The sequence below is a fragment of the Eretmochelys imbricata genome, chromosome 3, assembly GCF_965152235.1.
Source record: "Eretmochelys imbricata isolate rEreImb1 chromosome 3, rEreImb1.hap1, whole genome shotgun sequence".
NCBI classification, from domain to species: domain Eukaryota; kingdom Metazoa; phylum Chordata; order Testudines; family Cheloniidae; genus Eretmochelys; species Eretmochelys imbricata.
Genome location: NC_135574.1, coordinates 189,776,584 through 189,848,672, shown reverse-complemented (window position 1 = coordinate 189,848,672; position 72,089 = coordinate 189,776,584). Strand labels below are relative to the sequence as shown.

Sequence of the window (72,089 nt, the reverse complement as noted above, 5' to 3'; positions counted from 1 at the left end):
GAAAATTCCTTCTTGACTCCAGCTGTCAATCAGATTATGCCCTAAAGCATGAGGATTTATAGCCCTGAAACTTTTTCTAATACAGCTAGTATAACTGCAAATTATATTTTTATTCAGAAAAAAACATTCTAAACCTTTTTTGGAGTGTCAAGGTCAGTTCATATATACAGGCCATATCCTCCTGGGTGACATTTTACTCTGGCCACCAGAACATGTTCCTGGTGAATAAGAGCACTCGAGTTCTCCCAAAGGCCCCTGCTCATTGTCAGGAATGAAGGGCACAAGTCTCCTGTAATTCAGTCAAAGAAAATGGGACAAAAGTGAAAACATGATAATTTGTTCAGGTTTCTTTCTCTGCTGCTCGAAGACTTCCCTATTAATATTATCTGGGCTGAAAATGTGCAGAATTTCCTCAGGCATCTCTTCTAACTCATTTTATCATTATTCAGAGGGATAAAAATGGCCCAAACTGAGGAAGTTGAGGATCCATTTAGGGTTGCCTGTCAGATCCACTAAGGTAATTGGCTCCATTTCTTCATTCCTCTTCTAAATTAAAATAATTTTATTAAGTGGTACAGTAGGTGTTTCACCTGTGTCACCAGCTGCCTATTAGAGCCAGAAAGGGCTTTTCCACATTATTTCTGTCTGTTCTTATATTATGTCATCATATTCAATGTTACATCATGTCAGAGGTTGTGCAGTCTCATGTATTTAAATCCAATAGTTACAAAATGTAGATCCAAGATACCTTTTCAAAGGAGGAGGGGGAGCCAAATATACTTGACTGCCAAAGCTTTGCTCAGTTCTTAGATTTAATTCATGCATCTATAAAAACTACAGTATAAGTGAGGCTAGGAGCCAAAGCATAACTGAAAATGGACTAGTAACAAATTATAAACTAATAGTAACAGCAGCATTGATAACATAATTATTCTGAAAGGGAAATCTCTTGGGGTTTTTTAAGATCCCTTCCATATTTGAGAGGAAAACACAAGTACGGTATAATGAACTTTTGCAGACAGTAATGATGCACAGTGTAATTGTCCCATACACTTGATAATTCATTCACAGTATTAAATAAATAATTAGTATCTGCTAATACTATTCAGCATTTATATGTACTTTTAATCTTTCAGAACACTTTGGCTACTCCTCACAATGCTCTGTGCAGTAGATAGGAATCAGTAACTACATTTTACAGATGTAGAAACTGAGGCAGAGAATTTCAGTGGCTTCCTCAAGGCCACTCAATTTATTGTCAGAACCAGGATTAAAACTCAGTAGTGCCTAGCTCCCAATCTCAAATTCAGACCATTAGAATGCCAGTTAGATGTAGAGCTCTGTTTTCGGTCACTAGTATACAAATCTCAAATCTTAAGGCTCAGATCAGTTCCTGAGCAAGAAAACTGATGTGCTTAAATGCTGATTTTTTCATTCAAATTTAGGAACTGGATGTCCTTTTCAGGTGCCCACATTTGATGACTGGGATCTCCATGTCATGCTGAGACATGGTTCCCAAAAAAATAATTGAATCTGGTTACAATAATAATCAACATTGCCAGTGTATACATTATGTTATCCTCCCCATAAACAATGGTATTAGTTCACAAAATTATGGAAGTTGCTAACATTGATTCTACAATTAGAAAAGGTATTTTTTTGATAAAGACAAAGACATTTTTCTGACTGTGAAAGGTGCACATGCCTTGTATTTAGATTTTTAAAAAGGCATATATTTGTTCAGCTTTCAGGAATCTTGCAACTGTTTTTCTTCAACCTGCAGGTGGCATTAGCACTAAAAATTGATTTTCTTTCTTTCTTGAAAAGTGTTTAGAAATGAAATGAACAAAGCTGCAAGTGGATCTATAGTAGGACTGCATGCTTGGAGTTAGTTATACTAACTGCAGATGGCATTTTTGCATGCTTTATAATGCAGGGATGTAAAAAAAAAACATTCTGGCACCCTGAAATGTTATATTTTGTTCCCAGCAGCAATAGAAATGGGAGAACCAGAGAAGTATGAGATTTTACAAAGTCTTTGTGACTATAAAATTAGTTTGTACACAGAGTGCTGATCACCACAGCACTTGAGATCACAACTGTCCATAACAACACAGAGAGAATCCAGTGGTCTGACTGCAGGCTTGGGAGCCGGAGACTTCCCTAATGCATTCTTAATAGTGATTTCCCCTGTGGCTCTGGGAAAGTTACTAAGGAACAAATTCTGATGACCTTCGTCATGCTGAGTAGTACTTTCTTCTGGGCATGACCTGCTCCCATTCAAGTCAATGTAAAAACTCCCATTGACATGACTGGTCAAACTCTTTGGGTGCACTGCCACTGAAATCGATGGAGCTATTCCCAGAGGAAGACACTACTCAGTGTGAGTTAGGGTATCAGAGTCTGGCCTTTAGCCTTTCTGTGTCTCAGTTCCTCAGTCACAAAATGGGAGATAATACTACGTACTTCCATACCTCATGGGGAGGCAGATGGTGGCTGGGACGATTAATTAGTTAATGCTGGAAAAGTGCTTAGAATAGGAAATGCTTTCTTTTTTATTTATGTTCCGTGATTAAAGAAATAAAAGCGCATGAGGGAAGAAAGTGAACAAATCTGAGTTCTAACCACAAAGTTCATGGATCCCAAACCCTACCATGAGCTCAAGGGTTTCCCCATCCTCCAGAAACAGTGACATGTCACACATGGTATCTGTGTTGTGAAGACGTCAATGTCACAGCATCACGGATGGTGCTCCGAGCTTCATCTTGCTCTCACAGAAGGGAATTTTCCCACTGACTTGAACTGGTGTGGGAACAGGTCCTAAGTGTGACAAACATGAACTCACCGAAGTTCAGGTTTGGGTTGACTCCTGGCCCACTGGGGCGAATCCTCCTGCCTCTCTCCATAGCTGAATCATTCAATCAGCTCTAGTAACAATGTAGCGCAAACAGCAGAACTGGGGAAATGAAGTAGACTAAGGGTGAGCCAAAGTCCTTTGAATCTGAGTTCCCACCTTTTTGATTGCTCCAACAGATTCAAGGGAATCCAAACAGTGACAAAACAAAAAGCAGACAAGAAAATCATCATAGATTTGTGTGACCTTGTGCTGTTTCAAATGCAATTGACTTGTCACACAATATAAATAAATGCAGCAGGAAGATGCAGTATGTGAGAGCGAAGCACCCACAAAATACTCCCAAGAAAAAGAGCTGATTTTCAGTGGGAATTAAAATAAATGAAAAACCTTTTTCTGATATTAAACACTGGCTACAGAACCAATGTGCCACCACATATCAGTTAAACCAGGCTAACTTTCTCCGATTGCTGATATCTGCTCCTGTGCTTCTCTCTGTTCTTCACGTGCATTGACTTCTGTGCCATCCGGTCACCCGAGTGTATTTGCATCTCTTAATTCTCCAGAGCAACATGCCAGAAACAGAGCTCTAGAATCCAGAGACTCTCCATTAGCACTCCCTCAACACACAGGAGTAAACTAGGAAAGCTTTGATGTTTTATTACCATTTCAGAACTGGAGCGAGGAGGTGTCATCTGGGCTGTTGTAGCTGCAAAAGCTGAAAGCTGTCCTCTGTTCTTAAACTGCTCTCTTCTTTTCTTAGTTTTCCCTTACCACTTGAGTGCTCCTTCAATAACCAGACAGTTTACTCTGGCTAGCCTGCTGTCTTCCATTCTAAGCTAGTCTCCCCCTTACTTAGTTTTATGATGCCACTGGAGTGTTGCTTTATTCTTCCTCTCACCTGCCACTTGAATGCTTTAATTGCAAACTCAGCCTTCACAACTCACACAGCTCAGCTGTTTGTTCTTTGTACGGCTGCCACATTTCTACCATTGAGCCTTTACACCTCACGTTCAGGAAAGGTATGATCTCTCCTCCCCCATGCCCTGTTTCCACTTCTCTTACTTTATCTTGCAGGTTTTCTTTGGGGTCGATGGTTCTTTCCTACACACTGACTACAGGTTCACTTTAAAGAGGGCCAAACAGCTGTCCCTCTTATTCCCCATGAGGGTAGCAGGTTATTTTCAGGGAGAAGCCAGTGGCTGTACTCCAGGGGCAGCAGGACTCAGTCAGCTCCTCCACTGGACCTTATTGCAGCAGCCAGCAGTATATTAGAATTTCCCCAATACCAGAACCATTTATATTGTTCTGGCAGGAATCACTAGGTGGCACTGTTATACATACTCTTACAAGTTGTTTTGTTATCATGAAACTAGTGTACAGTCTGAAAAAATGATATATTGTTGTTAGTTGTGTGATGTAATTTTCTTTTGCAGGGAACTGTTGCAGGCATCAGGATAGTTTGCTCTCTTTAACTGGAATAAATTGTTGAGGCAGAGTTGGTCCCTGGGACCTGGGTAGGTGTTTTGGTGGAAATTCTTGGAAGGGGCTTTTCTGCATGCTATTCATGACCACCTCTGTTCCAGGACTAATATATATAATATAAAAGATTCACCAAAAATAACCACACTCTGAGTAATTGATTTTTCCTCCAAAGGGAAACCAACCTGCAATGCCTTGCATCTGCTACTCTTGGGCAGAAGGATGACAATATCTTCTGCTCTGAAATTTCAGAGGTGCATGCGGTGTCTGAAGCACAAGTATTGGCAAAGGCTAGCCTAAATGGGGGCGGGGGCAAAGAGAAATATACTGTGTTTTTAAAGCTGGACTTCATTTACTTGTGAAGTTCTTCATACGGGGCCAGACCCTCAGCTGGTGTAAATCAAAATAACTCCAATGACATCAAAGGAGTTACACTAATTTACCCCAACAGAGGATCTAACCCAGAAGAGTGTTTGATTCCTCTTCTTGTTTCATTTATTGTTTTTATAAAAACACATCTATGGTGCTGTGTGTGGAGTGGAGACGTGGAACAGATTCATATTTTCCTTACTGACCCTTTGGGGCCCATTGAACCAACTAGGGTAGGACAGACATCTAGAGCGGGCATAAAGAGGTGGTAGGGAAGTCATAACCACCCTCGGAGAATAATTGCGCCCCTGGTGAGTTAGCTCTGTGCCATTGCTACAGGATATCCTGGTGCAGGAAGTGTTCTAGGGGAGGATGGCCAGGAGCAGGCAAGCAGCAAATTGAGGGAGGAGAGGAAAGGTATCTTGGGGGTTCTTAGTGAATCTTATTGGGAAAATTTCAACAAACCATATCATCAAAACCAAAAGTGTTTGCAGAGAAAGGGTTGGTTTTGACAAATTTCCCATATCATTTTCTTAAAGTTTCTAAATTGTTGAAATGTCCCATTTCAGCATTTTCCAAATGAAAGGCTTTTTGTTTAGAAAGGTAAGTTAATTTATAATAAGAAAGTAAAGAAAAAAATTAAAAGGTTAAAATCAAAACAAAAATTTTCAAAATGATTAAAATGAAACATTTCCATGGATCCCATCTGAACTGTTGTTGGTGGTGGTGGGATTTTCAGTGTGTGACAATTTTTGAGATTTTGAGTTTTCTGTCTGATTCAGGATGGGAAATATGTTTGAAATCTCAAAAATTCTCATGGGACAAGAAAACCCTGGGGTCAAGGAGTGGCCTCTTCCTCCCACTCCCCCCCATTACTGAATCAGAGATAAGCCACCTCCTGGTAAACGCTTCCGGGCTGTTAAAAGACGATGCCAAAGCTATTAGCCATGAAGATTCAGATTCAGCCTCTGGGCTCTCGCCAAATTACAAAACTTGTTTTGCCACATGATGGGAGCCAAAAGATCAAAAGGACTAAAAGGAATTAAAAAGACTCTTTCTGTCTAGAGATCAGTCAGCTGTTGGGGATCTGTTCAGTCTGACACCTAGAACCTGCTGGGGGAGTTTGGAGACGCTAGATCCACCTATATCAACATCACAGAGTAGTAGGCTTTAGGTAAGTTAGACATTATGACAACTGTTGTTTTAAAGTCCTTTTCTGTAAATGATTTGTTCCTACTGTTCAGGTTAAACAATATTTTGGTTTAAGAAGGCCGTTTGGTCACTGTATTCATCACTGGTCACAGACTTCCAAAGGGATGAACTGCAGGTGTCCAAATCCAGTAGGACCTACATGGTTGACACACAGGGCATTGTAGCCCAGAGCCTGCTCTCAGAGTGGGAGAATTGCAGAATTTTGCTTTACATCACAACATACTTTATCTTTCAAACTCATATTTAAAGAATTCATATCACATATGTCCTCTCTTTATTTCATCTGGAAACATGAACACATTTTTGAGTTTGCTATTACTTGAGCATTAAAACTACATGGAGATCCCCCAGTCTCCTGTATTATTATGCATAATTATATACTCCTCTGTATTTAGGGGGGGCTTATTAATAATTATTATTTGAACTTATACCTTGGGCTTGGATACAACAAAAATTTTCCTCTTCAGAAGCCAGCTATGTGCACTAACCATGTTAGAAATGTAACTCCCAGCTGCTGTCTTGGCTTCCATCAGCTCGTATTATGACCACACTGGAAAATTTGAAGAGGGCACCCTGGACTCTGGGTGCTGGTTCACCTCATTGTGGCCTGTACTAAGTATGAATAACCAACTGTCATGCAAATAGCTATGTTCCGTGCCCCATGATGAGCGCTGATTCAGAAGCTTCCTCGAAGTGTAGTGCCTGAAGCCAAGGATCTAGTTTTAACTCTTTCCTATTTGCATTCAGTTTAATTGTATGAAAATCTAAGTCTGCTTACTACTTCCTGGCTATGTAAATATTTGCTCACTCTTATTTTTATTAATACTTTTCACTTATCAAATCTGGGTTTCTGTTTTCAGAAGTGTCTAGCGGTTTTAAGTTCCTCAGTTTTTGGCTGCCCAGTCGGGACATCACGGAGCTAATTTCCATAGGGTGGGTGCTCATCACTTTGTAGAAATTCGACCTCTTTAAGGTGTCTTACATTGGACATGTGGAAATTGACACCCCAAAACCACCATTAGAACTGGATGAAAAAAATAATGATAGTTCATGAACAATTTCAAAAAAGAAAAGAAAAAAGAAATAAAATCTTTTCTCAAATCTTTTCATTTTTCAATGAAAATTTTCAAAATGAACTTTTGAATTTTTTTTTTTAAAAAAAAAGCCATTAAGTTTCAGTGGTAACCCCCCAACTTTTACTGTATTTTAGGTTTTGTCTACACTACACACTTCTGTCGATAAAAGTCATCTTTCATTGAAAAATCAGTGGAAGTGTACACACTGAAATGCTCCTCCCGCCAATGTGACTCCCCTGCTATGCTGACAAAATACAACCACCTCAACAAAAGCACCTCTTAGAGCTTTCTGCAACGTAGTTAGAACGACACAGCATTAGTGTGGACACCTCACTCGGTTATGTCACCCTAACTGGCCTCCAGGATGCCCATCATGACCGCTCTGGTCAGCAGCTCAAGCTCTGCTGCCCTGAAGGTACAGCGGTATGCATCCCTCCCCCATTTAAAGACCCAGGAATTTTTGAAATGCCTCTTCCTGTTTGCTCAGTGTACAGAGTTCACACAGCATCTTCCCAGCAGACCATGCCAGTTTACACAGCAGATGTGCTCCCATGTGGAACACACTGGAGCTGTTGAATCTGCTGAGTATATTGGGAGAGGAGGCTGTGCAGCTGCAGCTTCCCACTAGCTGTAGGAATTTAGATACCTAGGGACTGATTGCTAGTGGTATGCAGGAGAAGAGGCACAAAAGGGCCATGCAGAAGTGTCATGCTAAAATAAAGGGGCTGAGGCAGGCATACCAAAAGGCAAGAGAGGAGCTATCTTGGTGGAAATCCCATCTCCACTGCCATGGTGGCAACCCCATCTCCACTGCCAAAATCCCTGTGGATACTTCAGAGGAACTGGAGGCAGTCGCTAGTGGACTCAATCCCAATAAGGAAGTGGTGGATGAGGAGGTGGAGCTGGAGGATGATGTGGAGCACACAGCAGGGTCATCCTGTGGTGCAGCAAGTCAGGACCTCTTTGCCACTCTCGGGGGTCTAGCCAGTCGCAGAACTCCAGCTCTGGCATGCACAATGCAGGAGGGGGGAGCTCCGATAAGTGCTCATTTTGCTTTAATGCTGCACTGTGAGAGGAAATTGAGGTGTCATGTCCTTTTTAATATGGTAGAGGAGGGAAAGGGGACATAAATTAACAACAGAGCCTGTCCATCTACGCAGTGAGGCCATGGCAGAAAAGTTTGTTAACATACACAAGGATGTCCCTGGAATCCTCCATAGTGATCTCTGGAAACTGTCCTGTAGGTATTCTGCAATCCTCTGCTGCAGGTTCCTTGGCAGAGCTGCCTTGTTTCTCCCCTCATTGTAGGAAACTTTGCCATGCCATCCAGCAATTATTTCTGCAGGGACCAGAGTGGCACAAAGGCAAGCGGCATATGGAGCCGATCTGAAACCACACACATGCAGGAGATGCTCACTTGCTTCCTGGGTTACCTTTAGGAGTGGGATATTGGTACTGTAGCCTATGGAAACGGGTACCAATATTCAGAATAGGCTCCCTAGCCACTTATAGTAACCCCCTTCACAAACCACCCTTTGTCCCTTCCTCCCCTTTCCCTCTTACCAACCCTCTCCATCCCCACAAACTCATCATAATTGGGACTTGCGGTGACCTGTGTGCTAGCCAAGGGACAGTGAGAAAGAGGTATGTGTAACTTTTTTGCTTCATGGTTGCAAGTGCACTCACAATCATAGTTGCTGGAACTAGGGGTACTGGGGGTGCTGCCACATGCCCTGGCTTGAAGTGGTTTCCATCATAAATAGGGTTTACAGTTTGGTCCAATGGCTCTCAGCACCCCCACTCTATAAATTGTTCCAGCACCCTTGCTCACAATACTATCTCTGTTCATTATTTCTATGTCTTCTGCAAATGTGCTCTTTACAACAAACTCCTCTACACCGGCTGAGTGCCTCCATCAGATAAGGCAGAGACCCAAGAGGGGTAAGGAGGATATCTTTTGTGAGGTGCTGCAGTCAACAGATGCAGCACAGAGTGAAACAAGAGCATGGACGGAGACAATTAATGAAAGACTGAAGCTGCGTAGCCAGGAAAGGACACAGGGGCAGGAGCTGATGATAAAGCTCCTTGAGGACCAGACAGAGATGTTGAAGTCCCTCATTAACCTGCAATTGCAGCAAATCTGTGCCCGACTCCCCCTCCTGCCACTACAGAACTCTGGTCCCTGCCCTCCCCAAACTCCCTCATCGCATTCCTCGCATGTTCCCAGTTCCTCACAGTACCCATGCGCTCCACACGTGGCGACAGGTTTCCTCAAGGAAGCTGGAGTTACACCCAGCTGTGAGATCCCCTAACCGTGAGACTGTTCTTCTTTCTCATGTCACCTGTTTGACCAAAAGTTTGTGTTTGATCCTGTTATTAAACTTGAGTCTTTGAAATTAAATGAGTCTTTATTTGTGAAATTCATATATCGCTCAGTGCTAACACTGAAACACATTGGCTATAGGTAGGACTATTTGCTCCTTGCAATTAACGCCCAAGAAGCAAGCACTACAGGGGTAATTCATGGCAGCAAGTAAACATTGTCTGGCCAAATGCATCACATAGAGACACATTACTGGGAACTATTGTCAAAGCGCTCCTTCAAGGCCTCCCTGATTAAAATAGCCTCCCACTGCACCCCTCTAATTGCTCTTGTATCTGGCTGCTCAAAATCAGCAGCCAACTGATCAGCCTTAGCAGCCCAGCCCGGGGGAAACTTCCCCCCCTTAGATTTGCAATTATTATGTAGAGTACAGCAGGCCACAATGACCATAGAAATATTTTCCTCATTGATGTCTAACCGGTCAAAAAAATAGCGTCAGCAGCCTTTTAGTTGGCCAAAGGAACATCACCACGATAGTCAGTAGCTCAGGACCTATGCTGTCAGGCAGAGAGGGCGGGTGCACATATAACCCACACACTTTCTGGTTGGGGTATTCTGTCCCGTCTAGTGGCACCGAGACCACTTAGAGAGAGGGTTAAATGAGTCTGCTCTACAGCCTTAGTTAAGAGCCAGTTGGCTTTTAGCTCACGCTGTAGAGGCTCATACACTAAGCTCCAGAGATCCCAGGTTTGATCCTGCCTGCCGATGACCAAAATTAGGGGTCTGTTTGTGTTACACACAGTTTACAAGTGCTGTTGAAAAATGTTGTGAAAAGAAGTAGAAAGTACAAAGCCCATGGACTGATGGGATGGAAAGAACTGCATCACAGGATGGTGAGCATGTTCCCACGATGCACCTGTGATCTGTTCCCAGAGCTCCTAGCAGCAGAGGGTGACAGAGGGTGGGGAGTTGCCATGTGGGATAGGTACCCAAGATGCAAGGCTGTCTCTGTCAATGCAAGAGCATCGACTGTGGACACACTCAGCTGACACAAGGAGGGGTGTGTGGACATGCTCCACCAATGTTAATAAGGCAACTCGTGATCGTCAAAAAAAAAATTAAGTTGCCTTGACTCTGTAGTACAGACGTGATCTTAATCTTCCTTCCCCCTGCCCCCACAAACACCCTGGCTGGATAAAGCTTTTCATTCGATTTTTTTTTCTCAAAACCGAAGACACTTTTAAGAAATTGACATGTTTCAGAGTAACAGCCATGTTAGTCTGTATTCGCAAAAAGAAAAGGAGTACTTGTGGCACCTTAGAGACTAACCAATTTATTTGAGCATGAGCTTTCGTGAGCTACAGCTCACTTCATCGGATGAAGCTGTAGCTCACGAAAGCTCATGCTCAAATAAATTGGTTAGTCTCTAAGGTGCCACAAGTACTCCTTTTCTTTTTAAGAAATTGCCATGTTTTCCTGAAATATTTTAATTTCTTTGAAGCACCATTTTTGTAGTTGAAATTTAGTTTCAGTGAAAACATTTCTGCCAGCTCGAATCGCTAAGCATAGCTTTTGTATCTTTTAGTGTATGGCCAATAATGTGGCTATATATGAGGTGTCTTCTCCAAGAAGTAGGAGTCCTACATTTATGTTTTTTCAAGCAGCCTAGAATAGAAATAGCTCATTATGTAAAGTTTTGTCACCCAGTATTTATGATGTGTGTGTTACCATAGAGCACACCAGCATTTTTTTAAACCTGAATCCAATGCTAGCAAATTCCAATCTCTCTTTGTGTTTGAGTTCCATTCTATCTCACTTTCATTACACCAGGATACATAGGAAAGGCTGATACTTATTCCAGACCTATGACTATTTTGGGGGGACTCTTTGGCATGTCCCCAGTGACTTTGCACAATTGGTACTGTATATTTAGTGACTTTCTGTACCAGTAGTTCAACAGCTTTTTTCCACAGGACCCCACCTCATAGAGTGCAAAGGATGGGCAGTGTTCAGTTAATGATCCGCTATTCAATATTTAGTTTTATCTTCATTGTTCAGTGTGTGTCCCTATGCCTTATTTACTGCCGCTATTCAAACACTTCCTGAACACAGCACTATTCATTTTTTTCATCGACTTTTCTATGGTGCTCATCATGGTAGTATCTCAGTGATTCCCAAATGTTAAGGAATTTATGTTCACAACACCCCTGTGAGCGTAGGTTGCTATTATCCCCATTTTACAGATGGGGCCTGAGGCACAGAGACATAAAGGTCGAACATGTCCACTCTTCTTAGCATATGCGCAATGTGCCTCAGGTAGCACGTGACCTGTATTCATCACCGAATTTGGTCTGCTAGTTGGATCATTAGCTTCCCCAGCCCAGGCCAGGTACCATAGAATCATAGAATCATAGAATATCAGGGTTGGAAGGGACCCCTGAAGGTCATCTAGTCCAACCCCCTGCTCGAAGCAGGACCAATTCCCAGTTAAATCATCCCAGCCAGGGCTTTGTCAAGCCTGACCTTAAAAACTTCCAAGGAAGGAGATTCCACCACCTCCCTAGGCAACGCATTCCAGTGTTTCACCACCCTCTTAGTGAAAAAGTTTTTCCTAATATCCAATCTAAACCTCCCCCACTGCAACTTGAGGCCATTACTCCTCGTTCTGTCATCTGCTACCATTGAGAACAGTCTAGAGCCATCCTCTTTGGAACCCCCTTTCAGGTAGTTGAAAGCAGCTATCAAATCCCCCCTCATTCTTCTCTTCTGCAGGCTAAACAATCCCAGCTCCCTCAGCCTCTCCTCATAAGTCATGTGTTCTAGACCCCTAATCATTTTTGTTGCCCTTCGCTGGACTCTCTCCAATTTATCCACATCCTTCTTGTAGTGTGGGGCCCAAAACTGGACACAGTACTCCAGATGAGGCCTCACCAATGTCGAATAGAGGGGGACGATCACGTCCCTCGATCTGCTCGCTATGCCCCTACTTATACATCCCAAAATGCCATTGGCCTTCTTGGCAACAAGGGCACACTGCTGACTCATATCCAGCTTCTCGTCCACTGTCACCCCTAGGTCCTTTTCCGCAGAACTGCTGCCTAGCCATTCGGTCCCTAGTCTGTAGTGGTGCATTGGATTCTTCCGTCCTAAGTGCAGGACCCTGCACTTATCCTTATTGAACCTCATCAGATTTCTTTTGGCCCAATCCTCCAATTTGTCTAGGTCCTTCTGTATCCTATCCCTCCCCTCCAGCGTATCTACCACTCCTCCCAGTTTAGTATCGTCCGCAAATTTGCTGAGAGTGCAATCCACACCATCCTCCAGATCATTTATGAAGATATTGAACAAAACCGGCCCCAGGACCGACCCCTGGGGCACTCCACTTGACACCGGCTGCCAACTAGACATGGAGCTATTGATCACTACCCGTTGAGCCTGACAATCTAGCCAGCTTTCTACCCACCCTATAGTGCATTCATCCAGCCCATACTTCCTTAACTTGCTGACAAGAATACTGTGGAAGACCGTGTCAAAAGCTTTGCTAAAGTCAAGAAACAATACATCCACTGCTTTCCCTTCATCCACAGAACCAGTAATCTCATGATAAAAGGCGATTAGATTAGTCAGGCATGACCTTCCCTTGGTGAATCCATGCTGGCTGTTCCTGATCACTTTCCTCTCATGTAAGTGCTTCAGGATTGATTCTTTGAGGACCTGCTCCATGATTTTTCCAGGGACTGAGGTGAGGCTGACTGGCCTGTAGTTCCCAGGATCCTCCTTCTTCCCTTTTTTAAAGATTGGCACTACATTAGCCTTTTTCCAGTCATCCGGGACTTCCCCGGTTCGCCACGAGTTTTCAAAGATAATGGCCAATGGCTCTGCAATCACAGCCGCCAATTCCTTCAGCACTCTCGGATGCAACTCGTCCGGCCCCATGGACTTGTGCACGTCCAGCTTTTCTAAATAGTCCCTAACCACCTCTATCTCCACAGAGGGCTGGCCATCTCTTCCCCATTTTGTGATGCCCAGCGTAGCAGTCTGGGAGCTGACCCTATTAGTGAAGACAGAGGCAAAAAAAGCATTGAGTACATTAGCTTTTTCCACATCCTCTGTCACTAGGTTGCCTCCCTCATTCAGTAAGGGGCCCACACTTTCCTTGGCTTTCTTCTTGTTGCCAACATACCTGAAGAAACCCTTCTTGTTACTCTTGACATCTCTCGCTAGCTGCAGCTCCAGGTGCGATTTGGCCCTCCTGATTTCATTCCTACATGCCCGAGCAATATTTTTATACTTTTCCCTGGTCATATGTCCAACCTTCCACTTCTTGTAAGCTTCTTTTTTATGTTTAAGATCCGCTAGGATTTCACCGTTAAGCCAAGCTGGTCGCCTGCCATATTTACTATTCTTTCGACTCATTGGGATGGTTTGTCCCTGTAACCTCAACAGGGATTCCTTGAAATACAGCCAGCTCTCCTGGACTCCTTTCCCCTTCAAGTTAGTCCCCCAGGGGATCCTGGCCATCCGTTCCCTGAGGGAGTCAAAGTCTGCTTTCCTGAAGTCCAGGGTCCGTATCCTGCTGCTTACCTTTCTTCCCTGCGTCAGGATCCTGAACTCAACCAACTCATGGTCACTGCCTCCCAGATTCCCATCCACTTTTGCTTCCCCCACTAATTCTACCCGGTTTGTGAGCAGCAGGTCAAGAAAAGTGCCCCCCCTAGTTGGCTCCTCTAGCACTTGCACCAGGAAATTGTCCCCTACGCTTTCCAAAAACTTCCTGGATTGTCTATGCACCGCAGTATTGCTTTCCCAGCAGATATCAGGAAAATTAAAGTCACCCATGAGAATCAGGGCATGCGATCTAGTAGCTTCCGTGAGCTGCCGGAAGAAAGCCTCATCTACCTCATCCCCCTGGTCCGGTGGTCTATAGCAGACTCCCACCACTACATCACTCTTGTTGCACACACTTCTAAACTTAATCCAGAGACACTCAGGTTTTTCTACAGTTTCGTACCGGAGCTCTGAGCAGTCATACTGCTCCCTTACATACAGTGCTACTCCCCCACCTTTTCTGCCCTGCCTGTCCTTCCTGAACAGTTTATAACCATCCATGACAGTACTCCAGTCATGTGAGTTATCCCACCAAGTCTCTGTGATTCCAATCACATCATAGTTCCTTGACATCACCAGGACCTCCAGTTCTCCCTGATTGTTTCCAAGGCTTTGTGCATTCGTATATAAGCACTTGAGATAACCTGTTGATCGCCCCTCATTCCCAGTATGAGGCAGGAGCCCTCCCCTCACAGACATTTCTGCCTGTGCTTCCTCCCGGTATCCCTCTTTCCCACTTACCTCAGGGCTTTGGTCTCCTTCCCCCGGTGAACCTAGTTTAAAGCCCTCCTCACTAGGTTAGCCAGCCTGCTGGCAAAGATGCTCCTCCCTCTCTTCGTAAGATGGAGCCCGTCTCTGCCCAGCACTCCTCCTTCATGGAACACCATCCCATGGTCAAAGAATCCAAAGCCGACGGGGTTCCCGACATGAACACTGATCCTTGTCCCCAAAACTTGTCCCCTAATTTTGGGTGTCCAATTTGAGATGTCTTGAGTCTGATTTTTCAGAGTACTTAGCATCATATATGTTCAAAGCACAGCTCTCAGTGACTTTAGTTGCAGTTGTGAGTGCTCAGCAGCTTGCAAATCAGATCCAGGCTCTTAAATTGGGCACCCAGAAAAGGAGAAACACAATTATTGATCATCAGTGAAAAGTCTGGTTTAAGTGACTTGGCTAGCATCACAAAGTTACTCTCTGGCAGAGACAGGAATAAAATCCAGTTCTCCATGGTGGCATCAACTTCCTTAGCCATGAGAACATCCTTTGTCTCCCTGCAATCCCCTGTGTCATTCTATACACACCTTCCAACTTCTGCAACAAACAAACAACTAAGATAGCAGTCTCCTTCACTGTACAACTCTGCTTCATCCCCAGAGCAGGTCCATCATGTGCCGTGTGTGAACTGAGAGTTTTCAAATGGCTTATAATTTGCCAGATTAAGGTGAAGTTTCACTGGGATGGCAGACATCCTGATACAAAAGTCACTCCCCTGCCAAAATTCAAGTCCCTGCTCCAAAGCATGGGTGTGCTCGACCTTCTCAAAGGACAGGTAACCTGAATTTTTTTTTTTACATTGCAAAATAATATTTTTTCTCTAGCTTCATTCTTGGTAATGACTGAGCCATTTTGGCTGAAATTAAAAAAAAGAAGAAAAAGAAAGGTATCCTGATGCAGGCCTCTGACATGGAACATTTCAGTCCAAATGGCTAAAGTTTGGCAAAGTTATAAACAAATGAAAAAGGATCAGGCAACTTTAATAATAGGTGGTGCTTCCAGCCCAGCCTATATGTGTGTATGTTTGGTGTGTGAATGAACTTAAAAAGGACTTGATCCACTCTCAAACTGATATATGTAAGCCCTATCTCTAGAGAAAAAGACAGCACTAACCTTGGACATCTCTAGCATCATTTTATAGGAGTTTGTTATGAGTGTAGCATTAGTGTAGAAGGAGACTTGCAGACAGGGGAAGGATATTTGCAGGATCTCATTTACACATGGATAAAATGCACTCGCTCTTTTTAATGCAATCCAAAGAAACTGGCATGCTGGAGCACACAGCAATTCAGACAGATGTTGAAACATGCTACACTCAAAGGCAAGTCTAAGGCCACCGATACAACTGCTGGTCAAGGTCCCCAAAGAACCAGGTTATCCCCCTGGATAACAATTTTAACTGTATAGTTTCTGGCTCTAACTCACAGCTGCCACAAAGTTAGAAGATAGTGTGCTATAATGGAATTTGTAGTACTCCTTTAAAACACATTGTCAACTTATTCGGAAATAGTTCTTACTTCTGGAAGAAGCATTTTGTGAACTGTCATTCTAGTTTTCCTCACAAACATGTAAATATTGCTTACCTGACCTGGGAGCTAACATCATTTAAATTTTTGCTCTGCATGTCTCTTAGGGATTAGAAATACAAAAATCACATTAGTTGTATAGAGGATGAGTTCAGTACACATGAAGTCTGAATCTGGATCAAGATTTTGTACTTGACCCCTATTTCTACTTAAAACTTGGATCCAAACAGGCCCTCCACTTTGAGAAATCTCGGCTCCAAACTTTATAGCTTGGGCTGATGTCTAGTTTGACTGTAAGTTAGTTGTTACCCGTAAGATAACCATGAGTTCCATATCAAAAACTGTACAAATCAAACCTGGCCAAGAGCTGGGGTTTTTTATGGGTTGAGAAGAATGTAAAACTAATGTAACCATGAAATGTTTTTAAGCTGAAGCCTGCATTATTGTGAGATTCTCTTCATCTTTGCTAACATTTCCAGTACAGTTTTGAAATGAGATTGCCAAAGTTCTTAGCATAAATTTACCACGGGATGATAGATTTTGGCAACTTTAATTTCTTAACACTTCCTCCTCTTTAGAGTTTCCCCAACAATGCTTCCCATAGGCCTGTTTTATGGCAAAGCCCTCAGTGTTGACCTTAGATTTAGCAGCTGTAAGATAGCTTAAGGCACGTATGCCCAAATCTGTTTTGTTTCCTCCTGAGATCCAGCCACTTGGCTGAAATAATGTATATGCTGTGTAAAAGTCAAACAATCAGCATGCTTTATTTTTGAAAAGAAGATATATCCATCCTTCCTACTCTATTTATACCATGCTTCTCAGAGTGGAATCTGAGCACCTAAACGTGGATGTCTGATTGGGGAAGTTGGGGTGAGTGTGGGTTGGGCCCAATAAATATGATATTAATTGAAGCAAGATGACAGTGGAACTTTATAAGGAAGCAAGTAATCCTGAGAAAAAGTCTGAATGGCCAAAACATTGGTGTTTTATGTGATGAAGCGGATTGTAATTTACACCCACTTCCCCCTGAAAGAAATACATGTTAGAAAATTTGTCTAATTCTTCCCATGTGAAAAGAGTGCATGAAATCTCCCCTTTTGTTTTCTCATTATTTTTTTCATTCTAAAGCCCTCTTGCCAAGCTCCATTCCAGGTGCTAGAGCTTTTCCTGTAATTTATCCTTGGTATTCTTATCCAGAGTGTTACCTCCAGAACTGTTTCCTTTTAACATTAATTATCCTTTGAGTCAACTCACCCGCAGCACACAAAAAGGCATAAAGACTTTGGGGGAGGAGGGTTCTCACTGAGCACATGTGCTTCTCTTTCCACATATAGAGAGACACCACCAGCACCTTGAAGACATTACAGCATGTACTGTAGAAACCAAAGTTAATAAGTTTAAAATGGGTGGTTATTGTTTGCTTATGTGCCATGCTGTTTCCCATATGATGCAGTTGTAACACGAACAGACCCTGGTCATCGACGGGCGGGATTGAACCTGGGACCTTTGAAGCTAAATTCACGAGCCTCTACTGCATGAGCTAAAAGCCACATGGCTCTTAGCTAAGGCGGTAGAGCAGACTCATTAATCTCTAAGTGGTCTCAGTGCCACTAGAGGGGAGAGAACACCACACCCAGGAGGTGTTTGGGTTACACAGTCCTGGAGTTCACAATGCTGGAAGTGTTACATTAGGATAAAAACTCAAGAAGAATGGATGTAAACTTAGCAACTCCACTATAAACATCTTTCAAAGAGGTATCTTCGCTGTAACCATAGCTGTGCATGTGTGGTCTTCTCTTGCTCTCTCAGACCAGACGAATAAATACGAATAATACTATAAAACCATGAGGGGCTGTAGTTGTTTTTGTGGTACACAATACACAAAATGGCAAGGGAGAGGTTAATCTTTTGTCCTCCTTGCCCACCGGAATGTTTATCGACTCACAGGGAAGGTCCCCTTTCTTTCGGTGAGTTAAGTCAGCATCTGCTTTGTTTGATGCTGCCCATTTGAGGAAAGCTTATCCCTGACCTTCTGCCAGAGAGACTGATGACAAGGACGGTTTGCACTAACCTTGACATTCACCAGGGTAAATGGCTTTTTCCACAAGTAGTCAGCAAACAAGAAGAGCCAGTCAAGAGCTAATGAATCTGTACCTGAGAGAAACTGAACAACAATTGCGCTTTTAAAGAAGAAAAAGGGTGACAGCTTCATCTGTGCTTAAAGGTTGGAGAATTAACTCTTACAGCTAATTTTAGAGGGTGTCTTTTTAATTTATACCAGAGAGAGAAAAGGAAAAAATAGAACTTCAGTTTGCCACCCGCTCCCTCCCCCCAGACACACATATCCCTGCCTACTGCAAGCATTCAGTGAAGTGTTTACCAATCAGTGGCTGGGTAAAAGAGGAGATACCAACTGAGGCAAGCATAAGGAAAGGTGCTGAGAAAGGAGACTTACTCAACTCTATGATTATTTTATTAAAGCATAAACTTAAAGATCTATCTCTTCCCCACATTCCCTCTTCCCTTTCTGATTGATGTTGTGCCTACAGGTGGTAATATGTTGTTACAGAGACAGCCAAAGCTAATCATTTAGTTTTAGGACTTCATTCTGCATTCTTCCTGAGCTGTGTCTGGTGCAGGAAGCAGTGGTGGGGCATGGCTAAAGGTGAGTATAAGATGTTATTGTTCCTCCTATATCCTAGGCCTTGCATGTGAGGCCCCCTGGATGACTTAGAGCAGCTTCTGAGCTCATGTAACCTCCATATGAGAATGGCTGGGAACAGCAAGGTCCTAGCATGCACAGAGCACATCTCCAATGTAAAAAGAAAAGGAGTACTTGTGGCACCTTAGAGACTAACCAATTTATTTGAGCATGAGCTTTCGTGAGCTACAGCTCACTTCATTGGATGCATACCGTGGAAACTGCAGTAGACATTATATACACACAGAGACCATGAAACAATACCCCCTCCCACCCCACTGTCCTGCTGGTAATAGCTTATCTAAAGTGATCATCAAGTTGGGCCATTTCCAGCACAAATCCAGGTTTTCTCACCCTCTGCGCCCCCCCCCCCCACACACACAAACTCACTCTCCTGCTGGTAATAGCCCATCCAAAGTGACCACTCTCTTCACAATGTGTATGATAATCAAGGTGGGTCATTTCCAGCATAAATCCAGGTTCTCTCACTCCCTCACCCCCCTCCAAAAAAACACACACACAAACTCACTCTCCTGCTGGTAATAGCTTATCAAAAGTAACCACTCTCCCTACAATGTGCATGATAATCAAGGTGGGCCATTTCCAGCACAAATCCAGGTTTTCTCACCCCCCCCCACCCCCAAGCACACACAAACTCACTCTCCTGCTGGTAATAGCTTATCTAAAGTGATCATTAAGTTGGGCCATTTCCAGCACAAATCCAGGTTTTCTCACCCTCCTTCCCCCCCCCCCAAACTCATTCTCCTGCTGGTAATAGCCCATCCAAAGTGACCACTCTCTTCACAATGTGTATGATAATCAAGGTGGGCCATTTCCTGCACAAATCCAGGTTCTCTCACCCCCTCACCCCCCTCCAAAAACCACATACACAAACTCAGTCTCCTGCTGGTAATAGCTTATCCAAAGTGACCACTCTCCCTACAATGTGCATGATAATTAAGGTGGGCCATTTCCAGCATAAATCCAGGTTTTCTCACCCCCCCACCCCCATACACACACAAACTCAGTCTCCTGCTGGTAATAGCTTATCCAAAGTGACCACTCTCCCTACAATGTGCATGATAATTAAGGTGGGCCATTTCCAGCATAAATCCAGGTTTTCTCACCCCCTCACCCCCATACACACACAAACTCACTCTCCTGCTGGTAATAGCTTATCAAAAGTAACCACTCTCCCTACAATGTGCATGATAATCAAGGTGGGTCATTTCCAGCACAGATCCAGGCTTTCTCACCCCCCCCCCGCCCCCTGGGAACACACACACACACACACATAAACTCACTCTCCTGCTGGCAATAGCTCATCCAAACTGACCACTCTCCAAGTTTAAATCCAAGTTTAACCAGAACGTCGGGGGGGGGGGTAGGAAAAAGCAAGGGGAAATAGGCTACCTAGGAAAGCTATTACCAGCAGGAGAGTGAGTTTGTGTGTGTGTTTTTTTGGAGGGGGGTGAGGGAGTGAGAGAACCTGGATTTATGCTGGAAATGACCCACCTTGATTATCATACACACTGTGAAGAGAGTGGTCACTTTGGATGGGCTATTACCAGCAGGAGAGTGAGTTTGTGTGTGTGTGTGGGGGGGGGGGGGGGGGGCAGAGGGTGAGAAAACCTGGATTTGTGCTGGAAATGGCCCAACTTGATGATCACTTTAGATAAGCTATTACCAGCAGGACAGTGGGGTGGGAGGGGGTATTGTTTCATGGTCTCTGTGTGTATATAATGTCTACTGCAGTTTCCACGGTATGCATCCAATGAAGTGAGCTGTAGCTCACGAAAGCTCATGCTCAGATAAATTGGTTAGTCTCTAAGGGCCACAAGTACTCCTTTTCTTTTTGCAAAGACAGACTAACACGGCTGTTACTCTGAAACATCTCCAATGTACAGGCTGCTAAGGTGGTCAGCAGGGAGCTCTACTCTGGCCAAGGAACCTTCTTCTGCTTGGGGTATGCCTCTAGGGATGGCTCTGCCTGCTTTATGGCAGAGTAAAGGGCAAGAGTCAAAATTTGTCCCTTTGTGCCCAGGTCTCTTTACAATTAAGCACAAAAGCAGAGACCTTTGCCCTTTTCTCACCTCAAGTGGAAGGAAGTTTCTCCTGCCATTTAGCTGAGGTCTGAAAACAGTAAGAAGAGCCCTGTCAATTGCAACATATTGCCATTTTTTTCCATTGCCATCTAGATGAAGTATTCGTATTACTAATTAGTTTGTTTGAAACTTAGTTTCTGTGAACACGCCATCTTCCTGTATTTGTGCTTGTGAAAGTGCTGGACTGACAATGCTATAGACTGAAATCCTCTCTTTACCCGCAAACCCAGCCCATCCCCTTAGATAATGTTAGCTCAATCATTGTAGTATTAGAGGTATTTCCTACAGTAAACAGAGGAGGTGTAACAAAAATTGCTGATATTGAGGTTATTTTACCTGTCTGTTTAGGGAAAAAGACACATTTGTCAGAGTGATCACTGTACAGCAGCAATGCAAGGGGCTCCCACAATGCTGTGCTGTGTTCTGAAGAGACTCTTCTATTGGTAATAGGATTTTCAATCACAGGGACCAGTTGTAGAGGTAAGAAGGTAATTTAGTCTTCATGCTCATTCCATCCTTGGCCTTCCTGCTAAAACTCCCAACAAGGGAATGATTATGATTTGGGTGTCTGTCCACTAGAAACTAAACAGTGCCCTCCAACTCATTTCACATTTAGACAACACACCAGGGGATTAAAAATTGTATTCAGTACAAATCGAGGCTAGATTCTGACCAGCCCTGTATTGCATAACCAATCCTCTAGGCCATACAGTTTCCCTAAATGTTTAAGAATCAAGGGCTAGATCTTCACCTGGACTTACGCCAATTTACAGCAGCTCAGGATCTGATCCAAAAGGTTTGTTTGGGAAATGAAACCCAAAGCCAAGTCCCATTTTTTCTTGATAAAAGGGAAGAAAATCAAATTAGCAGTTGTCTAGTGGGACTTGGAGTGTCATGGCTCATATGTTCTGTGTCTGATTCTGCCACTAATTCATGTGTACATAACTCACACTTGGTGGACTTGAGCAAGTTCTTTGCCTCACTGTGCACATCTGCAAAATGGATATATTAATACCTACCTTATAGGCAGGCTGGGAAGTTTAATTCAATGTTTGTAAAAGGCTTGGAGGTGTGAAATAAGTGAAATGGTCCAGTTCCCATGCTAAATCATAGATACAGACCATGGAAATGGGCTGGCATGGCCAGCAATGCTAGTCACATTTTCTGCAGGACAAGAAAATTGCCTTTTAATGACCAGCTTTGGTATCTGATTTGTACTAAGCAATGCTGCTCTCACACTTAAATAAATAGTATTTTAAAGACAAACAATAGTGCTTGAAAAACGTCCATGTCAGTAAGCTACAATGTAAATTAGATGCCAGATTAAAGCAAGATTGTTTGATGTTTCCTTAGGTGGAGCTCTGTCCAGATTTTGCAGCATGCATCATGATATAACATGTGGATGAGAAGAGAATAGGAAAGAGTGAACTGGAGGATAAATTAGGACATAACTTTGTATGTGCCTAGGATTGGCTGTTTTTTTGTATTTGCTGATCAAACATGCAGGAGTCCCTTGAACTGTCAGAACATGAAACGTGGAGCTGGCTCAAAGTAAATGGACAAACCTTTTGAACTGAGGACAGTGGGCACTCCTGGGTGAAGCCTGTCAGGAATGTGTCGATGGCAGATAAGTATGTATCCTTGTGAAAGTCTAAAAACAAAGCTGCAGCGGCAGTGAGGCTCCCAGAGAAAAAGTTGTATACAGTGAAGAAGATAATATTTCATCTCCCTCCGGGTCAGTTGGTTCTCAGCAGTGTTCTCTGTTTGAGATTTGAGGATTTGCAGACAGACAAACTCCACAACCCAGCAAAGGTCAGTCTAAATATCAGTCAGATAAACAGCACCTTAACCATAAGCACAACTCCGATTTATGGTACTCAATTTATTCTTTCCTTTACATGATAAAGTGAAATGTGTGCTTCATCAGAGATTCAGGGCTGAAGAATTTAAAGCAACATAACTTCCTGAGGTGCTTTAAAAGAAATATACCTCCCTGTACCCACAGCCCCTTTCCTCTTTAAGATTCTTTCTTCCTGACCATTTTGCTTCTGAGCATTTCTCTTTCTCATCCCCCCCCCACCCCACCCCCCACCATAAAACAGGACAGCTGTCTTACAATTACTTTGCAGGATAAAATGTTGGTGAAAGAAAATCCAGTTGGGCTGGATTCATTACTGGTGCAGCTCTGTTGGGTGGAGTCGCAATGGGGATGAATTGGGCCTACTTTATTTTTCAAACTTGTGATTTGAGGTTAATGAATGCATGATGCCCATGATAAAGAAATCATTACTGGCTGCAAGCTGCAGCTTGGCAGATTTATACTCCCTTCAAACTGGCAGTTGTCTGCAATCTGCAAACAATCTGATGCCCATTTCCATTAGAAGCATTGAGAAGGGGTTTTTTTTTATCATCTAGGTTGACGGAATCAAACACTTTCCCACTATCTGTGCTTTTTACTACCTTTGAAATATAGCAAAGTAGTAATAATCTTGAAGGTCTTCTCCTCGAGAAGGTCTCCCACCACTTCTACTGGAACTACTTGTTACGCTGAACAGGCTCAAAGAGACCCGTAGGAGACGTGAAAATAGAATTCCATTTACCTATTCCCTGCCCTTAGTTTTCCTTAGAAATTAGGTGCTATCTCTACCTGAGTTTTCCTGGTATTGTCCTACTGCTTCAGATGCTTCACTATGGTAATTTCACCTGTCAGAATCAAAGAACTCCAATGTATCACTTGAAATGGGAGTTTTGCATGAGTAAAGTCTTCAGGATCAGCCCCCAAAAGAAAGAATAAGGTACAGATAATCCTGCAGCTTGTGTTCAAGGCTTTTTTTCAAATGCCTTTCACAGAGTAAGGCAGAAAGCAGGGGATCTGAAATATGTCCTTGCTGCAGTACACAAAATGCAGGAGTTAAGCAGTTTTTGCATGTGCTTCCCTTATTTTCATTTATACTTAATCCCCTTTACACCACCTTAGGGGTGAAATCCTGAAAGCTGGAATTTTGCCATTAACTTCGTTCTGCCAGCATGAAGTAGCTTTAAAGTGGGTGTAAATTACTTGTAAATGAATGTGGTGAATATAATGAAAAATTCACACACCTGAGCATCCTAGCTATGTTGACATAACCCCCATTGTAGATGCAGCTAGGTCTACGGAAGAATGCTTCTGTTGATGTAGCTACCATTGCTCAGGGAGGTGGAGTACCTACAATGGACCTTGGTGCTACAGCAGCATAAGCTACAGTTTACTTTTTTTTTTCCAAATTGAAACACAGAAATGTTGTTTACATTCCAGTCATACTTGGGTTCTTTATCCATGTATAAGGACTGTATGTATGTCCTCCTCCTCCTAGCATTGTGCTAGGTGCTATACAAACGCAGAACAAAAAGACGGTTCCTTCTCCGAAGGGCTTACAATCTAAATACAAGACAAAAGGCAACGTATGGATACAAACAGATGAGGGAGTACAAGTCAACAATGAGATAATATTGGTCATCACAAGAAGCAGTGGCTTCACCACATCAGCAGCCTAACCATATATACCTAAGGGTCAGTTTTTTTTCCACCTGAACTCATTGGCCTTTATCCCAATTGATACAGTAGCTTTTGTGGAAACTGATTTTTAGTGTCACTGCACACTTAATGTAGTTAAAAAAATGCTACTTCTGCAGCACTGTAAGCTAACATTTTTCAGCAAAGTATCCAGCTATAGGCTAGTTGTCACAACTCTAGATGCCAGTCTAGTAAACCATGGTTCAATTCGCCTACTCACAATTTGTAGTTGCAGCCTCTAAATCATGCAAATTATCTCCATAGTCCATAATCTTAATACAAATAACTTTTCAATAATTTGTATGATTTTATAACACACATAAGCATTGTAAAGTTATGGAAAATGCTAATGTTATTTTAATTGCTTTTAATTCCCCTATGGGAATCTGTATTTTATAAGAATACCCCTTACAACTTTCACAGTGAGGAGAAGACATTTGAGTCCACAGAGGAATGTAATTTAATTTGCTTATCTCTTTCAAGTTTTTTTTCTCCAAAGGCAACATTTTCACCATTAAAATTAAAAAGCTACATTTTGGGGGCTTAAGTTCATGTTTGGGATTTTATATGCAGTTTATGTAAAAAAAAAATACTACTTTGTTTGAGTGCAGGGCAGAGTAAGAATGAAAAGCTGTTTGGACTGATGCAGCAACTTGGACCTAATGTGAGTAGCAGGAATAAAGGGCCACACATTTATAATGGTGGGGCAGCAAGTTACATGCATAACTCCTGTTAAATAAAGCAGACACTGGGCACATACCTCCCAGTTCACTGAGTTGAGCAGGCATCCCCATAGCATCACCACAATTTATTCATTTATACTTGGGAGATGGAAGAGTGACATGCTATTAACATTTGTTATTCTAGATAGTTTACTTCAAAATGCACTGGGGATTTGACATAATTACTGGAACACTCCCTTACTACCCATGCTCGGGGCAGTGGGGAATGCAATATCACATTGTGCAACAGACAGATCCCAGGATATGGTGGGACTCTTTAAATTGTAATTGAAATATCATCCAAAACAATTTTTTCTCATAATTTTTGACCCACTCTTCCATGACCTGAGCAGACATAACCTGACAATTAGGGTTGGGCAAATATCTTTACAAAATCTGTAAATATTCACCAGCATAAATAAATAAATCTGCCTCAGCTGGGTTTGGGCTCTTCTTTCCTTTTCACACACAAGTTCATGGCAGCCGTACTGGCAGATATAGCAAACTTTAAGCAAATATTAACACTCTTTGCAAAAATCAAATTTTAAATTCATTAACATGAATGTGCTTAGTAGATTCTAGCTCAGTCAGTCAGGAAGCAGCAATAGAAATGCGTGCCCTATGTGTCCAATCAAAACAAACTGGCGCAGCTCAGATATCAACATCTCATAACAAACTGCTTACGAACAATCTGTTCTACAGACGAAAAGATTCTTGTACACATTATTCACAGAATAATTTTAAATAACAAAGAAATGTTAGAAATCTGTAAACTGCTTGCAGACAACTGATGCACAGGGAAAAAGTTAATTTCACTGGGTACATAATTCTCTATTACTTACTTACTCAGATCTGCTGACAGTGCACAAAAACACACAATGTGACATGTTAAATACTGTACTGAGTTTTATGGCACGACAAAACATCATCAAGACTTCTCAAAATATATTAAAATAAATTTTTCATGTTGGCATTTCTTTGGGGAATCCCATCAGCCTTGACAAAATAAATTCAATACTAAGGTAGAAAAGAGAGAGAGCACTTCTGAATCTTTGCATACTCACCAGTCTTCTGGTATTTATTTGTATTTGGCTCTTTGAAATCTCAATCATAGCTAATGCCTACATATTCATCCTGAAGTGTCCTTCCATTGCTTTCTCTCCTCTTATGAGGTGGCTGCCATGTCACCTTCCCATTCACACAAATAACTTCCTCAAAAGCTACCAGCAATACTATTGATCTAAAGAAAGTTCATTGTAATCAGTGGGACTCTATCTATGGCTTCACATCAGGACCTAGATAATCACGTAGCTACTATTTTAGCTATAGGGTGTCAATCACTGTGCACTTCCTTCTACAAAAGAACCAAATCCTAATCCTCATTGGCCTGGGCAGGAGGGTGGAGAAGCATCCTGAAATAAAGCAATACCTAGGTTTCAGATCTTTCAGCAATACAGAAGCTAAAAAGTAATTACATAAAAAAGACAAGCTTCATGCTCACTTCCACTTGAAGCAAAACCCATGAATCTGGGCTAGAAAAGAAGAACAGAGGCAAGTTGGCATGGAAAGGAACCATTTGCCAAAGACCAACTAGTACTGCCTAAGGATGCTTATAACGCACCAGCTGACCAAAAGATGACTAAAGCATGTAAGTACTTTGATGCCCTTACAGGTACCATTAGAAGAGCTTAGTCAATGGGAGTCAAACTAAGCCTTTAGCACACATAAGTAAAGGTGGCCCTATGGCTTGTCAAGGATAAATCGCCATAACTTTATAATTATGGAACTGATTTTTTTTTTCTAATATGACTTCACTTTTAGATCTCAATGAGATCTTCAGAAAATGTCAAGATTGAAGAAAATCAGGTCAGCACTTTTAAAGATACAAACATTTGTGTTTGGCAAGTTTTGAAAATAACTGAAGCTGGGAACACAGCTTACTTCTAACCATGGATGGAAGAGGAGGAGGACACACTGAAATTGCTGCTGAAGGAATGATCAAAGAGATGGGAGGAGGATGAAGACACAATGGAGTCATGGAGAAGATAAGATGGTGAGACGGAAAGATAGATCAACAGAAACAATAGAGAAGTTGATGGGAATGAAGCCAGAATAGAGTCTCTGGCATTTTGCCAGGAAGAAGTCATTAGCCATCTTAGTGAGAGCAGTTCCAGTGGAGCAGAGAGGTATAAACGAGAGTAGAAGGAGTTGAGGATGGTGCAGGATGAGAGGAACTTGAGGTTCAGTGAATTGGGAATTGAGGGAAGAAGGAAAATGGGGTACTAGATGGAGAGACAAGGAGGGTCAAAAAGAAGACTTTCTGAGGATGGGGAAGATCAAGTCATGCTTGTACTGTGACAAGGAGGAACCAGAGACAAGTGAGAGCCAAGGGAGGGGGTGAAGGTGAACATGAGGGAGCTCAGGAACTCAGAAAGGAGGTGAGCAAGGGACAGGTGAAGGGGTCACAGGTATGGAGAACATTTGCTATTAGTGACAGGGCAGAAACAGAAGAGGTTGTTGGAAGTGAAGAGGGGAAAACAGGTCATGGTAGACATTGTCAGCAAACTCTGTACAGAGCGGGAAGAAGGGGCACTATAGGCAGAAAGCTCTAGGAGGGAGTCAAGGGGTATAAATAGCCAGCGTGGAAGAGAGGGAGCATGGGAACTATAGAAGTTACTGCAGCCAGGTGTCACAGCTGTGGAACAGCTCTACTGCTGTTCACAGCCTCAGCGTGCAGATAATTTCCCCATCAGCCTCCACAGCTCTTCCTGGCACTTGGCTCAATTATGCAGGCTTTGCATGGAAATAGAGGTTGGCCCACTGATAATCAGACTACAAATATTTCCCTGTGTGTTTCATTTAGGGTTGCCAACTTTCTAATCACACAAAACTGAAAGCCCCTGTCCCGCTCCTTCTCTGAGGCCCTGCTCCCTGCTCACTCCATTCCCCCTCCCTCTGTTGTTCACTCTTCCCCACCCTCACTCACTTTCACTGCGCTGGGGCAGGGGGTTGGGGTGTGGGAGGGGTATGGGCTTTGAGCTGGGGGTGTAGGCTCTGGGGTAGGGCTGGGGATAAGGGGTTTGGGGTGCAGGAGAGGTCTTCAGGTGGGGCTGAGGGGTCTGGAGTGCAGAATGGGGTATGGTCTCCAGCTGGGGGTGTGGGCTCTGAGGTGGGGCCAGGGATGAGGGCTTTGGGGTATGGGAGGGGACTCCGGGCTGGGGCAGAGGGTTGTAGTGCAGGGGTGGGGGTGAGGGCTCTAGCTGGGGGTGGGGCCAGGGATGAGGGATTTGGGATGCAGGAGGGGTCTCCAGGCTGGGCCAAAGGGTTGGAGTGTGTGTGTGTCGGGAGGGGGGGAAGGCTTTGGGTGGGAGAGGGGTCGGGGATGAGGGGTTTGCGGCACAGGAGGGGGTTGGGGTGTGGAAGGAGGTGAGGACTCTGGCTAGGGGTGTGGGCTCTGGGGTGGGGCCAGGGATGAGAGGTTTGGGGTGCAGGAGGGGACTCTAGTCCAGGGCAGGGGGTTGAGGTGCTGGAGGGGGTTCAGGGTCCCGGCAGTACTTACCATGGCTCTGAGGTCCCTGCAGCCTCTAGGCGCATGGGTGGCCAGGCAGCTCTGCGCGCTGCCCTTGCGCCTGCAGGCGCCGCCCCCGCAGCTCCCATTGGTAGCAGTTCCCAGCCAATGGGAGCTGTGGAGTCAGCACTGGGGGTCAGGGCAGCGTGTGGAGCCTTCCTGACCGCCCCGAGCCTAGGGGCCTCAGGGACCCAGCGGCTGCTTCCAGGAGCCATGCAGATCTAGGGCAGGTAGGGAGCCTGCCTTAGCCCTGGGCCCCTGCTGCCCTGCCCACTGGACTTTTAATGGCCTGGTTGGTGGTGCCAACCAGAGCTGCCAGGGTCCCTTTTTGACCGGGCGTTCCGATCAAAAAGCGGACATCTGACAACTCTGGTTTCATTGTACATTGTGTGTCTCCTCGTGTAGCTGCCGATCTCTCAAAGCCATGTCCCACCATCATTCCGTGCAAGGAACTTCCATGAAAGTCAATGGGGTCCTGTAGTGAAAATCCACAGAAGGATCCACAGGAACTTAGTTTATCTCAGAACATTAAAGGTAGCCTTCTATAGACTAAACATGAACCTATTAAATCTCTTCACCCTTCCCTCCCCCTGCAACTAATTGCAGCTGCTTAAAATTCAGCATGTTCACAACTGAATATGTACTCATGCCTTAAACACTAAGCATAACATGCTAAAGAGAGCAGCTTCTGACAGTTAAGGAAGATTCATCTTATCATGAAAAGCTGGGGAGGGGGCAAGGAAAGGTCACAGATGAAAATGTTATAGGAGACCAGCCTGTTGGCTCCTGATAAAGAGTTTGCTGCTGTGAACCCATGAGTTTGAGACTAGTCTTGTACTTCTTGGTCACTGGGCCAGTAAAAGGAGGTCATGCTGCTGCTGTGTTCTGTCTCTTGGGTAAGGATTGTTGGCTGCTGTCCTCGTCAGCATTTCACCCTGCTGGAAGACTGCTCTGCCATCCAAATTCAATGTAGGTGAAACTAAAATCACACAGCGTCCATGTCTGTCTGAATCTCATAGGCCAGCATGTCATTATGAGCGAAGTAACTCATTAATATTCAGACAAACTATCGGAGGTAAGTTGTGGAGCGCAAACCTGCAGATTAGTACTTCTCACAAACTGTTGCCTTTTTATTTGTGGCTAAGGTAGAGGGAATAGTGCTTCCTTGTTTTATGTGAATAAATGGTGGTAAGAGTGAATAATTACTTGATCACAAAAGGAAACACAGTATTGAGTGTCATTGAGGGAGCTGAGAGGCAGCAGACCTTCTCCGTCTGAGTTGTGTGTTTTTTCTTCCTTTTGTATAAAATACTAATAAGAATTGAACTCCACTCACCAGATTTCTGGGGAGGTTTATTTGTCTCCCTGTTTCCTCTGGAGTTGGCAATTGGAATATGTTTGTTCCTTGGATGGTTTGGGGTTTATTTCAGCCAAGAAATGATTTATTTGTAGTAAATTCACCAAAGAGTGAAATACAAAGGAGGCGATGAAATAAATGTATAAGCTTTACCTTAATCAAAGCAGAGTCATTAGCTTTTTTTGTTATTATCCTTCACCTGTTCCACTTCCCCAAATCACAGAGCCAAGATTTTCAAAAGAAGGTAGCGATTTTTGGTGCCCAACTAGAGATACTGTGAAAAGGGCCTGGTTTTCAGAAAACTCTAAGCACCCTGCCTCTGAAAAACAGGCCCCTTCCAGAGGTCTCATGATGAGCCCCCAAAATTGAGGCCTCCCAAATCACTAGTCATTTTTGTAAATCTTGTCCTACAGCTTTCATGATTGTAAAAAGATGCTGTCAACTTACTCCTAGGGCTTGATCCTGCTCCCATACAAATCAATGGAAAATTCCCATTAACCTTAATGGAGCAGGATCAATTCCTTAGACACGGTGTCTTAAAACACACTTTTTTTCCAGAACTCTTTTTACCTATTATTGTTACAGTGACACTGAATATTACTAGGATATTAGAGGAAAACAAATATTTCTCTCTGTTTCTTCAGCTCATTTACTTTGGGTAGTTTCCAGCACAGTTCCACTTTGCAGTCAGTGAGTTAGTTCAGTTTTACCTGTGGTTTTTGTGGGTTTTTCTCACAGGGCAGAGGTGTGGGGGAGAAAAGCCTTTGAAAAATCTCATTGTAAAGCGATACAAATTCGCAAGGAGACTCAAGGCCAGGAAGAGTACCTGAAACTATTTTTAATCCCTGTTCTGTAATTTACTGGACTTCAAGTTGACAATGTCCCTTTTAAGATCAAGGCCCTATCCTGCACCTTTGGAAGCTATCCCCTTTGAATGCAATGTGACAAGTGTCAGTTCCTAAAATTAACCTCCACTATTAGGGCCTGACTTTGACTGGTGCAGAGCAAGGTCCACGTTTAGGAAAGTATCCCCAATTCACAAAATAATTTAAGCCCCTATATTAAATTGCTTTGAAGTCAATTTGACTAAGGATGCCCTTAAAGTTAAGCACTTGCTTCAGTTCTGTCCCGAACAGGGATGGAATACTACAGCATGTTTTGAAGTGCACTCCTGAATTGGGGCTCAAGGTGACAGGAGCAGCTGGTGCTAAGCACCTCACAGGATCAGGCCCTGTGTGAGGAATTAAAAAAATGGGGGATGATCAGCAGTGATCTCCTTATTGGCTGAGGATGGAGCGGGGGAGAAGATGGCTCCCCAGCCCTAAGCCAAATACACTGGACTGCTTTTCTTTTTCCAAATCTGCTATTAGTAAATAATTTAGAAAATACTCTTCTTATCTCCTGGAATTCCCACCAGAATGAAAGCACTGGACTAGATGGGACTTTATCAGCTCTTTACCCAAGCAAAATTAAAATGGAATGTGCCAGACTATGTGTGTCCCTGCTGCACCTGGCTTCAGGAAGGTCACGGCTGGGTCAATCTGTACTTTTCTGCAGAGCTTTGTTATTCATCCATATCACTCTGTTATAGTTATAGGGGTCAGTTCTGTGGGAAAGCTGAAGAGCCTGGAGATTGTTAAGCACAGAATTTTGTTTACTCCCTGTTTTATATGGGCATATTTCATATGACTTAAAGAAGAGATCAGTTGCTTGCAGAGTTAACCATCATTTTAACATCCCACATTTCCATTTTAGGACTGTGCCTCTTACGAGCTATTATATTATTCAAAAACGCCCCAATCTCCTGGAACAAAATGTGTTGTGCAGGGCTGTAGACAGGCTCTTAAACATACGTCTACAAGAGTGGTTAAAATATCACTTCACGTCGATAAGGGATTTTTCTTTCCCTTATGAAAACAGTGTGGCCTCAGAATGTCAGCCCAGTCTGTCTGTCAGTTCTCAGCTGCACCATGGGATAAAATTTCTGATCCCTTTTATCCCCTTCTGGGAGTAGTATTAATAGTACACTCATTTTTCTTCCATTTATAATTCATTTCTCTCCAGTTATTTGGATTTACTTAGTTGCATTAAAAGGCAAAATGAGACAAAAACTTAGATGGTAACAAGGCAGGGAGGGTTTTCTTTTTTCATTATGGTGTGAGGAGAAGTGGCTTCTGGATGTGTTTGCTTGAGGCTGTTGTGTGGTGCCTGTGTTGGGTGCAGTTTTGTGCTCATTTCCTGCAAGGCTGACCAGGGAGCGTTTAAATGTGCATATTGCTCTTTTGCCAGGATTTGCTTGGAAATAAGATGCAGGGATCAATGTGCTAATCTTTGAATTGGGGACAGTGGGGCGTGGGGGTGGAGTAGAAGGTGGGGGAAGGGAGAAATAAAGACTACATAATAACAAACAGTAGTTTGGGTTTGCTGCTAAAAATGAATACAAAGCCATACACTGATCATACTTTTCAGGATGTATTTGTAATTGTAGGCTATTAATATGCAAGGAATTTCAGCTAAAGTGTTATGGTAACACCTTTATTAAAATGCTGATTCAGCATATGGACACAACCCTGAATTTAATACAGAAGACTGATCACTGAAATGCATGGAAGTTGCAGGCACTCAGAATGTCTTGGGCTGTTTTTGATGACTGTAGGTATTTAACTATGAGCACACTGTGTTGCTTGGTGTCTTCCTCTGTGTTCTGTACAACACTGTGCCAGCAGTCCTCAATAAATAAGAACAATAATCATAAGTCAGAACGTGTCTAAAACATAAATAACTCCAACCACAGGTTTCCTCCCATTCAGGAAATATAATAAGTTTGTAATTCTCTAAATCTTAGTGATTTTCTTTACACCCCAAAGTAAGAGTCATGTTATTCCTGGCTGAATCACACTCAATTTCAGTTGGGAACTGGACCTTTGAAAATCTCCCCTATGATCTCTGGGTAGAAAGGTATTTTTATTTTAACCTTTGTTTCTTATATATTTTTGTCATTTTCAAATCACATGAGCATAAGCATCCCATCTCCCCTCAGAGGGTGACAGCTTTAGGGACAAATTCTCTGCTCTTCCCACAATACCCTCAGGGTTTATCCGGATGTGAGGGAAAGAAAAGGAAATTTTAAGCCATCTTTACACTCCCCTGATCTGGGGCCAACCCACTGCATAAGTTGAAGCAGCCTGAGCCTACTTTATCTCACACCCAGCTGCCCCTGATCCCAAGGGTATGTTCTGACAGACAAGGCTCAGCTGGACATAACAGCTTCCAGGCCATGCTCCCTTTTGCCCAGCCACACCCTTACACCATATGTGTATATGTGTGTGCATGTGTGTGCAGGTACTAGTATACCAGCCTCACACCACCGAAGATCCCCCTACACAAGGAAATCCTCTGTTAGCAGCTTAAACTGGCTTTATGGTAGTTCTGCTGTGCTAGAACAGTGCAAAGCAGCCAGAGCAAGGGCCACACACTGGCCCTTAAGATGTTTCTGCAGGTAAAACTAAACAAAAAATCCAACAAGCCCATCACTTTCAAATTAGCCACAACACGAGCTAATTGCATTTGTGTATTTTGTTGGAATTTTTCTCTTCTAAACATATTTAATATTTAATTTGAAGCTGTGGTCCCATGTGAACATGAGCATATCCAAATGTACGGCTATGAATATGACCTATAATTTTTTAGCTAGTTTATTGCACTTGACCACGAGGGATCTGAAGAGGACATTCTGGACATTAGGCCCAACGTACACTGTCTAACAATGATCCAAAATAAGGCTGACAAAATATTCTTTAGAAAATAAACCCATGGGAGGATAATACACCAGTCATAAAAGATACTCTTCCTCATAGGAGAATGCTAGTCAAATCAGTCAGTCTAATGTGAAAGTTACTCTGAATGCATGGACTTTAATTTCTTCCCCTGAAGGTGTTTTCCATTTATTAGTGGAATGGTTCCCCATTACAAGCAATTGGCTTTAGTCACTAACCTGCACCCTGCTACCCTTGCCAAAATGGACTGCAGGTATAGAGGAGGAGCTACTGCTGGTTTCACCAACTAGGAAATTCACAGTCTGCATAGACAAGCTTACTATGTCTAGTGTTGCACACTACCAGCCTGCCACTTCCAGGCATCTTCTTCTCTGCAGGCCCAGAATAATCCCTTTAAATTCTCATAGAGACTTCCCCATGGTCGGGTCAGAAGGATGCATGCTATGGAGACAGCCCCCATTTCTTCCTCATTTTGTTCCACGTTGTATTACAGTGCCTAGAGGGGAGCTTGTGAGGGGAAATCCAAACCCTTTTTGACAACTGAGGCACATTCTCAAGATCAATATTTGTACCAAAATAGGTTTTCTACTTCTTTTTTGCCTTGATGGTTGTAAAGGAGATATTAAGTTCTCTCAGATCAGAAAGAATGGCAAGAGAGGTATAAGAAGTGTTCCCAAATACTTCCAAACTACTCAAACACAATGAGTCTGATACTGAGTTTAGCATCTCCAGTGTAAATCTGGAATTCCTTCATTGACTCTGGATTTAGACCAGTATAAAATATGATTGGAATTTGGTTATATGCTATAAAAATTCTTATGCGCTATATTCATCCAATCCTCACTACATAGCAAAATATTGCTTTAGAATGAGTATGTGGAAGAAGAACTCTATATTGTATAAACACATGGTTTCTTATTTTTTTCTCAGAACACGGCTGTTTTTTTTTTAAATTCAGAAATGAGAAATTCAGACCCAAATCCTACATTTTAATAATGCTAAGTTTCTGCCGCTTATCAACAAAGGCCAAGAAATTCAAACATTTGGGGTTTTTTTACTGCTGTACTGATCATACTTTTCAGTATGTATTAGTAATAGACATCATAATGTGGCACCATGGCTCCTGCTCTCTTCCAGCTGCGTGAGTTAAGCTTCAACTTTGCATGTCCTGGTTTTTGTTGTAGTCACCATTTGTAACATTATTTAAACACAGATTAGATGGGGCAGAGGGGGAGACAGGTCTGAGAACTCATATAGAATCATAGAATATCACGGTTGGAAGGCACCTCTGGAGGTCATCTAGTCCAACCAAATTATTGACAGCACTATCACTTGTATTTCCATTCTTAAATTAAAGTTACTTGAACTGGTTGGATATTTGAGGTGGCTCAAGTATTTAATATATTTGTAAAAGGGAAAAATATTGAAAAGGACTGGCAGTGGGTGTATGGTGCAAAGGGGGAGGGAAGCAAGGAAGATGCTCCCAGCTCTTTTAGCAGGAGCACAGTTTGCAGTTCTATTCACACTCATTGTCTGTCATTGTTGTACCAGACACACTCCATTCATGGCTGTTCTCTTTTTCCTTTTCAAAATGTGCCCAGTGGTCTTGCTCTGTTTGTTGTCAAGAATGAGCTGCCTGGAGTAGGAATGTTTCCCAGACGGGAGGTCAAGAGGTCAGTCTGGACCTCTGGACATTTGCAGCACTAACTTGCAGACATGTCATGTGAAAGCAGTGTGATCCTTTGAGTATTTGACGGGGGTTTGTTTGTGTATATGCTGCAAAGCGCGATTCAGATCATGAGATTAGCTGTCAGGTCATCTGCTGTGAAAGCCATTATGAAAAACACCCGGAAACTGAAGCTTGACTTGAAATCCTTAGTTTACTAAATTGCAGAAATTATCTTTGGAAGGTTTTGTCAGTTTTATGTATGTATTTTCTTAAATAATATTTGCAGCAATGCCTCATGCAAAGTGCTAGTTGAATAAATCTGTCACTGAAACTTCAATTCCAGATTACCACACTCCAAGATCTGCTATTATAAATGAAAACGCATCTTTAGAAAGTTCTCAACAGACTGAAGTAGATGAGCTTATTGAAATGCAATAGAAAATCTACCCTTTACGGATTAGTCAAACAATGATTGTAGTCCTACATGTAAACACTGTCTAACTGTATTGTCAGGGTAAATGGTTCATGATTTGCTACCACAAGAATAGGTTAGCTTTTGCTAAGACTATGAATAATGACATAAATTATCTAAAAATAAAATCTTTTGCTTGCAAGCGTGGTCAAAAATTTCAAAGGCAGATAGCAAATCAGTCCATTACCAAACTACTATGTATCCTCAGTATTTTTTTTTTTAATCTCTGTGAGCATCAAGATATAATTTGTCAGAAAATGCATCTGAGTAGCTCTTAAAGTACTTTTAGAAGTGGCTTTTATCAATGAAAGTCTTAACAAAGCCACAGCCCTAAACTAACAAGATTAAACAGGAGTGAACTGGTCTCATTTTTCTATGTAGTCATTTTTAGGATTTGGGAGGTCTTTATTTGTTGTTGTCATCTCTTTTCATGTTTTCAGACTGCACAATGTTTTCTATGTGTGATGGATTTATTCAGTAATAGCCACATTTACCTTTGCTGCCATTTGAATACAGCAGCAAATCACAAACTCCTTAAGGAGAGGAAGGTAAAAGAAAAAAAGAAAGCAACAGAGTAATATAGGTTCTCTGTTGAGGAGCAACACTTCTTATTCCATTAGCAAAATACGTTTCCGTTTTCCACTCTGTCTCTTCAAAAAGCTCACCTAGCCCAATGTATTTCAGTGAAGTTGAATGGCTGAAATATATGAATAAAGACATAAAAGAAAGAAAGAGCTAAGAATTGCGCCAGATATACAGCTTGAATAATTTTAGCTAAACATATTGAAATCACCCTTGCAAAACTGTCTTGAAACCTTACCAGCCTAGGCACAAAATCTGCTCACATACCCTTACCATGAAGATACCGATAATCATGGGGGAGTAGAAGAGTGAGGGAGAGAAAGCTCTTTTATTCGCCCATCAGAATAAATGAATCACCCCAGGCAAGTGATTGAGCAGAATTTTAGAAAGCTGTCTTCAATTTATTGAATAATTTTAGGACAAACTAATTTTTTAAAATGGATTTTTGCAGTGTCAATTTTTAGTATCACACACCAGCCAAGTAGTACAATATCTACTTTAGAGACATGATCAAAAAATGGTCAATTCCGCCCCCCCGCCCTCCAAAGTGCAGCCAAGAGGTAGTTGCCTAATGCAGGAACAAACATCTACACAGAGTACATGATTACGAATTCTCTGCATACAGTCCAACATGGCTCAATCAGATTGCACGGGTAGTGGATGAACATGTCACCATTGTACTTTTTTATTTGCATAAAACAATTACCCCATGGACAGTGGCTTCAGAGTTGTCTAGACAACATGCTTTAGATGGTATCACTGACCTCAGACACACTAGGCTAGCTCTAAATTAGCAATGAGCCGGGCTGGAGGGATGTATTATGGTAGTTATAAACCATAAGAAGGTATTTAAATAGATAGATAAGACACATGCAAATCTTTTCATTGCCATGACAACCATCTTGATATAGGTTTTCCATATGTAGCAAGAAGGGCAGAGCAAAAGGCACTAGAAAAAATAGCAAGAACCTGTAATGATAATGAACCCTGACAGTGTATTAGTCTAGATCTTGGTCACTTATTAACTCTTAATAGAATACAAACTTCTATAGTAATACACTGTTCATTGGGTCAGGGAGCAATTACTTCTAAATCTTTGCTATAAGGATCTCTACTATATGGTTACACCTAATGTACCAATTCTTCACAAATTGATCTGACTGATTAAAAAACACTTTGCTATTAGATGTAAATTGCTTAGCTGCTCAAAAGTGCTTTGCAGGGTGGTTTGCACAAAGCATGAAAATATGTCATTTATGCATGTCTATATTTCCTCCTGGCTTTATCGGCCAGGCAGCAAATCCCTGTAAATCTGAATTCCCAAATAATAACTGCACCATAGCACAGGGCAGCCTATTTCAAAGGGAGAAAATATTTCCATGCTAAAACACACACACAAAATCTTTCTCTACATTGCATGTTTGAGGAGGTGAGATCCAGGTATTTATCCTTATTATTTTTTCCTCTTAGCTCTTAATTTCTTCTAAGTGCCAAAATAGTAGCTTTGAGGCTGGCTGTAGGCACTAATGATCCCTCTGACAACCAGCGAGGGTCCCCCGCCAGCAATGTATTTCTCAGATAGATGTGTGGAATAAAGTAAGACTCTGCTGCTAGGAACTCGATGCATCTTGCCCAGTCTGTCTGTTTCTCCTTCCTGTGTTTGTCTCTGGTTCAGTCTGCGGAATGCTGAAGAGTGTGTGAGAGAGATGGGGTCAACAGAGGCTGCTATAGCACCTCACTGGATGGATCTATAGTCCCTGGGATCCTTGAAAACGAATTGTGAGAAAGTTTGAGGGTATTTTGCTAGGTTCTATAAGGACTCTTCTTGGGAAGTACCTGAAGGCTCTTTGTATACTAATTCATTATTACAGCATCTTGGAATGTGCAGGTAATGTATGGTTTCATTTAGATATACAGTGGTATTTCAACACACTGAGCCAAATTCTGGCTTTGACTTGTGCTTTCATATTTTCTGGAAAGTGACAGACAGAAGGCACACACAGTGGGGTGTGTTCTACCCTGATTCTATTCCCTCAAACACACGAAGAGTTTCCTGCAAGGGGGGCTGAAGTGGGATGCTCTTAGGTCAAGCACCAAAAGGCACAATTCATGGGTTTTAATATAAATATAAGCTTCCTATTTCATTGCTTCAACCATGTTATCCTCCCTCTTTGCTTCCCTCCCCTGGCTAACCCTTTATCACCACATCCAGCACAAAATACTTGTCTTCATTTTTTAGGCCCTTCATGGCTTTAGCTCCACCCTCCTCCTTATCCCTTATATGGTATGGCGCCACCGATGCCTGCCTCTTGTCCACCCATCATGTCACCCTCTATTGTCTGTTAATCAACTTTTCCACATGCACCACCCCACTTTCTCCCATGCTGCCCCCTGCACGGAGAAAGAGAGCCCCATAAAAATCCACTACCTCCTTCTCCTTAAAACTCACCTCCATCATGATTCCTCCAAAACACTTGATTATGGCTAGACAGCTGGTGTGCTGTATCAACTGCTTATTATTTTAACTGTAATCCTCTCACTGTTACCTTGTGTAACATCTGCCCCATCTGCCTGCTTGTGTAACATCTGCCCCATCTACCTGTTTTTTCAGTCATAAACTTGGACTGTAAGCAATTTGGGGCTGGGAAAACCTGGTCATTTTGTTTTTGTGCAGCACTGACCACAATGGGGTCCTGATTTTTGACTGGGGCATCTAGGTGCTGCCACAATACAAATAATAATTAATAATACACACTTTGGTCCAGACAAATATACTCCTGTCCAAATTACTCATGCTGCTCATAAATAACCTGCTCAGGCTGACTGTGAAGGGACAAGGCACCAGTCAGACTATGGCCTCACAATAACAGAGCTTCTTTTTCCATCTTCTGGCCAAAGAACTTGACTCATAAAGATGTTTTGATAACATTTATTAGCTTCATTAACGAGATCCTGAAGGCCATGTACATGCAAAATTCCCATAAGAGTCTCACCATTGACTTTGTTGGGGCCAGGATTTCGTGCTGGGAGTTTAATCATCGAATACAATGGAAGGAGACGCAGGCCCCAAATAGAGATCATAGCTCAGACTAGTCATATATTGTGTTGATTAAGGTTGTATCTTTCCCAATTATTGTTATTTATTATTCATCCTATAGTGGCATTCCGAAGCCCTAATCAGGATCAGGGCCTTGTTATTCTAGCTGCTGTACGAGTGCATGAGAAGAGCCAGTCCCTGACCTGTGGTTATGCTCTAGGGCTACAGAGAACTCAAGACAGGAATGGACTTTGTACCCAAAAAGAAATCCAAATGCTAATGTGAAAGTAAACCTTAGGAGCAAAGGAGGATGTAGTTGTCCTGGTATCAAATTATATTTTCCTAAACATATCTAAGATATATGCTAATAGCTAGGGTTGTCATTAAAAAATAAAAATTAAGCAATCACATTTTGGTGCTGCAGAATATTAATAGCTTGTCTTTTTTTTTTTTTTTTTTTTTTGAGATTGTCTAAACTTTCTTGAAACTGAAGACAAACCACAGAACTGAAAATTGTTGGTAAGCACACTCTAGGGTAAGCTGTGCATTGAAGTCTCAATTTCTTATCCGGAATACGTGTTGTGTCTGACAAATATTGGGGTGTTATTTTGCCTTCTAGATATTCAGATGTTCCTCTGACATCTGGGAATTTAATTAACAGCCTTTGCATGTATTTAAAGGAAAGTAAACTTTGCCTGATCCCCTGATGCTGAGGAGCAATCTTATTTATGAACACTGGCACCTGTCATGTTAATTTGTACAAAGTTTTTGATTTATCCTAAAAGAACACATTACATGGTGGATTTGGAGGAGTTAAAGGGAATCTGCAGGGTGACTTTAATCTTTATGTCTTTATATACTTGAGGGCATTTTACTGCACCTCTGCACTGCTTTCACTACACAATCATTTTCTGTTTTAGAAATGTAGCCATTTGGATCAATAGTTACAGTACAATATATTGTACTTCTGATGGGAGCCTCATAGGACACTTAAGAACCACAATAGTAATTTTACAAAATGCTTGGATACTGCCTGGAATATATTTTAAAAGTAAATATAGCAAAATATACACCAGGCAAAATTTACAGGAGCCCTGATAAAATTTTACTTACTCTTCTTATTTTATTAAAATTAAATTGGGAAAAATTAGTTCCCTACTTGAAACATGGGGGTTTTAATAGGAAACAGAAGTATTAAGGACTAGAATACCTGCCTCTCTGAATTTGTTGCAGCAGCAATCTTAATCTCCTGCAGAATAAATGGTGTTGCATTATTTTCAGGGGAGTGGCGTTGATGGGAAAGAATTCTAGCTGGCGTGATGGCCGTGCACTTCCCAAGCTTGATTTATACATATATTAAAAATATATTTAAAGATGCTCATAGATAGTTGCAGAGCACGTGGAAGACAAAATAAAGGAGGGTCAAAAATTATGCATCCCTTAAAGCGTTAAAAAATGTATCCTGCACATTGAGGGTTTTACAGTAAATTCTTTATCTATCAACAAACTGGGTTATCACAGCTGTTTATTGTACTGCTAGCCCTGATCCTAACCTTTGTGTCTTTATTGCTTACATACCATTCCCTTGTTTATACATCTGTACCAGTGTGTGCCCTTGAACTTGGCCTCTCTGAGCCCTGACCGCTGCATGCTTGCTCACTCGCTCAGGTTGCGTCTGCAATCAGTAAATCTGAGACGGGGCTGGCTGATAGCTGAGCTGCAGCAGGGCAATTAACACAGAACTAAAGTGTCATTCATGGCATGGCTATGAGAGTGGCAGACCACAGATGACAGTCCTCAGCTCTGAAGCTGTAACATCCAGGGCAGACTGAGGATTATCGTGAAAAAGAAAGAGAGAGAGAAGGAAAAGGACTGACTAGATTCTTTTTGAAGAATTGTTTATTTCTCTCTGTAGGATTCCAGCTGCATGACTGGCTGATTGGAGGCGCACCAGCACCTAGAGCTGTGCAAAACATTCTGCACATAGAGTGAAAAGGCAACATGGTGAGGGTGCTTTATTTTTAAACTTTGTGAAACCCTCGGCCTCCTTTGGGCTACAAGACACGGGCCTGTACAGAGTAACAAAGAAATTCAGAGACTGGGAGTGCCATGTGGTCAAATGTGCCATTCCCTTCTTTCTCCTCCAGTCTATAACTTAGTAGTTCTGACGGGCCAGGCAGGAGTTGCTCTGATCTCTCAGTAAAGTTTAGTTTGAATAGAAACAAGCAAACAATGCAGCCTTATTGCTACTCAGTCCTGACAAGCAAGGCATAGAGTCCCACGTAGTCTATGTGAGCCCTGGGGACTTGTAGTGGCAGCACTAAACAGGAAATAGGAGAGTGGCTATAAGGGGTACACCATCATTAGATTACTGAGGGGCTCAAACCAAAAAAAATATGTGTCCATTTACAGACCCTAATTTCAAATACCATGACTTTCAGGGGAATTCAGATCCAGAGGTTTAGTTTGCCTTGTCGTAAAGATTGGTGTCATTTGCCAAATGGTGATGTTGGTTTTTGTTGTGGTGAACACACCCCAAAACCAGAAGTGTTTGTCTCAAAGAATTTGGTTTTGACCATGCTTTACATTAAGGCCAACAGACGGACACTCAAAAAGGCAAGAAGTAGGGTGTGTGTGTGCTAGGAAAAACAGACTTCTAAGGCAAAATATACACGGTACTCTTTAAAACCTGATGAGACTTTATGCATAGTGAAGGAAGAAATTAGTGTGAGTTGTTTTTAGTTTAATGGGATTTTCACCAACAGTGTGTCTACCTGGAATTTTTGTAAAGATATCTGCAGGTCTAAAAGCTGGCGAAACAAATTCTTCACTTTCTAGTAAAAATAAGTAAATAAATGGAAAGGTTTCACCCCTTTCTCTAAGTGAAAAGAAAGAGGATCCAAGTAACCTACATCAGAGTTGTCAAGATTCCTTCCCCACTCTGAACTCTAGGGTACAGATGTGGGGACCTTCATGAAAACCTCCTAAGCTATTTTTACCAGCTTAGGTTAAAACTTCCCCAAGGTACAAACTGTTTTCCTTTTTCCCTTGGACTTTATCACTGCCACCACCAAACGTCTAACAGATATATAACTGGAAAAGAGCCTGCTTGGAAATGTCTTTCCCCACAAAATCCTCTCCAAACCCTACACCCTCTTTCCTTGGGAAGGCTTGATAAAAATCCTCACCAATTTGCATAGGTGAACACAGACCCAAACCCTTGGATCTTAAGAACAATGAAAAAGCAATCAGGTTCTTAAAAGTAGAATTTTAATAGAAGAAAAAGTAAAAGAATCACCTCTGTAAAATCAGGATGGTAAATACCTTACAGGGTAATCAAATTCAAAACATAGAGAATCCCTCTAGGCAAAACCTTAAGTTACAAAAAGACACAAAAAACAGGAATATCCATTCCATTCAGCACAGCTATTTTATCAGCCATTTAAACAAACAGAATCTAACGTATATCTAGCTAGATTACTTACTAAGTTCTAAGACTCCATTCCTTTTCTGTTCCCGGCAAAAGCATCACACAGACAGAGAGAACCTTTGTTTCCCCCCCTCCAGCTTTGAAAGTATCTTGTCTCCTCATTGGTCATTTTGGTCAGGTGCCAGCGAGGTTATCCTAGCTTCTTAACCCTTTACAGGTGAAAGGGTTTTTCCTCTGGCCAGGAGGGATTTTAAGGTGTTTACCCTTCCCTTTATATTTATGACAAGAGTCATCTCCACAAAAAGTTACCACTTGTCAACAGTTACCACAAAGAAATAGCTGAGATACAATTATCCCTGTAGCTAGAATCAGAAATCACTGGTCGCTGTGTGGTATCCACTGGCAAATGCTGACTTTTCAATGGTGACCATTGTCTTTGGGTGCTTGTTATATGAAGGTCTGATCCATATGTCTCTACATGGGAGTTTCAAATGTTCAAAAAAAAGGCCTAATGCAAAACCCACAAAAGTCAATGGAAAGTTTCCCATGGACTCCAGTGGGCCTTGTATCAAGGCCCATATTCAGGATTGGCTCCATAGCCATATGAAATTCCAGGATTTTACTGCCTTACAAGGTCACAATAAATCAGTACTGAGGATGATACAAGTATAAGCATTAATGGCATCATATCATGTTGTAGAAGATGTTGTTTCACCTACTACAATAACATGTAGATTTTTCAGGGACTATGCTTGGTGGGTGTGCATGTTTATATAAACCAGGGGTTCTCAAACTTTTTTGGCTGGGCTCCCCTTTGAAAATATTTCAGACTGTGACCTCCCCCCATAAAAAGGAGTGATAGCAAATTACTGTGCATACTCATAGGAGTATTGCCACCCTTACTTCTGCACTGCTGCTGGGGACAGTGCTACCTTCAGAGTTGGGCAGCCAGAGACCGGCAGCTACTATACTCCTCTACCACTTCCCCCGGCAATATTTTTTGTGATCTCGTGACCCCTCTACAGTAGCCTTGAGACCCCCTTTTGAGAAACGCTGATATAAAACAATAACATTCTGCTCTTTCAATATATTTTACTCACCTTAGCCAATGAGGCTCTGGATACTGCCATTCAAATGATCTTATTGCAGAGGCTTTCATAGAATCATAGAAGATTAGGGTTGGAAGAGACCTCAGGAGGTCATCTAATCCAATCCCCTGCTCAAAGAAGGACGAACACCAACTAAATCATCCCAGCCAAGGATTTGTCAAGCCAGGCCTTAAAAACCTCTAAGGATGGAGCTTCCACCACCTCCCTAGGTAACCCATTCCAGTACTTCACCACCCTTCTAGTGAAATAGTGTTTCCCAATATCCAACCTAGACCTCTCCCACTGCAACTTGTGACCACTGCTCCTTGTTCTGTCATCTGTCACCACTGAGAACAGCTGAGCTCCATCCTCTTTGGAACCCCACTTCAGGTAGATTCATAGATTCATAGATCCTAAGGAAGGGCCATTATGATCATCTAATCCGACCTCCTGCACAACACAGGCCACAGAATCTCACCCACCCACTCCTGCGAAAAACCTCTCACCTATGTCTGAGCTATTGACGTCCTCAAATTGTGGTTTAAAGACTTCAAGGAGCAGAGAATCCTCCAGCAACTGACCCGTGCCCCATGCTACAGAGGAAGGCGAAAAACCTCCAGGGCCTCTTCCAATCTGCCCTGGAGGAAAATTCCTTCCTGACCCCAAATATGGCGATCAGCTAAATCCTGAGCATATGGGCAAGATTCACCAGCCAGATACTACAGAAAATTCTTTCCTGGGTAACTCAGATCCCACCCCATCTAACATCCAATCACAGGCCATTGGACCTATTTATCATGAATATTTAAAGATCAATTAATTACCAAAATCATGTTATCCCATCATACCATCTCCTCCATAAACTTATCGAATTTAATCTTAAAGCCAGATAGAGCTTTTGCCCCCACTGCTTCCCTTGGAAGGCTATTCCAAAACTTCACTCCTTTGATGGTTAGAAACCTTTGTCTAATTTCAAGTCTAAACTTCCCAAAGACCAGTTTATATCTGTTTGTTCTTGGTAATGAGCTTAAATAATTCCTCTTCCTCTCTGGTATTTATCCCTCTGATATATTTATAGTTGAAGGCTGCTATCAAATCCCCCCTCACTCTTCTCTTCTGCAGACTAAACAAGCCCGGTTCCCTCATCCTCTCCTCATAAGTCATGTGCCCCAGCCCTCTGATCATTTCGGTTGCCCTCTGCTGGACTCTCTCCAATTTGTCCACATCCTTTCTGTAGTGGGAGGCCCAAAACTGGACAGAATACTCCAGATGTGGCCTCAACAGTGCTGAATAGAGGGGAATAATCAATGCTCCTACTAATGCAGCCCAATATGTTGTTAGCCTTCTTGGCAACAAGGGCACACTGCTGACTCAATCCAGCTTCTCACCCACTGTAATCCCCAGATCCTTTTCTGAAGAACTGCAATTTAGCCAGTCTGTCCCCAGCCTGTAGTGGTGCATGGGATTATTCCGTTCTAAGTGCAGGACTCTGCAAGTGTCATTGTTGAACCTCATCAGATTTCTTTTGGCCCAATTCTCCAATTTGTCTAGGTCATCCTGAACCCTATCCCTAACCTTCAGTGTATCTACCTCTCCCCGCAGCTTAGTGTCATCTGTGAACTTGCTGAGGGTGCAATACATCCCATCATCCAGATCATTAATCAAGATGTTGAACAAAATCGGCCCCAGGACCGACCCCTGGGGTACTCCACTTGATACTGGCTGCCAACTGGACATCAAGCCATTGATCAGTGTTCTACTTGATCATCAGTGTTCTACTTTCAGATACTCCTCAGAATACTGTTTTTGTTTCCTAAGATAAATTAACAAAAGCAAATGAACTGCAGAAGGAGAAGGATAGTCTTGTGGTGAATGCATTGGTTTGCTCCTCAAGAAATCATGGTTTTATTCTTGACTTTACCACCACTGCCTCTGTGACCTTGGACAAGTCTCTTAGTCTTTCTGTGCTTCAGTTTCCCATCTCTAAAATGGGTATAATAGTGCTTAATAATGCATGCTTACCTCACAAAGGTTGAATAAGGCTAAATTCATTGTTTATGAAGCACTCAAATACTATGTTACTGAGTTTCATATAAGTACCTAGGGAAATATTTGGAAAGAGAATGAAGCCCTGATACTGCAAGATGCTGAGCAGCTACTATGAGCTTCTGAGGGCCCTCAACAGCCATTGACTGCAGTGTGAGTTCAAGATACTCAGGACCTTTCAGGACTGGGCTAACTAACTTCAACTGAAGTTGATGGTACTCAGAAATGTATCCCATGTGTAGTAAATAGTTGTGTGGATATGTAGGTTGGTAGATCAATAGATTAAAGCCTGCTTTAGTAGGGCATGTGTTTGGTTGGTATCAAAGCGTCATACAAAATAAAAGGTACCGCAGCTACATTCTACTGGGCTTGCAATTATTAGAAACTGTTTATACACTTATTAAATATGGAGGAAATGCTTTTGAATTATGAATACTTAAAAATAACTACTTTTTACAGGGTCTGCAGGAAATCAAAGTTCTGTGATCTGTACACCAGTACCAGTTTACTAATAAAAACTATAGGCCAGATTGTACCATGCACCATGTTTGATGGGGGGGGGAGAGAGGGGGAAGGGGAGCAGGGGGAGGGCACCAGAAATTCTCCTTCCCCATCCTTTGAATCTCTTTTTAGCATTAGACTTTCATTCTCTTTCCAAATATTTCTTTATTGCCCTCATTATTGTCAAACTGGTTATTATTATCCCCTTGTGACAGCTGGGGAATTGAGGCCTTGCTCAAGGTCACACAGGAAATCAGTGACAGAGCCAAGAATAGAAACCTGGTCTTTCAGGGACCACCAAGCACCTTCACAAAGACCGTCCTACCATGATGCTGTTCCAGCTCCACTTTCCCACACTTTATGCTCTGCTGACAGCAGGGCCTTGTTGGGCCTCCTTGGGCACAAAAGGGGCTGAAGAGGAGGCAGGGTCATGGCTTGCCCACTGGTCAGATGCAGGAAGTGAGCAGCATGGCTACTACCCTGAAAGGGTGAGGCAGTGGGTGTTCTAACCCTGTGTGTCTGGGATTATACTCAGTGCCTCCTGGTGCTCTCACTGAGATGGCCCTGTTCTACATAGCCTACCAACATGGGACAGTGGGTAAAAGTGTGTAATTGGATGTGTGTTAGGGAAGTGCTTGTTTCCCTGCCTGAATACAGAATTTTGTGGCAGTAATGGGCATGAGTGAGTTTTTGTGGGTTCTGCTGCTTCTAACTGTCTATGCTCTTTAGAGTCTGCAAAAAATGTGGCACTTTAAGGAAACCATGAGATACATACTGTGCACACCACCAAAAGGAAAATTATTCCAATGTAACCATGTTCTGGGCTAAATTCTCCATTCTGTCACACCATTGATTTCAAAGTAGTTGCTCTAGAGTTACACCAGTAGAAGTGAGGGTAGCACCTGGCACACTGTCTTTAGTTAATTCTGCTGTGCAAAGTAGTGTAACACATGTATATAACAAACGGAGGCAAATGATTTTAGAGTATGCTACACAAAGATGCAATGAAATTGGCCTCATGCTAGAACTAGCCCTCACTTTGTGTATCATAAGATAAGATTAATAAGATAAGATAAGATTCATAATAATATATATATATAATATTAATAAATATATATAATAATATATACATAATTTTAGTAGCAAAGACTAAAAATAAAGGAAAGAGGGAAAAAAGACCTCCCTGTAATAGTTTACAGCAGTGGTGGGCAAACGTTTTGGGCTGAGAGCCACATCTGGGTGGGGAAAGGGCCAGGGCAGGGGGCTGGGTTGCGGGAGGGAGTGCGGGGTGTGGGATGGGGCGTGCTGTGCAGGAATGGGCTCAGGGCAAGGGATTGGGGCAGAGGAGCAGTGTGGGGTGTTAGGGGGGGCTCAGGGAAGGGGGTTGGGGTTCAGGAGGGGTGCCGAGTGCAGCAGGGGGCTCTGGGCAGGGAGTTGGGGTGCAGGAGGTATGCAAGGTGCAGGCAGGGAGCTTAGGGCAGGGAGTTGGTGGGGAGGGGACAGGAGTGGTTCGGGCTCCGGCCCGGTGCCGCTTACCTAAAATTGCTCCGGGGTGGCAGCAGCACGCACCAGGGCCAGGGCAGGCTTCCTGCATGCCTGCCCTAGCCCCACGCAGCGCCGCTCCAGGAAGCCACCGGCACCACATCCCTGCACGGCCCCTGGGGGAGGGGGAGCACAGGGCTCCATGCACTGCCCTTGCCACGCCTCCAGGTACCTCCCTCAAAGCTCCCATTGGCCGCGGTTCCCTGTTCCCAGGGACGTGGGGCCAGCGCGGGGCCTGCGGCACCACGGGGGGCAATTCCGCGGGCCGGATCCAAAGCCCAGAGGGGCTGGCTCCAGCCTGTGGGCCATAGTTAGCCCACCCCTGGTTTACAGTGTGAGAATGAAAAGGTACTGAAGGCGTCAAGGGATTTTTTATAATTTGATGCAAACTGTATGACGAAAAGTTTTGCATGGTTCTATAGTGCATGTAAAAGGTCTCTTGCAGTCACTTTTCTGAACCCCTCTTTTCAACTAATCAAAACCCAACCATAAATGCTTGCTCTATACTGTACTTTGGGGTATGCAGTCTCAGCCCAGGATTTTTCAGTTGTTTAAACAAAATTTGTGGGGGTTGGGGGATAACAGTCAGACCCTTTCACCATTCTGGGAAGTAGCTGCACAAATGGAAATCCAGTGGCTTCCTAAGCTTTGTTTTTTGCTTTGTTTTTTTAACAAAAACGTTGTAACTCAACTGTGGCTGAATATTTTGGGGAGGAAGGTGGACATGTTGGAATTGCCTCAGTTTCTCCTCTGCTTACTCCTTCCCACCACAATTCATGGACCCTCAGAACAGTATCCATTGGTTCACCCAAGCTGGTGCATGTTGCTGGGGAGACATGTTGAATCCATCTATTTTTCAGGCATGCTGGGTGTTATCTCTCCCCAGCCAGCAGAGCCTCACTCACTGTTAGTTCACCAGTGGCCATGTCCAGTGCCTCTGTCACAGCAGGGGTTGCAGATGCACTGTGCCACTACTCCATTGCCAGGTGTTCTTCCCACCAGAGACACAGCATCTCTGATCTGAGGATCATCAAGTACTTTACCCACTGCCTGTGTGCTGTGATTTTATCCCCTGTTACTGATGACGAAGTGGAGACATTGAGAGGTTAAATCCAAGGACACAAAGGAGCTATTGGTAGAGTCAGGAGTATATCCCAAGTTTCCTGACTCCCATTTCCCGGCTCTACTAGACCGCATGACTTTCCCATGTACTTTAAGGTGGATAGGGATGACAGACTGTGATAGCTATTAACAGTAATCCCTTCTCTTCTCTTTTCCACCCAGTGTCTACAGGCCTGAAAACAATGATTTAAAGGAAGCTCCAAAAGTGTCTTGTCAGGGAAATGGTCCATATATTTAGAAGCCACAAAGATGCTCACATTATAAAAACAGGTGAATGGGAAAACTGTGACTGCCCCTGCAGGGGTATGCTGGAGGGGGAGAGTCCCCTTCCTCCCTTATATAACTGCACAGAAGGCAGCTAGAATGCTGATGCTAGCCGCACCTAGCACAAAAGAGGGGCTTGGAGCACCCCATAGAAAAAGTGATCAGGCAAGCTGAGATAACCCTTTGTTTCTTTTTGCACCTTTGTAAAAATGCAGGAAGTGCTGCTCCTGGCCAAGTATACTACCTACCGTGCACCTCTCGCTGCACAAGGGTAACTGAGCCCTGAAAATTTGCCTGATACATTGTTATAGCTCTGTTAGACCCATCAAAGACAACCAGGCAAACAACATGCAACCCTCCCACGCGGGATTTTAGTCCCTTCCCCGCTCCGGCACCTTTGAGTTGTTTGATTTTAATAACATGAAGAATACTCCAAAAACTAAACTAGAGGAAATACACATGGTAAAAACTATATTAAAATAAAGTTGAGAGTCTATGTTACTGTAACTAGGAAATAAAATGTACTTTACTTTAAAGATAAGCCTGAAATATAAGCCATCCGATTGTGTCTAGTTATTTCAGCCAAAACAGTCCTCTCTCAGGACTTGAAGCAGTGGATGCTGTGGCATTCAGTAATGTGTAACTTAAAATATCTGAGCACAATAAGGTTAGTTAATACTGGTGTTTCAAACTTAAGCCTGAGCATCCTGGTGTCAAGTGCTTATGTCTGACCTTTAACTTAAGTGTTTCATGCATGTTTAGATAGCAAAAATAGTGTATGAATACAGTGACTGTAGTTTGTTTTTTGTATTAATAGGAATGACTGTATCACTCAGATAGGAATTTGTGATTCCATAATATGTGCTGGCTAGTGAATTAAAAGCAAGAGTCTTTCTTGGTAGATGTATAGGGTCATCTTCAAAAATTACACAATTTCTTCCTATATTTTGTAGTGGGTAGATATGTTGGAGAGAGGAGGCTGTTGTAATGAACTGAATAAAACATTACAACTAGAGTTTAAGTATAAAATGAGATTCTTTGTGTTTTGGGTTTGATGTTCTTAATTTAATCCCTAGTGGACAGTAGTCTGCATTACAAAACCTTCACACATAATGTGGCACGGTTTGGATGATTTGCAATCTTTCTCACTCTCTTCAAGAGATCCCCTGAGCAGATCTTGCATGGAGACGGAATGACTTTTCATCTCTCAAGAGGGTGGTCCCTTCAGGTCAGTGTTCAGGTCATTTCTGCAGCGTGGTAAGGAAGCTTTGACTGTTTCTGCTTGTGTGGGTAAACAGAGGGTTTCAATTTCCAGTGCTTCTGGTCCTGAACCCTCAGGAACTGAATAGTCAAAAGGAGGGAAGAAAGAATAAAATAAAGTGAGGACTGAAGAATGTAAAGAATTTTACTTATCTGTTACACATGTATAGGGATGTTTGATTATGGTAATCAGGCTACATCAAGAAACCAAAGGACTTTAAGGCATGCGCTCTATAAACTGCTCTGACTGAAGTACAATGCACATTTTGAACAATATATGTTTTAAATGGGCTATGTTAGAAATATGGTGGAGCTATGCTGAAAATATGGAATTCAATTTGATGAGATAGGATGGGCCAATGGTGGCTAATGATGGAGCGTGTATCTAGTGAAGGTAAAGTCCCTATCTTCTGTAAAATGTGCACAATACTCCACCCTTAAAACTCTCCCCTACCTGAAAATATACTCATTGTTTTAAATTATCTCTGCCAGCGCAGTGCTGAATTAGTCCTTTGGAGTCCCTGAATAGGAGGAGTAAGGGAAGAAGAGACGGGAACAAGAAGGTGGGAAGGGAAAGAGAGTGAATGAGAAGTAGAAGGGGAAAAGAGGAGGTGGGTATCTTTCATGTAAATAGCCTTTTGCTTCCTGTAGGATTCTACATGCTTTATAAAACACGCCATGCTAGCAAAGAAAACACTTCCTACATTCTCCCTGCTTGTGGTGTATCAGACATGGAGCTGGGGGTGGGGAGGATGAAGGAAAGAAATTGTTTATCAAATATTATTCAACCCCATCTAGTCATATTCTTAAATATTTACAATTGTTTTGATAAAATCAGCCTCTTAAAGGCCCCGATTCAGTGAGTTTGTTAAGCACATGCCTAAAGTAAAGCACATGAATAGTCCCCTAGAACTGAATTGGGGCCAACATAAGGAATACTCCACCTAAAATGATAGAGACAGGAGTGCTAATCAGCTCCACATCCTTTCTCCAGCTCTCTTCCATTCTCCTGGCAGCGGCTTCTCTGGCCCCCAGAAGTGCTAGAGATAGCTCATTTCCTGGCACTCAGTGGTTTCCTGAACCATCCAGGAGCCAAGTACTGAGAAATAATTAGGCCCAGTGAGTGGTGAGCGGGGGCTATATTCCCATTTGGAGATCTGAATCTTTCCTGAAGGCAAATAGTTGTGAGTACCATCCTTGGTATTCAAGCTGAGGAGCTACCGTTGATTTATACATGGACACTGTAATATTTTCCATGCCCTCCACAGTGCACCTTATTATGGAGTAGCACTCTGAAAGGACAGTATGGGCCCTGTTGTGCAGCTCTTACTCACATGAGTAGCTCCATTGATATTGGTGGGGCTAACTGCATGAGTGGGTCCTCAGCAACGAAGGGTTGCACAGTTGGGCCCTATTTAAAAATGACATCTTCTTACTCAACAGATCCATTCCCTTTGTGCAACAGAGTCACATCTGCTTACTTTGATAACAAGACATTTTTTTTATTGATTTTTGCTCAAAGCTGACACTTGTTACAGAGAGGGACCAGGGTATTGTCCTTTCTTGTACATCGTTAACAAATGTTTGCTTCTAATCAGTTGTACCTGTGCAAACCTGCTGAAGACTATGGCATTGCACAGATGTCACACAGAGCGTAATTTGAAAACAAAATGGTTGAACAGGTATAACTGAGGGCCTAATTTGGCCTGTAGTATTTTCGTTGCTGGTGATGTTGGGGCTCAGGCTGCAGCCTGGGCTCATGCTGCAGCCCAAGCTCTGGGACCCTCCCATCTCTCAGAGTCCTAGAGACTGGGCTCCAGCCCCAGCCTGAACATCTACACTGCACTTAAACAGCCTCTTAGCCTGAGCCTCATGAGCCCAAGTAGCTGGCATGGGCCAGCTGCAGGTTTTTAATTGAAGTGTAGACATACCCATTAATATCTAGATAATGTCCTTAAAAGCTACGACTAATTCAGATGCCCAGCAGCAAGTATAAGTGGTTTACTTTTTTTTCCCTATGTGTATTACCTGGAAATTCTTTTCAATGAATTCCACCTGCCATCGTATTCCCCAGGTGTCTCACTCGGTTAGGTCCTTCTAGTGATCCTTCTTAGTGTTGTCCAATAGAAACAATTCACTTCTGTCAGTCAGCAAATTTTGCCACCTTACTATGCCACCACCTTTTTCAGTTCATTTGTGAACCACAATACTATTAACTTTATTCCAATCTGATAATTGGTCATGTATTCCTAGTTTTAGCTTCTTATCTCTTAACCAGTTTGTAATCTATGGCAGAATATTGGTTGCCAGATTTTCCTTAATAGCCTCTTGGGATGGCCCTTATCAAAACCCTTTGAAAGTATAAATAAACCATGTACGGGTCTGGGGTTTTCTCTGTATGGGCACATGGAATGTAGGGAACCTCTTGCCTCCATTGTACCCATGCTGTAGACAGCCCCAGAGATCTGAAATGAGTGCTTTCTGAGTACAAGTGAAGGGAGCCAGCACTCCTTCTGCTCCTGCATGCACTAAAAGGGGCATGATTGAGAGGGCTGAGGGCATGGCACATCTCCCCCTGCTTTCCCTCTCACATCTTCATTAATGATCTGGAGGATGGCGTGGATTGCACCCTCAGCAAGTTTTCAGATGACACTAAATTGGGAGGAGTGGTAGAGACGCTGGAGGGTAGGGATAGGATACAGAGGGACCTAGACAAATTAGAGGTTTCGGCCAAAAGAAATCTGATGAGTTTCAACTAGGACAAGTGCAGAGTCCTGCACTTAGGACGGGAGAATCCCATGCACTGCTACAGATTAGGGACCAAGGGGCTAGGCAGCAGAAAAGGACGTAGGGGTTACAGTGGACGAGAAGCTGGATATGAGTCAACAGTGTGTCCTTGTTGCCAAGAAGGCTAACAGCATTTTGGGCTGTATAAGTAGGAGCGTTGCCAGCAGATTGAGGGACATGATCATTGCCCTCTATTTGGCATTGATGAGGCCTCATCTGGAGTACTGTGTCCAGTTTTGGGCCCCACACTACAAGAAGGATGTGGAAACATTGGAAAGAGTCTAGCAGAGGGCAACAAAAATGATTAGGGGGTCTGGAGCACATGACTTATGAGGAGAGCCTGAGGGAACTGGGATTATTTAGTCTGCAGAAGAGAAGAATGAGGGGGGATTTGATAGTTGCTTTCAACTATCTGAAAGGGGGTTCCAAAGAGGATGGCTCTAGACTGTTCTCCGTGGTAGCAGATGACAGAACAAGGAGTAATGGTCTCACGTTGCAGTGGGGGAAGTTTAGGTTGGATATTAGGAAAAGCTTTTTCACTAGGAGGGTGGTGAAGCACTGGAATGGGTTACCTAGGGAGGTGGTGGAATCTCCTTCCTTAGAGGTTTTTAAGGTCAGGCTTGACAAAGCCCTGGCTGGGATGATTTAGTTGGTGTTCGTCCTGCTTCGAGCAGGGGGTTGGATTAGATGACCTCCTGAGGTCCCTTCCAGCCCTGATATTCTATGATTCTATGATCTGTGTGTGATGGCTGCCATCTAGGTTGATGCACTGGGTGGGGATTGAACTGGTACCCTCCAGAGCTAAAAGTACAAACTGCTAATACTCTCCAAGTGTTATTGTTCCTGGCACATATCCTCTGTGGACTGGGGATGTGTGCCAGGGATATGAGGCACACACTGAGTGAGCACACTAGCACTCACAAGCTGGCACTGTGGGCAGCACATGCTGCTTCAGGGTGTAATACCTGCTGCTTCTGAGTACACTCCCGTGAAAGGCTTTGGAGGCACTATGCCTGCTTCTTCTGCTTTCACTCAAGCACTGAACCTCTGCACTCTCCCATACCCCAGTACTCACGTGGCTGGTTCACTGTTCCAGGCCAATGGGTGCTGCGGGAAGTGATGCAGGCCAAGGGATGTGCTGGCCGTCACTTCCTGAGGCCCCGATTGGTCTGGAATGGTGAACCACAGCCAGCGGGAGCTGCGATTGGCCAAACCTGTGGGTGCCACAGGTAAACAGACCATCCCAGCCTGCCAGCAGGTTTCCCTGATGGGCCACATGCCAAAAGTATGCCAATCCCTGCCATAACTTATCTCTCGATGTGTTTTTCTCTTTCTCGCTATTTTAGAAGCAGTGGATGCAGGGAGCTACCCCACAAATACCTTACTTACAGGAAAAACCATTACAAACTACTGGAACCTGCCAAATTCCAGTGCATCATCCCCAGAATTCCCACTTCCAGAGGACATTACGCTGGTTGGAATGAGACCATAATGGCATCCCAGTCACAATGAGGTAGTTTATTTCTGGAGGCACTTCTTTTGGGCACCCTGCTTTAAGCAATAATTACTTTATAATAAAAAATAAACTGGAGGGTTGATATCTGGATGTGAGAGCAAAATTAAGCTAGGATTTGGTTCAAAACCTTAACGAGATTAGGCTTTGGATCTGATGGAACTGAAATATCATGAATTATTTTCACAAGGTTTTATCCCAGTATGATAGAAATTTGACCTGTTTTGAAAGTACAGTTATTTGAGGAATACTTTTAGGTGGATTGGTAGGTAGATATTTAGCTTACAATATACCCATGAGTACCTTCAAGTAACATTTCTGAGTCAGGTCAGAAATACTGATGAAGAAACATGGTATCAGCCCTGCAGACCAGTAAACATTCTAACAACATATTTACTAAGGCCGTGATTCTGCAAAGCTCATAAGTACATGCTTAACTATAAGGACATACTTAATTTCCTTTTGACAGGTTTCAGAATAGCAGCTGTGTTAGTCTGTATTCGCAAAAAGAAAAGGAGTACTTGTGGCACCTTAGAGACTAACAAATTTATTTGAGCATAAGCTTTCGTGAGCTACAGCTCACTTCATTGGCTGCATCCAATGAAGTGAGCTGTAGCTCATGAAAGCTTATGCTCAAATAAGTTTGTTAGTCTCTAAGGTGCCCCAAGTACTCCTTTTAATTTCCTATGATTTTGACTTAAGCATGTGTTTCAGGCTCACCAATATTAGTGTCCTGGAAAAGGCAAAGACCACCAGTATCGAGGCAATGATCATCCATCAGCAATTTTGCAGGACTGGTCACGTTGTCTGGATGCCAGACTATTGCCTCCCAAAACAGATCCTGTTCTCCCAGCTGAAAGAAGGGTACCGTAACGTGGGTGGACAATGGAAGTGTTATAAGGACTTACTGAAGGACAATCTAAAAAAGTGTAATATTGACATTGACACTTGGGAGACACTTGTCCAGGATCGCTCAAAATAGAGTGAAGTCCTACATGGTGGTCCCCTGCATTTGGAACTTGCTCGCCGACAAGCTGAAGAGGACAAGAGGTACAGAAAGAAGGAGACACTGGCTTCCAGTCATGGTCAACAGCCTCCTGCTGAGCCTGAAAACATCTGCCCTCATTGCAATAGAACCCATGGTTCAAGGATTGGCCTTATTAGCCACCTGAGGACCCATAACTCTCATGGACGATGATCATACTTGGTAACGAGTGATCGCCCCATCATCATGTTTCAGTGTATTGGTGAATGGGTATGGATTTATGTATGAGTTTAAATGCTTTGCTGAATTGGCTCAAAATGAATAGCACCAAACTCATTTCAACAGGCGTTTTCCAGGTAGTATCCAGCCCTGAACTTTGTGGATACCATTTAACATTTCTTCTTTTGGTGCCTTTGGGGTGGAAAAGGCATTTTAATACCCACACATTTGCACGTTTAATAAACTGAACCTTTTATTTGCATTGCTCTTTTCTTGCCTCTTATGCACACTTCCTGTTGATTTTTGTCAAGTTCTTTGGTTCTGTAGATACACAGAGTTATACACTAGTGATATCCAGAAGAACTGTGGTGGAGAGAGAGAGTATGGCCATAAAAATTACTAGGTGCAAGAAACACTGCAGCACTATCTGGGTGTATATCAGTAACATCTGGAGATTATTGCATACACGCTACCTAATCAGTAAATCAGCCAGCCTCCAGTTGTTCCCTTAGCCCATCAGACAAAAAGGTAACAGCTGTTTAATTTAATTTTTATGATGGAAAAATTCATATCCTGAATCACTGATATCTTTATTTTTGCAATTTGCTGCTACTTTCCCCTCTCCTTCACTGATCCAGCATGGTTTATTGTACAGAAAAGAAGGGTCAGGTGCCTTGGTTTGCATGGACCCTATTGTCTGATGTAGTGTGTCAGGATAATGCTCAAACAGAAGTTCACTTAAACTCTCTTGATCTACAGTGTTGGGATAAGGTGGAACATTCCCTGGAATAGTGTGGGGTACTTGCTAACGTAAGAGTTAAGTGAAGGAAATACATGCGCGGAACTGAGATTGTGCAAGCTCTAGAAACTCTGAAGGAAAGAGCTGCGGTTGGCTTGAGACTGTGCAACAGCCAGCTACAACTGAATGCTTTATTGCCGTCTGGAAGTGTTTATTTTCTGAACATAAATTCAAGGGACAGATTCAAGGCATGTCTAGAAATAAAGCATATCATCATGTGAGCTAAGCTGACAAGGACAATTTACTGTACCCTGCATTCGTTCTGGGCCAATCGGAAGAGAACAGGCTATTAACATTCTGAAATTCCCGCTGTTCAGTTCTTATTGTCCCTTCCCTGAACTTTGGAATGGCATGTATTAACCCCTTGAGGGCCTCAGATGGATAATATGCATCGAAAGAAGGAACACTTGTTTAGGCACCGTGGACATATGCAGTATGTCCATATATTATTGACAGCAACAGGACTGCCTTAAAAGCCATGATACTCAGTGTACTGTCAAGGGGCCCAGCAGAGGGTTAAAATATTTCCTAGAGGCAGTTTCAGTGCTATACATGAGGGCTGACTTAGTCTGTTTAAATTTTGGAGTTCACTGGTCAGCTTGACCTTGAATTCTCTCGCAAAGACAGGAACAAGCTGACATATTGTTCATGTTTTCAGTGGCTTCAGAATTCATGGAATATGACACAAATGCTGTTCACATGCTGTGAGTATCTCTTTAAAAAGAATCATTTCCTAATTTTCTAATCATTCAAACAAGAAAAGCAACAAAATAGAAGAGTATAAGAATTTAAACACAAGATTCACAATGTCATAATTTGCAGAGAAAAGTGACCACACTTTAGTCATTATGACAAAATCATCTGCCAAAACACAGTGAACTGTTCACGTTACTGTAACGTGTCAGCCTGACAATATATGCATGTGTAAATACAGGGAACAATATGATATTTGGGATTGTTTTGGTTTTTTTTCCTGTTCTGTTTTACCCATGTTAAAGGGTTTTTTTCTTTAAATTTATTTTTCAGTCAGCAATTCCTGGGCCTTTTGCTGCAGACACACTGTGTGAGCGGCTCCTGTTGATGTCACAGGGAGTTCCATGTATGGAGCAACTACAGGATCAGATATCTATGACCATTACTGTTTAGGGAAAAGTAATGCGCCAGGTCAGAATCTCAATGTCCCCTTATGGAGCTTCAGAAGTGTGAAAGGGCCATGTTATTGGCTTAACTGCCCTCCAGATCCTTATCCTTTTCCCAGCTGCCTCTTTCACAGCAGGTGGTATAGAGCCAGCACAGTGGCTCTTTGTTATTTTTTCCTCCTGGCCACCAGGCATAAGGGGTGTGACCAGGGAAAAGGGACACCACTGTTTTCTTCTCCTTTGGGATGGGCTCATGTGGACTGTGTTCAGAAGGGCACAGAGCCCTCCATAACTTGCCCACAGCCACACACTGAACAGTGTCAGAGCAAGGATTACACTTCAGGAGGTCTTTGTTCCTGAACTGTGGTCAGACCACTAGGCCACGCCTGTATCTTCAGGTTATTAGGCATCAATAGGACAAGCCACGGGTCCAACTAAAAGATTAAGAAAAGATTATCGGTCAGATTTTCATTTGGATCTTAACCAGTCTTCCACGGTTGCACCCATAATATTATACACCTATCCAGCTATCCATCCATCCAAGTCTCTATCTCTGTCTCTCTTTCACCATAAAACAACCCTTTCTCCTCTTTCCCCAAACCTCCCTCTCCCACTAACCAGCTTGTCTTATCCAACCCCCAAGCTACCCCTTATGGCTTAAATATTGCAGCCTCCAGTGCCAGGCCAGAAGAATGTAGGAACCACAAAGAAGCATGAAACTGAAATGACACATTGTATGCTCTTATATAAGTTTTCCAAAGAGACTTCTGAATGTCCTAGTGGGTGAGACATCAAGGACTGAAAGTCATAGGTTTCATCTTTATTACAAGCCTTGAAACACTCAGCACAGAGACAAAGATGAGCTTATTTAACTTTTTTTGAAAATCACAATACTTTATTGTCTCTATGCTGTTCTTTCAAAGATCCCTTTGACAGCAGATTGGTTTGAGGGCTGAAAGGATCTTAGCACTGAAATTGGTCTTAATTTCACATTACTATGGAAATAATTCTGCATGTTAAACTAAAATGCCTCTCCCTATCTCTTACTTTCAGACTATCCTAATTTCAAATTAGACTTCAGTGCAAAGGTCATGTGTGCACAAGTGAGGGTCTTATTGGTTCAGTTAGAGGAAATAACACAAAATTGCACAGGCTATTGCAAAAGTTCTTGTCAACAACTTCCTGAATACTGAGAGGTTGCTCAGAGATGAGCAGTCTATGTAGCCAGATAATGCTGTTATTAGAAACACATTAGCACAAGTATATATATATATATATATATATATATATATATTTGTGTATACACACACACACAAACACACACACACACACACAGAGTGACCTAGTTGATACATTCATCTCATTACTTTCACAGCAAAAGTCTTTGGACAATTGCTTCTTGTTAATTATTAATACCTTCTTCTTCTTCTTCTTCTTCCAATTTGTTTACCACTTAGTCTTGTCTCTCTCTTCCAAAATGCTCACACATAAAACAAAGCTCAGATTGCTACACTAGTAGCTGTAGTACTATTACTTGTCGATGTCCTTAATGATGAAATGTTTAATATAATGTAACAATAAATATTTTGGAATTAGGGAGTTGGCAGGTATCTGGGAAAGGCACTTTGTACTAACGGTTGATATACTTTTGCTATATTAATGAAAACTAGGTCTAATGCATTTGTGTAAAGATCTTTCTTTCTTTCTTTCTTTCTTTCTTTCTGTGTCCCTGTGGCTGAACATTTGACCCTCGGGGTGTGGGCGGGAATGGTTGTTTGAATAGCAGAGAATTGTTTATTTCAATTCTCTTTTTTTCCAGTCCTCTTTATAGGTAAATCACTTGTAAGAGTCTCAGAAAGTTCAGAGGTTCAATGCAGGAAATATAGCTTCTCCCTAGAAGTTTGGATGCTGAGCCAAATTTATCTGAACACTGTCAACTCCCTGCTTTTCCTTGCGTACCCCTTTCACTGCATTCTTTATTCTCTCTCCTCATTCCAAGCCAGCCAGATCTTTATCCTTTCCCTCACCTACAGCTCCCCCTCCTGCCCCCCAACCAGCTTCCTACTTTAAATGTCCTAGGGATAGGTGTAATGGTGATAGAATCTGGTTGTTTTTTCTGTTAAAATGTTTTGTAGGTAATAGGTATCCCAGAATACATTGCCCTCGGAGACTCTGTCAATAGACCCTAGATGAGTCCTGGAGCTCATACGACAAGAAGAAGCAGCCATGTCCAACAGAGACTGCCAGGCCTATAGATAGCTGGATATAACAGTGGCTGATGGCCCATTGAGGGTCAGGAAGGGGGTGGGGTACTTAAGTAAGCATATTGTTTTAATTAAAAGGATTTTGAAGTCAGTGTAAGATTGAACTGAACTTCAGAAGGGTTCTTACAGTCTCTGACCTCGTTCGTCCATCCACATCAGTTGTTACTAATACAACTAAATAGATTCTGCTCTCACTTTGTTGGGAGTACATGGAGTTCAAGCGGACCTTTTCTTAACATTATAGTCTTGTGCTGCAGCTATCCTAGTTTTCTATCAGACGTGGCAGGCAGCCAAATGCTGGAGTCATTATTTGCAAACTCTAAATATAGAGTCAAGATTTATATGAAGAAAACAGATATGTCTTGTTATAAAACCATGAATAAGCATTGGCACAAGCATAATGGTTTATTCTTTCTTGATATTGCTTACTGTAAATTGCTTTGTATCTTTCTGAGAGATACTGTAGATACTTACTGTACCAAAACATTTCTTTAGTTGAAAGTATTGGGGAACTGCTGTTTATTTGTTGTTAAGGCTTGATTAATCAAAGGATGTGATAAGGGGCATAGGAGCCCCCTGGGTACTTTGTATATTGTTGGGGTGGACAGTTTGTTATAAAAAATATACAGGAATCTTTTTCTGCAGGTCGCTGCGTGTAGAAACTACACTCAGAATATCCCTTAACTCTTCATAAAAGAGCGCCTCAAACTTTGCATTTCTGACTAGTGCCGCTTATATAACCTGGGAACATCAGATGCCAGGTACAGCAAATACCAATGATACCATTCACACTTTTCATAATAGTCTCTACCTGGTCAGCAACAAAGGACAAATGAAAAGAGAGAGACTTTCAGAAGGAGTTAAAAAGCACTGATGAAATCCTTACAACGTACATCATATGGCTTGACATTTACCAGATTAGTTAAACATTTCTACTGGGGATCAATATTCCTACACATCGAAGTAAAGAAATTGCATGAGACAAGGGCACATACAGCATATTTATGCCATGGAGTAATCTTTCTCTCACTAACAGCATTCAGGATACTGAACGGGTAAGGTCCAACCAGCCTGAACCCAAATTAACTCCTATTGACTGGTTGTTTTTCAGAGGGTCTGCAAAAAACACAATGGGGGAAGAAGGAGTATGAGGCTGGGGAAAGTAATGCCAGCCCTAAAAGTTTAGGATGAGCAATCCGTCTACAGAAATATCTCTTTGGAGCAGCTAACGCATTCAAGTTAGTCAAAATCTATTTCAGGACTCCCGTTGCCTGTGGAGAGATGACTGTGATGGCTGCCAAATTGATTCTAGGAGGGTTGATGCAGAGGAGGTGACTGCTGGTGCCCGTGTCTGGTGTAGACTACCCTGCTCCTTGGTGAACAGCCCTAAAGCCATAGATTTCATTTGATCTTTGCAAAGGCTAACATCTGTCTGCTGTCATTTTAGTAAGATTGATGACAGGCTGGGAAAGGGAAGGAGGGGGGAAGTGCAGCGGGAGGAAGGCAACTCTCAGCAGCCCCAGTAGCACTGGCCAAGGCTGCCAGGGGTCACTGGCACAGGCCCTCTGGTCGTCTGAGACAGTGGCAGGAAGCAGCTCGTGCTCCATGCTGGCAGTAATTGCACTTGGTTGTTACAGCTGATTGCAGGCACTCCGAGACATAAAAGCGGCATTTTGCACCTTATATATCTTAATAGATTACTCACATTGCAAACAGCACAGAGCTAAATGTTATGACAACCATAAGAATGTAGTTTACTGTTATCTTAATGTAGCTGGGCAGTGCAGGGTAAAGCTATCAAAAATATTATTATTTTTTAAGTTTCCAAGAGAAGCTAACTGATGTGGACATGCAGCTACTTTTACATAAAACCTTGAATTCTGGCAAACCCTTTCCAGGCCACAATATTAAATGCTTATTCTTTTTTTCTCTCCTCACAATGCCAAATTAACGATCATATGCTTCCCCCTCTGATGCTTCCCTTGAGTTGTTGTTTGAGCCCCGTGCAGAGTGGATGTTATTTAGGTACTTTTTAAAGGGCACAAAGTGTCCCAGATGGAAGGCTGGACCTTGGCTTCATAATGCAAAGCTCTTGAAAAAACAGCTCTCATATTTGTGCATGGAGGAACCTATGTATTTGTTGTTTGTGAATGGATGGATGACTATCAACACTGGAATTTGATCCTAGTGCAGTTACTGATTCTGATTTGGCTGTATCTGTGTGGGCGTGTTTGGGAGAGTACTGAAATATGCTCTGAGGGAAATGGGTGACAAAAGGTTAATTACCTCATGGAATGGGAAGTGAGAAATGTATTTACACATTTTAAGCCTGATACTAGATTGGGAACTGTTGAGGTGATGACTGAATTGGAACTTTCAGCTCGTGTTAGTCTCTTCTACCAGGGTATAGGTTCTTCCAGTGGGGATTTTGGGAGATTGTTACATAATCAGTGAACATTAACAACTTGGAAATCAAGATGAGTCTGAATAAAGCCCCAGATGTGAACGCCCACAAACTTTGAGTTCAGCTCCAGGTTTGGACTTTGTGGCTGAGGCCCATCCCTCTTTGGAAGCAGAGACAATATGATACCAAATTTAAAAGCACAGCATCACATCATGCAGGAGAACGTGACACAGCTCACATCAGGATGGAATTTCAGCGGTGGGCAGCTAAAGGTAGTTTAAAATCTGGAAACTAGCTGAATCCTCCCCCTCTTTTATATATAGCCTCCAGATCAGGAAAGAGACGACAAGACTCCCACACTGAAATCAGAGGGCTGGCTTGGGCAGCATATGAACTGTGTGTTTGGGTAAATACTAGTGGATTGATAAAGGGTGAGGCAGAGAGAGAAATACACATGCAGAGAAAAGTAAGTTGCAGTATATTTCCTCCAAGTGATGAAAGACTAAGAGTGAGTTATAGATCTTTCCTCATGATAAGAATAGATATTTCTTTCCAAATCATTTATCTATAAGATACTGAGATACTATTTACACCTGCATATATTTTCAACGATAGATAGTGGAGGGGGTCGATGCTAATGCTATTGTACTAGTATAGCAATACTGAAGAGAGCAGGACCAGTTGTGATAATGTCCTCACTAGCATATTAACAGGGCAACAAGGCCACAAGGCTAGCAATCTTAGAACTGAAAAATGCTTATAAAGCTTTTCTAAAGCAAAGACAATACACAAAGGGAAGACAACTGTGTAGGACTGAAGAATCTAGGCAGTCAATAGCAGTGCTGTTATACAAAACACACTGTTTCTTTTGTTTCATAGGCTTGGCCCTGCTGGTTTCTTTTATCTCCTGTTTTCCTTTCTCACTCTGTTATTTCTCCCCTCTCCTCATCACTCGGCTTTTCACTGATGAAACAGTCTCTCTTTATTTATTTTTTCTTGTTGGTGGGCAACAATGGAAAAAGCAGTGCAAGCAATGGTCTAGGAGATACTACAGTCTCATGGATAGATGGAACAAGATGCTAAAAAGATGGTCTAGATTCTCAGGAGATGTAAATTGCTGTAGCTCCATTGACTTCAGTGGAGCTATGCCAATTTGCATAGCGGGAAGCTAACGATCTCAGGCTTCCAGAGGACAGTTCACATTGGCTAAAGCTAGGCTTAAAATGCAATGGGTATAAATGTGCACTATGATATGTATCTTGGAGTCAAGTACCAAATCCCATCTAAATGAAACTATCTTACTCAGTGGTCCTGTTGGACAGAGGCGTGCCAAAGTCTTGCTTGCTATCAAACACAGTTCCTGGGGTAAATTTCTCCATTGCATTCCTGATGGTATAAAATTATGTGCAGGGCATTTGTGTTAACCTTGATACATTTTGCTGTTTACATTTGTCATAGTCATTTAATGATGGAAAATGCTCTGGCAGGTACCCTAAAACATAGCGTTAGGGTTTACATCTGCAGATGAAAACTTTATTTTCATTGTAAGGATTTCAGAAGACAGAGGACGAATTTATTCTTGTGTTACAGAGAAATATGATATGGCTTTTATACATTGCAAGAGTTAAATCATAGTTTGTTCAGGCCCTTAATGCATGATCAGCAGTGCTATATGTGTTACAAGATATGTTTACTGCTCTGGGATATAATTAACTTTAAAAAAGATGCCTCTATGAAGAAATCAGCTTTGCCTGACAACTTTGATATCATCAGAACCTTCTCCCTTTGACTGTTTGGGAGACACTGCGGTGCGACTTCTGATGTAGCATGCGGTCCTGTTAATCATTTCATCCCCTTGCTCAATAGTATGCCATTTACATGTCTCAGAGATATGACATATATAATATGTGTGCGGGATGGCCAAGTCTGACTGTTTCATTCTTAAAAGATTATTGAGGAAGATCAGGATGATTTTTGTCAATCTGAAAAGAAACAGTAGCTTGTTTTTACAACTCTAGTATAGAACAGTTTCTCACGTGATCTAGATCAGCAGTTCTCAAAGCTAGTCCGCTGCTTGTTCAGGGAAAGCTCCTGGCAGGCCGGACTGGTTTGTTTACCTGCCCTGTCTGCAGGTTCAGCCGATCAAGGGCTCCCACTGGCCGTGGTTCACCGCTCCAGGCCAATGGGGGCTGCGGGAAGCGGCGCGGGCCAAGGGACATGCTGGCCACCCTTCCTGCAGCCCCCATTGGCCTGGAGCGGTGAACCGCGGCCAGTGGGAGCCGTGATTGGCTGAGCCTGTGGATGTGGCAGGTAAACAAACCGGTCCAGCCTGCCAGGGGCTTTCCTTAAACAAGCGGCAGACCAGCTTTGAGAACCGCTGATCTAGAACATCCTTGACTTTTTACCCACAGAGGTGTCAGATAGTAAATACTTGAGCCAAATTTGCTTGTAAGTGTCAAGGGCCTGATTAAAATATACCAGGGTCACCTAAGAACTTCATGTTTGTCATTATGATGCATGTGATGGCCACATGAAACTCCATGATGACCAAGGAGCTAGAACTCAAAGTCTCCCATTCCAACCTTAAGCAGAGCCTCCTTCAGCCCTTAGAGGGATAAGGTCTGTGAAGCACAGCAGAGAGCTGTTCTGGTTGCATCCGCAACAGAGTAGGATTACACATACAGTTTATGCCATTTACAGTACCATTTTTGTGCTCTTTTTTCACATCTCCCAGATGATGCATCTCATTCTCTTACCATATGCTCTGAAGCTGATTTCAAAAACCCAAACCCAACAACATCATGAAGTTCAGTGGTTCCCAGCCACTGGAATCTTAGCCAGTACATCAGCCCTTTTTAGTATTGGTGTGTTAGCTTTCTTTTCCTCAGGCTACTTTAATCAAGGCAGAGAGCTTAATACAAGAGCTGTAGTTGAGTAGACAGAAAGAAGAGAAGAGATCTTAAAATTATTATGGAGGAAGAATCAACAGGATTGAGACACAGTCTGGATGTGTGGGACAGAAAGAAGGACAACTGAAAGAATACCTCCAGGTTATGGGCTTGTGTGATGGAGAAAGGGTGGTAGTGGCAACAGGGATAGAGAATGTGGGGAGGAAAGATCAGGATTTCAGTGCTGGCCATGTAATGCTTGAATAGACAGTTAGACAGGCAGATGGAGATGTCCAACAGAAAGGCAAAGACACAGGGCTCAGTGGAAGGAGCAAGTGAGGAAGGGAAAGGCAGAAATGTGTGTAACTGATGTAAAGGTGATAGCTAATTCTGTGTGAGGTCATCCACAGAGAAGGTGTAAAGAGGGGAGATGAGGTGGCCAGTGGTGGAGCCCTGCCGGACCACCACAAAGAATGGGAGGGGGAGGAGGGTGTCCTTATGAAAGAAATGCTGAAGAAGCCATCAGAGAGATAACATACAAGAACCAGGAGAAGAGAGGCACACTCTAATGCCAAGTAACAAAAACAAAAGAGAGGTCAAGAAGGATGAGGGTGGAGCACGGGCCTTAGAATCTGACCTATGAAAAGACTTTTGAAACATTAGTAGGAGCAGTTCTGGTAGAGTGGAGAAGGCAAAAGCCAAACTGAAGATAATCTGGAATGGAGGACAGCGAGTTTAAGGCAATGTCTATAAACAGTGTATTCAATTGTTTAAGAAGTAAGAGGAAGAACAGAGATGGGGTAGGAAAATCAGGTGGGTCAAGAATGTGATGCTTCTGAGGATGAACTAAAGTGAAAATGTTTGTATTTTGAGTTGAGCAAAGCCTAGGAAAGTGAAAGGTTAAGAAGAATGGCAATGGAGGGGCTCAGAGATGGGACTGAGGAGATTAGCAGTCAGAAGGTGGTAGGGACAAAGGGAAAGGTATAAGAGTTAGAGCAAATAAGAAATTTGAGGGTCAGTGACAAAGAAGGAGGATGGGTTTGGATGAAGGGGTGAGAAGAATTGAGGAGGCGGGATGTAGGGAGGTCACAGAAGTTCTTGTCAATCTTTTCTTTGAAAAACAGCAGGAGGAGGGCAAGGGAGGGAATTGACCCAGTAGCTGGAATTGTGGGCCAAGGAATTGGTGAAACAGGAGAAATTCTGTTGTTTGGCAAGGAATATTTTCCCTAAAATAGACTTTTCTGTAGGAAGGTGTAGTGAGCACTAAGTACAGTGTACATCTCAACTGGGATTGAGAGGGTTATGGATGGGACACAGGGAGGACAATGCAATATGGCTGATGCTACAAGTTCAGTACAGTATCTATGAATAATGGCTATTTACATGCTAAGACATTTGCAAGTCAAGCGGACTCACATCCAGCACATTTTCACCTTCTATAATCTGGAGTTAAGGCTTTTCTGCTATAAAATCCTTGCTTAAGAGAAATCTTTACAGTGGTCAGTAAATCCTAATGTCCTATTTGTTCTATTTTATGAGATTTCAAGTAACACAAGGTGTCTGAGATTTGTAACTTGGCAGATCAAACAGCTCTAAGGACACAGCAGTCTTGGAGTGGAATGGGGAAAAGTCAGCCGTCCCCACCTTGTTTAAATGAGCTTCAGGTTCAGTACATTAATGTGCTAATAAGGAAACCTTGTGTTCCCACACTGTTCTTAAAGGCATTCTCACACTAATGACCTGACCTCTTTAATCCTGGCTTTCCTGAAGAAAAAGCTGATCCATCGGGCCTCCTGTATCTAACATGGGATAAAAGGAAACGATGAACCTTTTTCCAGGCTAGGGTTTCTCAGGTCCCTAGAACCTTTTTAAAGCTCTGATTTCCATGAGAAAAAGTATGCATCGAAGCTGAAAGGGTTAATGATGAATAACAGCAAAAGGAAATAAAGAACCCACTCACCAGCATTAGCTTGTGATTTAAAAAATAAATAAATGATGCTATTTTAAACTTTTAAAATGTATTAAGTTCTAATTTAAAAGGGCATTATATCTATATCTATATCTATATCTATCTGTGAGTATAGGTCAGGATGATTAGCTTTTAGCACGGGAAGCTCTTTGAGCTTCATTCTCTTCTCAGTTACACCAGTGTAAAACAGGAACAAGTCCATGAAGTCACTGATGTAAAACCAGTGTGAGTGAGAGGAGAATCAGGCCTTCTGTCTTCATTTCTAGTACCGTGAAGTGTGACGATCTTCCAATCTGGTACATTTTTAAGAACTTAATGAAAAAATTGGTGTAATTGGTGTGCAGAAACCAGAAGTCCCTATGGCACTAAACATGATGGGCTGGATTGTGAAGCTACCATAGCCCCTGAAGAAGACATAGTTGTGCTGCCCTTGGAGTAGACAAGGGATAGCATTCTGGCCCAGAGTCACATTACAGTTCTTGCCTCTCCCTTGTTCAAGGGTGAGTATTCTGTGTCAGCCACATGGTTCAATTCACCTCCCAGATCATCTCTGCTCAGCAGAGCTGATTGGTGCATTGATTGGAGGGGAGTCAAGGGGCTTTGCCCCCTCCCTATTCCTATCTGCCTACTCTAGGTCTGCCTATGTGGGAAAGGGAGTAATGCCCTTGTGACAGCTGCTCTGTCCCCCATACAAAGACAGGCTGAGGGAGTAATCCACACAGGGGAGCTTGGTGGTGCCTTGTCCCTCATACCCCCCTGTGTGGGTGTGATAGGAGGCTCATCATTGACTCCTGAATATTTGGAGTCTGAAACTCAGGACATGGAGCCTGATCCAAAGGCCAGTAGGGTCCAGTGGAAAGACTGAATTGACTTCAGTGGATTTTGTTTCAGGACCATGATCCTAGAAACTGTGATTTAATTTTTTACCTGTTGGGCTTTTGAAATATTCAAATCATGGGAGATAGAAACTAGAAGGTTCCCTGTAAATGGAGTTTCTGTTTCTCCAGTACACCACTGTGAAGCTGGGTCATTGCTGTAGCACATGAGATATAAGCAAAAGTACTCAGAAAAGTATGCCAGTAGTTTGGCTTGGGGGACTCTTGGTCCTCCCTTTTCTCTCCTGAACTTTCCTCATACGAAGCAACCATATTATTCAAAACCAGAGAGGAATGTTAACTGGAGAGCCTTATGAATGAACGTAACAATTGGTTCACTCCAATGAGTGAGAATACAAATGAAACTCACAGTCATATAAAAAGCTTAGACTAGAGCTCTGGTAACAAAACCCAAAACAAGGCAAAACACAGCCTGGTCTCATTCTAACCTGAAAGTCAGGCGAGAATCACTGAAAATTTCACCAAGCTTTGCAAACCTGAGCTGAGTTTTGAGAAATTCGTCTTGGCATCATGCGGTCTGGGCCACGTGACAGAACTAATGCAATATTGGCTGGTTTCCTAGGGGAACATGCTACTTAAGAGTGTTCTTCCCTGAAATCTACCCCCTCCTTGTTCCCTCTTTCCACCAGACTATTGGCCACGCTCTCATTTGGCAGCAGTCATGGTCACACATAATCTCCTTAATGTTCAGCACAGGGGAGTGCGTGGAGGGAAAGCTGGTTTCTATAGACGTTGCAACTCTCCACCTAGATGACTTTCGCTGATCTTCTCTATGATTACCTCCCTTTCCTCCATTTCTCCTCTGCACGGCATGTCGGGGGGTGGATCATAGGGTCAAGAGTTAATATTACAAGATGCGGCCTGGAGTTAATAAAGGAGCGTTATTAATGAATAACTCTTATGATCTATGGAGAGGGGGGAAAAACCCAAACACACAAACCTGCACCAACTAAGGCATAAATGTCAGCTCTAGGTGACTGGTGAAAGAAGGCTAGGAAGACCAAGTGGTAGTTTAATACCTCTCTTTCGCTGAGTCTTACCCTTCCTTGGCCCAGCACGTGACTGCAGCATGAATAGACCGGGTTTTTGACACTGCATGGATGTGGAAACTTTTCATCAGAATTGAATTCCCAAATAAACAATTTAATCCAATGGGCCTAAGCACCTTTCCTTGGCACCAGTCGCAGAATATACCATTGTAGGGACCATTACTCATGTGATGACAAGGAATGATTCAACACTCCAAAGATGTCAGCATAGCTTCCATTATAAGATGAGTGAATGGAGTTTGTTCACACATGCTAACAAAATGCAAATCCTCAGATGGAAATTCACGATCAGCTCTTTCCAATGCTATTTCCAGAACTTCCACAAAACACTGTGCTGTGATTATATGTATTCATAGTATGTATATCATGTATTTAACTCAAAGGATATTTGAATGATGGTTTTAGAATTATTCCCAAAAAAGGACCAGGCATCTGAAAACTGCATCATATTTGAGAAGAATAAAGGGGCAAAAATCTAGCTTGATTTTCTTTTTTCTTATGTTTAACTATAGCAACTCATAAAGCCATGCAGCTTAGGAATTGGTGTTAATGCTATATTACACACAGGCACACTTCTACATAATCACATATATTCGCGTGCACATCATCACAAATACATAAACAACTCAATGCGATCCCTGCTCTCCATCATTATTTTAGTTTCCACATTCACTTCTTGCATCAAGGAAGGCTCAGGCATCAAAGCAGTATCTCTCCCCTCCTCCCCTTTACCGGACTGGGTAGCAAGCCGATCCAGGAAGACAGAGGGGCGTTTTTGCCCACCTGGCCATTCCTGGCTACCTCTTTTCCCCCTCTCTGGCCACGCCTTTGTCTCTACTATGAAGTGCCCTTAGTGCTGCAAATATTGATTTCTCCAGCCCCTTTGAGGCCAAGAGTGTCACCTCTGCGATGCTCCCTGCCTCCACTGACCTGGAAAGCAGGGAGAACTGAGGTTGCTGCTGCCAGACACTGGTCTCCCACGTGGCAGCAGGGAAGACAAGTAGCCTTAAGTCACTGGACTGTCCAGTTCATTTATTGCTGTGATGTCATTCACTTCAAATTACCCCATATTTTTATAGTAAAGCTGTTAGGCCAAGATGCCCTATGGGCCTTGTCTTAGCAATGAAACTACAAAGGGTGAAGAAGAAATACCATTCAGAACCAGGCAGCCCCGTCCTTCGCCTCTAATTGCATCCACCACTTTTTTTGTTTGTTTCGTTTGTGTGCAATGGGGTGCTGTACATTCAGAATCCTGTGATGGAACTGATACCCCTCACACCGCAAAGCAGGAAGATGCTGTCCTGATTGTCACACTCTCCACTCCTATTGAAGTCAATCGCATTTCACAGGATATAAACCAGGGCTGAATTTTCCTCTTTGTGACCAAGAAAAACAATAAAGCAATAGAAAGTTTCTCCCAATTCACACTATGGAAGATTTTGTCAAGTACTAAAACTGTGGGCCAGATCCTTAGTGGTGTCAAGTGGCATAGCTGCATAGGCTTCAATGAGTTAACACAAATTGTTGCTAGCTGAGGATCTGGCCCTACAAATCTTGATTCTGTGTCTTAGGGTACTGATCCAGCATCTTTTACTGGCCACACCCTTCCTACAAGAGACTGATAACTGATTTGTAAAATGCCCTAAGCCTGAGTTTGCTGAGTAGCATTTACCACTAGCAGAATGTTGCTAACTATGGTAGAATACCCAGTGCTTAAGACATTGGTCATTGATTACAGGCAATTCATTCATCTTCAAAGCACTTTCTGAGCATTCCAGCCTCCCTGTGATGTATGTAAGGGACTATTGTTATGCCCATTTGCCAGGTGGGGGAAAAAGAGGAAGAGAGATTACAAAACCACAAATTTATTGTCAGAGGTGGGATTGGAACTCAGGATTTCCTGGTCAGATTACAAGACCTCACTTCCCTCTCCTACAGAGTATGTATTATTTCTGTGCAAAAACCACATTCAAACATACTTTTCATTGGACCTTACAAAAACTTTTCTGTGGTGATCTAGAATGCTATTTTTGACTCCTCCGACTCAAGGAATATTTCCAACACACCTCTGAACAACATACTAACCCACAGAGAGCTTCCTACCAAGACTACAAAAAGAAGGATTCTGGGTGGACTCTTCCTGAAGGTCGAAACAACA

At 42.7% G+C, this 72,089-nt stretch overlaps 1 long non-coding RNA gene across 4 annotated transcripts; it reads left to right on the top strand.

The window, feature by feature from the left end:
* Window positions 1-29,730: 29,730 nt before the first annotated feature.
* On the top strand, window positions 29,731-56,772 carry LOC144262295 (uncharacterized). Of its 4 annotated transcripts, none has more exons than XR_013345509.1 (7): window positions 29,731-29,948; window positions 40,233-40,285; window positions 41,682-41,770; window positions 49,658-49,765; window positions 50,919-50,987; window positions 55,159-55,319; window positions 56,034-56,772. It is a non-coding gene; the product is annotated as an uncharacterized LOC144262295 (long non-coding RNA). The 4 variants fall into 4 exon arrangements; XR_013345507.1 differs by having other exon boundaries at window positions 55,153-55,319; XR_013345508.1 differs by lacking the exon at window positions 49,658-49,765 and having other exon boundaries at window positions 55,153-55,319.
* The last annotated feature ends 15,317 nt before the right edge of the window (window positions 56,773-72,089 follow it).